Here is a 72,089-nt window from a genome sequence, read left to right as displayed (position 1 = left end):
ATGCTTTCAACATGCGTCATCCTTTAACTGGTGGAGGAATGACTGTCGCACTTTCTGATATTGTTGTATTGCGAAATCTTCTTAAGCCGCTACATGACCTGAGTGATGCAGATTCTCTGTGCACATATCTTGAATCATTTTACACCTTGCGCAAGGTAAGCTAAGTTCATATTCTGGTGGTGTTATTCTAACATGAAAACACTAAAAGTTCCAAAGCAAAACTAATTAAGTGAAGGAGAATGCAATAGTCATAATATATAGACATTATAAAACTTCTAGATTCGATTTTTTCAAGTGGTTTTGGGTGGAGGGTTGATATTAATGCTCCAATAGATGCTGATCTCCATTTCTTGTTCCCATATATATTAAGAACTGGAGTAACTGAGGCTTTTCCTAGAGTGCCAATTTTATTTCTCATTTATTTCTTTAACTGCCCAAAAAAATTATTGAAATGAAAAAACATTGTGTATCAGAGACTTTTTTTTTTCACCCTTTATCAACATAGTAAGTAATTTTTTTTTGACCTGACAAGGAGAGTTAGTAGTTAGTAGGGTTAGGGAAAGGGGATTCGAACCTAGGATTATAAGGTGGGGGGCACTTAAGGTCGGACCCTTTATCACTCGAACAACCCCCCACACCTAACATGGTATCTAATTATTATGTTTTGCTTTTTCGCAGCCAGTGGCATCCACAATAAATACTTTGGCAGGAGCCCTATACAAAGTGTTCTGTGCATCCTCTGATCAAGCAAGTAAGGAAATGCGCCAAGCATGTTTTGACTATCTGAGCCTTGGAGGTGTTTGTTCAACTGGACCTGTGGCTCTGCTCTCTGGTCTAAACCCTCGCCCGCTAAGCTTAGTTCTCCATTTCTTTTTTGTGGCTTTATATGGTGTTGGTCGTCTGTTGCTACCTTTTCCTTCACCTAAACGCATGTATATTGGAGCCAGATTGATTTTGGTAGGTAGCTGTGCTCTTCCTTATAGTTTATGAAATACAGAACACGCTGTCTTCTCTTACGTGCTATGCCTTAATTTCACCTCTGTTATGATCCATGTAGACTACAGTTAATTTTTGAGCATTGATACTGAAGATGCATTAACTGAAAGATCAATTTTTATTTCTTGATTGAATTATATATAGAGTTTTCATCAGCAACTTTGTGTTTTCAGGGTGCATCGGGTATCATTTTTCCCATCATAGAGGCTGAAGGAGTTAGACAAGTGTTCTTCCCTGCAACCATTCCAGCATATTATAGAGCTCCTCCTCTATAATAAATATCAAGCTGACTTATGCTTGAAGCTTTTATCTTAACTACCTTCCACATCTGATAGCGACGGAGATATATTTGTATTCTTATTTCTTCCATTGTAGAGGAATGCTGAGAAATTTTTTGAATTTTTCTGACAACTAGAAACTGAAAATCAAATTTATCAATGTGAAGTTCTCTTAGAAATGTAAAAAGTATTTCTTCCAACTTGACGTTCATTGTGCTATATACATTACTAATGGGCATGTTCTTACTTCGTACCAATGCCTGAATGAAAATTGTTCATAGTATCGTAGTCTTCATACTATTGTTCATAGTTTTAAAGATGTGAAATGTACCAAGTGCTCTAGTCGAAACAGAAAGAGTGAATTTTAAGCAATCAACTTGTTGCCGATGTCTTTCGTTATGTGCCATAAATTATTTGAGGAGGGTGATCTTGAAAACCAATAAAAATTAAAAAATTAAACCCCCATAACAAGGAAGTATACTATTGTATTATAAGAAGCGTTGTGAGAGTTGTTTGAGAAGGGAAAAAGCCCAATAATGCATCCAAGAGGAACTTAAATCTGATCTGATATAGGACGATACACAACAAAGTCACTTTCATCAAATATCTGAGTTTTTGAATCAGCTAAGTCAAATAAAATAAAGTTTCTGATTTGATATGAAAATTGTGCCTTCTGTGGGGATAATACTCAAGTTTGGTAGGAGAGATGTTGATCATATCATCTATGTTGTGCATTGACATTGTACAGTAGATTTGTTATTAGTACTACAACTTCATAGATGAGTAGAAATTTCTAGTGCTATCACTAAAAAGCAAGAACTGTTAGGGAATTTGCACAAATAGTATAAAAACACTATGAACAACTATACATTCAATGAATAGTACATCAATGAATAATATATTCATATTAAATCACAATACTTTTAATAAAATGAATAATACGTCAATATGAACCACATGGATATAACAATGAGCCTTAGCAGGCTTGGACCCATAATTGGCCACTGGATATATCTATATATATATATATATATATATATATATTTTTTTTTTTTTGGCATTTTATATTTCAATTTTTTTAGAATTTATGAAGATGCTCCCACTGAAATTATAAAGAAGGACCCACTATATAAGTTTACTCCTACAAATTGAAAGGCCGTCCCACGTCACATAATTTTCTGGTCCGTCACTGACCCTTAGAATTTAAACAATACAAATAACTCAGCAATAAAATATAATTTCAATAATAGAAATGAAGGAAAAGAATAATGTGAGTTGTACGCAGCAGAATATTTAGAAAGTTTTGATTATTTTAAAACAGATCTTGTGTTTTTCTAACTTTCTTTATTTTAGTAATTAATAAATTAATATCATGCAATATAAAATAAAGCAAAGTAAAGTTAGAGATGAAACTAGGATTTTTAGCGAGGAAACCGCAGTTAATAAAATATGTCAACTGTTTGCATGGGAAAAACTTCGTGGACTGTGCAGTTCAAAGTAAACTGATCCACTATGCTTGAAGCAAAGTACACTGAACTTTACCTCTGGCTCACACCCTATCATTCTACCAAACACCGATTGCTGACAATCCTCTGGCTTTGAGACTCCCTGTCTAACAGCAACTTGACCTCAAACTCATGTTTGATATTTGTAGAAGAGTAGTAGTTAGATTAGACAACACTCCTTGAATGCTCCAACCCTTTCAAAGTGTGATCGCTTTTACTTCTGTTCTTCAATCGTCTGAATTTGATCAATATAGAAGTAGATTTGCTTTTGTTTGATTGATGTAGATGCAATTGTACGATCACGACCAGGATTTGAACACCACAACTCTAAACCCATTATGTGTTTATGTGTATGTGTTTTAGAAAGATGATAGAGAAATCTCTTGGATTTTTTGCAAAAATAATCTTCCTAAGACTTTTTAAAATAATGAAGTTGCGGAACAAAAGCCGTGAATAAACCTATGTGTATGACATGGTTTATACAGAGGTTTGCAAAGTCCTATTCCTTCTGAAAATAAAGGAAATTTCGTGCATAGGACTTGGAAGGAAAGTAGGATAAAAAAGGAATCAAATAGAACACTGTCAGGACTCTTGGAACTGGTTCCCAAATCTTGGTACCGGTTCCCAAAGGACATAATGGAGTTCTCTCGAATCTTAGCTTCTGGAACCGGTTCCCAAATCCAGATAAAGGTTCCTACACTACATAATCCAATTTGAACCTGGATTTTATGTTTTTGGAAACTCTGGAAATATACCTTATAGGTATTTGTGTCCTAAGTGGGAAACGATGTCCTAATGTTTTGGTCTTTCCATTTCAATTATAAACAGTACTTTCCTCTTCTGAACAACCTTCGACTTCACAGAATATTCAACCAATTTTAATTATCAGGAAATAATCACAACACGAATTTTAACTTGCAAATTTTAATGAAACATTTAGAAATTAATCTAGCATGTTCAAGTGTGTGTGTGCAATCTATCTCATCAATTTTGAATCAATTATCAATAAATCATTGTCCAAACCATATTAATCGAAAAGCATCAAGATAAAATTGTCTTTAAGTAATTTTTCTAAGTAAGGTGGCTTTCACTCTAAAGAGCAGACAGCAATTTCCCAATTCAACTTGTCTCCACCTTTCTTTTTACTCATTTAGCTACACTTCAAAGTCTAATGGAAGCTTTCCAACACATCTCAATAGGTAGCCTTTTCAAAAACAAAGAATTTAGCATTTTTCAAAATTTTCTTTTCTTTTTATGCAGAATATATTATTTTTTTTTTTTTGAAACTCTTATGTTTTTTTTTTAAACAATAACCTTTATACCTTTTATAATCAATATACCCTAGTCAACAATTCAAAGATTTTCAATCAAAATTTTCAAATTTGGGCTACTGCACAAAAGGTTATGAATTTAAGAGATTCAAATTTAAAAATCCCTTAATCAATGCAAATCAACTTTCATTATGTTGATTACAAACCAAGAATCTATTTTTAATAAAAAAATCATGTGTCATAATTTGCATTCAAAGATAGATCATAAATTCAGTGGAATAATTTTTTCAAAATATATAATGAAGACTATGATCAGAAACTCAAACCTAAACCAAACCCTAGCAAGTGATCTAATGGTAACAAAATTTTCTTTTAAACACAAGCCATGATCACTGAATTTCATAGGACTCAGTTTGAAGGTGAAGTCCTTCTGGAAATGTGACAACCCGGATTTTTAGAGCTTGATTTGTTTATTTTTAAGGATTATAGAAATTGATTATAGTGGAAGAGTAACCATTTCTATTTCATTTTTTGTGTGTCAGTGAGTTTGGTGAGTTTTATTTGGTTAATGTTTTATTCATGCTACTGATGCATTTTAGTGATAATTGATATGTTAATAAGGCAAGTCATTAATGATAGGTACGAATCCTAGTTGGGTGATGGCTGTAATTGATCTGATGGAAGAGATGAGACGTCAGCCGAATTGGGAAGAGAAGATAAAGATGAGAATGGGCTGGTGGCGAAATTAAAGAGAAAAGAAGAAAGTGAAAAGAAAGAAAAGATTGGAAAGGTGTTTTGGTGGGGCCCACTAAGATATTATGTTGCCAAAGTTCATTGGATTTGGGTTGTTCACGTGGCTGATTGAGTGTTGTTTGTTAAATAATGATGGAAAAAAAAAAATACAAGAATGAAATGACAAGGAGGAGCAGGTTGACTGAATGAAGAAAAGTAAGAAATAATGGGTGGTGGGGCCCACATTAGATATTTGATATTTGGTGGTTAGCTGTGTGTGATGATGTGTCGGTACAAATTTCCTTTATAAATTTGTATCAGCTTTGTGACCTTGGAATGATGTAGAGATAGAAAAATTAGAGGAGGGATAGAGTGAGACGAGAGTTGCAGAGAGAAGCCGAGAGTTGAAGAAGAGTTCGGAGCTTGAGGACTTGGTGATTGTGATACCTCTCGATTTTAGAGCCACGGGTGATCAAGTCCGAACACAGATCCGAGGGATACCAAACAATTAATATGTAAACAAGCAGGAATAAAATAAAAATAAAAACTGAATTAATAATAAAGAATTATGCGCTGAAAGAACTAAAATAAAAATTCCCAAACTTTGAATAATAAATTAATATTATTTAAATCCTCCAAATCCGTACAACTCGGGAATCCATTTAGTGGACCCCTAATAATTCCAATTGATAAATAAATTTACAGAATAAATTTATCCAAAACTAAAATAAGAAAAGAAATCCTATGTAGTCGGAAGAGTGAGTGTCTGTATCTGCATCAACACGATCCAGCTCTAAGCCTGGTAATGTCGAACACCTGAAAAATAATAGAGTGGGTCAGGCCCACATGCAAGTCCTGATCTACTACGATCCAAACAGTAATTCGATAAGCAGATACATCCTAGAAAGGCTCAACAATATCTAGAGTAGTCCATATATGTATATATAGTACACACTATAGGACGCTCACTAGTCCAGTAGGTCTGTCTCAGCCTGAATAGAAGGCAACATGCGAATACGCACCCTAAGGTGGGCATGAGTACCTAGACCTACCAGGGAACAACACCTATGTCCAGTTATCCATCCTAGGCGATATACACGCCCTAACCATGGTCCTGAGACTCAAGCTCATACCATGGCACATATTATAAATATATAAAGTCCGTACTCCTCCTAATACAGAATATCATCTATCTGTGTAGTGGTCTGATATCTATATAAAAATAAATCCATTCTAAAACCATAGCAGATCATTCAATTCACAATTGATATGACACATGTAGGTGATGGACTTAACCTTTATGGTTAATCCATACCTGAATCCAAATTGGGTTAGACTTAGTGTTTTGAACTAAACCATTCCCAATATAGGTAGGTCTTAGTGTTTTAAACTAAGCCATCCCTAATATGACACCGTCCCATACTGGTTCATATACATCCATATAAGTGAGACTTAACCTTTTTATGGTTAATCCAACTCATTCCAAATTAGGTAGGACTTAGTGCTTGAACTAACCCTTACCTAGTATGTCACCGTCCCATACCGGTACATACAATCCTCCAGTTAACATAGTTGATAAATCAATATTAAATAACCATCAACCATTATCCATAATATGCACAAGACAAGTTAATTCATGTACATATATAATAGACATTTAATGCAGAGCCCAAAATCCAACTCCAATAATGTAAATTGATACATAATTTACACACATTTACATTCTCCAACATAATCCCTGAATTGATACAATTCAGTACCATTTAAGTATCAAATAAATCCAAATTAAGCATAAGGAAAATTAGTTAATTCCCAATACTTCAAATACGTTAGAAATATGATTTATATGTATATTTAAATCATACATAACAACCTTGCCAAGCTCCGGTATATAAACCTACCAAATCCTCCAATATAATTCATGAATTGATACAGTTAATAGAAATTTGAGTATCAATTAAACCTAACCTAAGTATAGTTGATTTCTAATTAATTCCCCATACTTAACACTGTAGAAAAATACAATTTTATGCAATTAAATCATCCATACGACTTGTTAAGTTCCAATGGATACAACAGTGTACACTACACTAAGTTTCCCTTAGACTTTGTATTTCTCCCTCAATTAATCCCAGTTTAAATTAATGTTCCTAAAGACTAAGTTTAGGTTTAAAATAGTTCCATACAGTGTTTAGAATAATTAAAACGAAGTCCTAATACACTGCACAGTCAAAACCACGCATAAAATCACATAGTAATGCAATTTCTGGGCAAGAGCAGGCTCCAAAATTTGAGAGCCTGCTCTATTTATAGGGAGAGCGGGCTCTAGGCTCCAAGAGCCGGCTCTAGAGCTGCAAGAGCCGGCTCCCCCATCCTTGGGAGCCGGCTCTAAGAGTAGGAGGAGCCTGCTCTTCCTCTCTTAGATGCCGTCGTTTGTTTTTGCGTCTTCTTCTCCAATTTCTGTGAGTACCAGTCCTCTGTAGTACTTTTAAATCCTTGTTATAGGTTCAATCTTATTCCTAGATAAGTTTAAACCACTTAGATCCAATCTTAACATGTGTAGGAACACAAGTTTTAAAGCCATGTTTACAGAACCTCCGTTAGAAATTTTTAAGCAAATTTACAACAGATTTAATTCAGATTAATTTAGTGAAATTAAATAATGTTTCAAGCACTTGTTTTAGAGTTCAAACTCAGTCCTAGAGTGATTACAAGGCATTCCAAACATCCTACTGATCTCAATTAAAATAACGCTTAACTGTAAACCACAGCAAGAACAAATAGCAGAATATCAACAATTTTTGCAAAGCAGTTAATTCACGAGAGTAAACAAAATTCATACATGCATATAAAACTTGTTATCAAGTTTATTTAAGTCCGTTTTATCCTTGTTTTAATCCCTGGAGTCTAACTAGGCATGCACAGAACACGAATTAACGGGAAAGAGAAGAACAGAGACTTGCCTGCAATTCCATATTTTGAAATTGTAATCCTCTGTCTCTGAATGTTCCGTTAGTATCCTAGACTGTAGTTCCACCTCTGTTGCTATTGGTTTCACCCATGAGCAACCTCTCCTTCCTCCTTCTTGATCAAACCTAGCCTTCCTCTCATATCTCTCTTTCTTGCTCTCTGTTGCTCTCTTTGTATCGTGAACAGAGTTTTGTATTTTCTAAAACCCTTAAACCCACATAAGATTATATTTATAGGCTTAATACTCCAACCCTAATCCTTATATAATTAGAGCCCTAATGCAACTCTTAGTCGGCCCAAGAAAACCTAAGTTATAACCTATGTCGGCTAAAACCAAAACCCTAAATTCTTAAACAGTTAATTCACCCAAGCACGTAAATAACTAAACTTAAAAACATAATTAAATAACCAATGCATATAAAACAGTTTTATTTAAAACAATTAATACAATTAAGTCACTAAAGAAAAACAAAATCCAATTAATCAATTTAAAACGCAATTTAAAATAATCCAATTAAAACAATAACAAATAAAAGAGAATAATTAATTAAAAGAAAACAAAATTAACTAAAATAACCCACAAGTAATTTAAATAAAACAAACAAACAAATAATTTAAAAAAAAATGACACCTAATAAAAAAAATGCAATTAAATACAATAATGAAATTCCATAATTATCCTTTTAAAATTAGAGGTATTACAGTGATCCAGTGAGGAAATTCTTTTTTAGTGTAGGGTTCTCTATACCTTGAATGGCATGGGGTGGTTTTGCTTCAATGGTTTTTCTTAAATGCTTTAATTAAATGCATATGTATTTTGTTTATATACTCACATGAATATGTATATTTTTGAAGATGTTTTATTAAACCTCTATGAAATTCTTGTTATTGTTTTTCCTACTGGGACTTTCTGTCTCACCACCCTCCAGTTTTAGGTACCGAAGATGAACATGGATTGCTAGTTTCGGGCTTAGGTGGAAGAGTCGGCGTTGTAGGATTTTATTTATTTATTTGGAGAATTTTTGTGTATATTTGAGGAAATTGATTTTGCATAAAAGAGGGCATTTTTTTTTATGATCTTGGGTGTATTTTGATGCATTTGGATTTGTATAAATTGAGGATTTTATTAGAAAATTCAGGTCGTGATAGGAAACTTGTTCCATGGACTCAACAGGCACATAATTGATCAAATCTAATTTTTTTATCCAAACAGCACTCTCATTTCCTGAAATTCTCTTTCTTTCTTTACCTCTTTCTTAGGAAAATTTTCAGTTCTAGAAATTTTAGGCGTCACAACATTCTTTTTCCTCTTTGAACGCAACTTTTTCTTAGCATGAGAATTTTGAGAATGAATTTTAGAAAAATCTTTCTTTTTCTTGTGAAGGTATGAGTTATTTTTATGTCCATTCTTTCCACAAAAAGTGCAATGCAACAATTTAGGCACAAATACATATTATAATGTGATGCATTAAGCAAACATGGTTTAGGTATAATAGCAGTGTAGCGACCTAAACTCGTGGGTCTGAACCGTTAATCGGGTCCTTACCCAGACCCAAGGTCAACTAGGGGTATAATTGTCATTTTTTACATTCATGGGTCATATACAATTCATCACTAGGTTCAAGGTGCTCCAGAATTACGGCTTGGAAGGAGAGGATCAAAGTACTTACTAAAGGGGAAGTGTCAGTCGGCTGATGGCCCTTGGTCGGCCGGCTAAAACTGCATGGTCGGCCGGCTAACTGAGGTAGTTTGTTGACTAAAATAACTCTCAAAGTTGTAAACTCTCGGGACTTTGCTACAGTGGCTCCTCTGCTGACTGAAAATTGGGTTCAGCCGGCTGATGAAGGAGGGTCGGTCGGCTGATGGTGAGGTTTAGTTGGCCGAAATAAGGTTACTTGGGATTCAACTCTTTAGAATGCCAAAAAATGCACTGTCAGCCGGCTAATGATCCTTGTCAGCCGGCCGACAGTCCCTGGGAAGCTGCTATTTGTAGCAAACAACACTAAAATGACTAGGCTCGTTGTGAGCCAACCTGCACAAGACCTGCTACGTAGCCAAATCCCAATTTCACGGTGGTAGAACAGGACATATTACAGTTAAGAGGCATCACTAATTAGTCAAAATATAACTTCATTTCCCATTCATCATGAAATACTTACATAGTCCCACTTTACTTCAAAATACTATCAAGTATCATAGTTACAATACGTGGCCAAGGTTTGCAAAATGAATACACTTTACTAAGGTTTGAAACTTTACAAAAGAATGGGTCCAAATACACAAAAGTCACAAAATGGATTTCTAGTCCTCCTTAAGCTTATGAAGGGTCGGCATCCACTACTTCCTTTCCCAGTCTGGAAAAATGTTAAATGTAATGGGGTGAGCAAATTGCTCAATAGGTGGTGCCTAAGACACACCTCTTGTGACCCCGTGAATCCAAACAACGAATAGAGATGTAAAAAATGGGATCACGCGTTACTGGGGAAATACAACATCAATATAAAGTCCAAATGAGTAAAAAGGTGCTATGAAATGCAATACCGTGCTATGTCGCTCCCTATTTTCAAAATCATCCTTCACTTTTCAAACTGTTAATATAACCCATCCGTTAGTGACTCCGCAACGACACAAGAGAAGGATTGGCTACTGTCCCTGACCCTTCATAACTCCGTGGCGTCATATAGGGCCCAGATAGCTCAACCACGCTAGGGTAATTCCCCTAGTTCCCTCTAGGTTACATTAACACCACGACCCTTTGGTGACTCCGCAGCGACCGGGTTTTTCATAAAATCACTTTACTCAAAACTTTACCCCAAAAATCCCTTTTTCATTTACTTCAAATCATTTTGCCCTTTTTCCTTGGCCAATGCTATGAATGCATGTCACATACTTTGACATTACTATGAAAATAGAAGAATTTCTACTACGCAATTTAACATGCTTCCACATAGCAATTTCTAGCAAAATAATAAACACTATGGCATGAAAATTAACATTTAGGCATGCTTTTCATACAATTCAATTAATACACATGATCATAGATTTCATCTACAACAATAATATCATTTTCATGGTAATCAACTCAATTTAAGCATGCTTGACAACAAATATGGAAATAAAAGTCACAAAGGAACAAGAAATTGGGAATTAGAATTCCCTACCTCAAAATATGCAAAAGCCACCAATTTTGTGCCCTAGATTTTTGAATTTTCAAAGTGTACCAAATAGAGATTGGCTCCGATCAAATCGTAGATCTCGTCGAGCTCTTTAATTTGCTGCAAACGGCATCAAAAATCTTTTAATGGTTTGAGAGATATTGAGATTTGAAGCTTTAAGGAAAAAGAAAAAGAAAAAGAGAATTGAGGGAGAGAGAGACCCGTAGAGAGAGAAAGAAGGTGAATAAATAAGGTCAAAAATTGACCTCTTGGCCCTTTTTCTTAAATAAAATGGTGGGTCCTACCTTTTTATAATAAAAATTTTCTTTTCCTTTTTATTCCTACCACAATATATATATATATATATATATATATATATATATATATATATATATATATATTGTCATATATTAAATCACAACCACATGTAACACATTAAATAAAAATGAATATGATGCAATTGGACCCAACCATAGTCCCTGTACACGACAATTCCGATAACGGGTCCCGTCTAAGACTTTCCAGTCCAGAAAACGGAAAAATGATGAAATGGCAACCCTTACATTTTAAAGAGTCGTAAACTCAATGAAACACTCCAACCAACTCTCGGACACGCCCGATACACCCCACGGTGTCCGGTACACAAAAAGTAGAAAGACAAAAATGCCTCCTTAAAATCAGAAAATTCTAGAAAATGAAAAATAGTGAAAATTGGAAACATTACGATCTACCCTCCCCAAAGAGATTTCGTCCTTGAAATCTTCCCTCCATTGGAGAAGGCCCACAGCCACACACCTTCCCGAGAAACACCTCACCAAACTATAGAGCCAAGAACTTAACAACCTTGTTGCCTATGACACCCGATGCCAATAGGCAATCACACACTGTCATCAGAAAAACTCAATGCTCACCACCCTATAAGGGTACTCATCACTCACAACATTATAACACCAGACCATCTGGTACACCCTACGCTATACTCGACTCAAAATGGACATCGATCTACTCTACACTGCTACACAAGACTTCGGAGCTCGAAAGAAGAATAGTCACAAGGCCCCTAAACATGACAATATCTTATCTCAATTTGTCTTTCAAAGGACACACAAAACCCCAAACGAGGAACCCGATCCATCTCACAATTAGGTTCAACTCAATTCTGCACGTCCATGTCAGACCAACACTTGCCATCAAACACACAGATACACCACCTCATATCGGTGCAAGCGACCACCAACCGTACCTTTTGGCAATCATTACGCTTAACAACATCAAGATGAATAAATAATAAATTTCGTAACGACTAAATAATCATAAGTCACCAAAACAATAAAATAAATCATCTTGTACCCAAATCACAAATCATCAAAACAAGATCTTTAATAATCAAATGGATTGGGCACTTGGTCCCACCTAACACACATCGTCACCCGAGACAAACCACCTGAATCCACCCCACCACACTGGTACACGCATAATACCCTACTCTCATTATTCGTGTCAGATTAAAATAATCATTAACCTTTGACCCGACATCGTACTAAAGAGGGACTGATTCAAAAGAAATGGTTGGCCAAGCTATTCTCATCCTCGATTCGGTCTCAGTACAGATGTCATTCTTATCCTAAGGTCCACACCTTAAATACAATCTTACACAGTCCACAAAACAACAATGAGATTCACTCACTATCCATTCATCGTTATACGTAACCTCAACGACTATGCTATCATATAGCAATTCTAAGAATCCCAATAATGCCTTAATCACACAATCATAACAAGCTAAAAGCAACGTGGCACCAAACGTCACAATCATCAATCAGTACAAAAGATCCATAATTTCCTCATAACACCTATACCAAGTAAACAACTCTCATTCGATTCAATTCTTTCTTTCTCAAAACACATGATACAACCGTCTTATACCTGAAACCTCAAAACTAAAGTCAATCACTCCTACTATTCCTCATGTATTTGGAAGAGCATTGTGGCTACAAGAGACTATCTTAAAAGAAATTGCAGATACAGAATTGTAAATGGACAAAAAATTAAGGTGTTCTTGGATCCACGGTGTGATAGAAAGTGCTGAGTGGTATGTTCAATCATAAAATATTGGGTAGTCTCAGTAGAAATACTTTGAATGAGTTTATGATTGGTAATCATTGGAATGATGATATATTGAGGAATGCTACACAGGAAGTTTTACAACTGTTTCATGAACACATTATATATGGAGGCGAGGATCAACTAAGCTGGAAAAATATTTTTAGCTTTAAAAAAGCTTGGGAGGTCTACAAAAGTAGTAAACCAGAAGTTAATTGGGCTAATATTTGTTGGAGTGGAGGCCATCCTAGGTGGTCTACACATTCGGTGCTGGTTCTACAGAATGCTATCGTACATCATTCTTTGTTGCAACACAGAGGGATTACTATGGTGTCTAGATGCTATTTGTGCTACAGAAACGTAGTCTCTGGATCATATTTTTTGGAGTTGTGATTATACTTGGCAAGTTTGGATGTAGTTTTCAGATATATGTGGGTGGAATTTACAAAGGGTGTATGAGGTCCAACAATTGGTAGTGCATTTTACACAAAGATTTCAAGGGAAAAGAATTAAGTTAGCTAAGGTTTTATTCATTACTATGTTATATTTTCTTTGGAGAGAGCGTAATGAGAGGTTGCACAATGATATGTGTCGGGATCCTGGGGAACTAACTAAGTGTATTTTGTGGGAGGTTATAGATGTACTGGGGATCCAGCTTCAGGACATCATGTAATCTTATTTTTTTTAGTGTGTTCTTTTATTTTCTGTAGGCTTTTTCTTTGGAAGGTCTTTGATGTGTACGTAGGGGTATGCCTCCTCTTTGACCTATGCACAATATTGTTGATATTTATATACTCCGTCATTTAGGAAAAAAGAAGAAGAAATTAGACATTAATAAAAGCATTCGGATACACAACTCACATTACATCACCTAATTACCCTCAAACTACCGTTCACGACAAATTCCCTAGCCATCACCAATAGTACCACACACCGGAAACAAAATCCCTATTCGGCAACCCGTGCCTCACATTCCACCAGTCAAAACCATTATTGGAATAAGCACTACAAAACCTAAGACTCCACCTTCCTCCGTGGAAGTGAGTCGACCTATACAACCAAACCTTACCGGTGAACTCTAACAACATAACAAACCACACACAGGTTCATCCACCCACGGACATGCACAACTCCTAAACGGAGAACAAGACTTACGACAAACGACGTCTTTGCCAGGACTAGAACAACAGAAAGGGTAACAAACTCTACTATCACAAAAGACAGACTACTCTGACCAGAATGCACCTGATACCCTGTCACACATTACTCACCAATCGTTCGACCATGGACACCCATTCTCATCAGAAATGAAATGAACTTCTTACACATAAGGAGAGAAACCAACTAAGAACACATACGGGACTATGAACTCAATTCTAGGTGACCTCTCCACCAACGGACCGTTAAACACTATCAACACCAAAACCTCACATATGCTACTCCGCAACACCCACGCTAACCAAAACCAATTGGATAAAAGCACCAAATGCTCACAACGTACCAATACTAGAAACGATCACACCCATCGGACATTGCATCCCGTTCTATCAAGAGCTCGTCACTTCCAAATGACAACCTCTATGCTAAACGATGACATTAAATCACCCATTCCACCTTTACCTTTCAAGGCGGCATTCCCTCGAATATTGTGCACACAAGACCCGTGGCCTTAGTCACAGTAACTCACTGACTCATTAAAAGGAAAAGATGCCTATATGGCAACACCGTTCTCCCTGGCCCTAAAGATTAAGCCGTCTACAATCGCCTTAACTGGCGCATAATCTCATCAACTACCTGACAACATACAACAACACTCACAATCTCTATTCCATCCTCGGATCATACCTGAAACCATTATGCTCATCAATGCTAAACATCACATCATAATGCCTCTACTGCCACTCATTCGAAACAACAGTTCAAACCTATCACCCCACCAGACCATCAAGTCACTACTAAGCAATTCTTCCTTAAACATCCTTAAGACAACATCACCATAACAAGAAAATAAGCACCATTACTCTCGATACTCCCCACAACGACCACTACCTAACACTAGAAAAGAACCTCCGCACAATAATACCATGCCGATAAATCCCCAAAGGAAAATGAGCACAAAAACCAGAATGTTCAACACCCAATTGTTACCTCAAAACCATCAACGATGCAATCAATCATTAATACTTTGCCAACAACATCAGACCACTCTTTTTAATTGATCAACACATCTAAATAAGAAAGCTTCATACCCTAAGTTCAACATCGTTAATTTTCCTTATTCTCGTTCCTTAAAACATCCATGGCCCCGACAAAGTCAAATGGGGCTATAACTAAACCTACGAGATCACCCTCATCCCAATCATTCTAATCATTAGTCCACCTTTCCAGATCCTTAAACATCAAGCACTGTTTCCTGATATGTTAGATGCAACTTGAAGTACAATTCCAGTCCCTAACTTTCAACTTTAAAAATATAGTCCATTTGGTAACACAACACTTACCATCGATCACTTCATTCGCAACACCCGAGCACTTTAATGACCTCATGCAACCTGCTTTATGGTGTAATCCTACTCTACACAACTAAAACTAACCACTATACAACACCTTAAGACTCTCTAGATAGTAGTACCAACCTAGAACTCCGCTCATCGATCGAGCCATGCAATCGACCCACCGAGAGTCAATTATTCATAGCACACTCCTGCAACTCTCCGAAACGGGGATCACCCCTCGATAAACCAATCTCCATGACAACTAGAACCAACACGCCTCGAGGACCATACCAAAAGATATGCATCTACAATTCATAGACTACATTCGTGACTTAAACAATCTCTATCACACCTACCACAACCGATTCGATAAGAACCTCAGTGCTAAACCGTGATCCAAGTCACTAACACCAACTTCCTATGGTTATACCGAAAGCTTTACTCACACACCTGACCCCACGATTATAAAAACCTATACACTAACGCATGAAACTCACACACAACACAACCACTGTGCCATGAAATGTAACAAGTCGTACTCTATGCACCGCACAAAATGCAACAATAAGATAAAAATGGCTACACACCAAATAGATTAATCCACGAGCTAAAAGACTAAGCCATTCATTTGATAAGAACTAGCACCCAATAACCTTGGAGTAGCCGAGCTCCTCGCCATCTCAGGTCAAACTCACACAACTATCCCATACTCGACCCCATAAACACATAAGAATATAGAGACATATACATATACGAAGTGAATGAAACTTACAATACCATATGAAACATGTTTGCACCTACCGTGCTCACTATTTGTCACATCATCATTTTAATTAATACTGTACAAACCGTGCTTACCACTTGCCGTTACCATAACCCTCATACCTATCATTATAACAAGATTAGTATGCTTTCAATCACTACCATGGTAACAATATACATTACTTTAAACAAATAAGCAAATAAACGAGTAAACAAGTAAGCATGCTCTTCGAACAATTAAATACTTTAACAAATAAGCACATAGTCATGCAACTTAACTTTTCCATACAATCATAGGTAGGCCTCTACCCGTCATCTAAATGGTATTCGAACCATCGCTCTGATACCAACTTTGTAATGACCCGAACCCGTGGGTCCGAACCGTTAACAGGGTCCTTACCCAGACCCGAGGTCAACTAGGGGTACAATCATCATTTCCTACATTCATGGGTCATATTCAATTCATCACTAGGTTTAAGGTGCTCTAGAATTACGGCTTGGAAGGAGAGGATCAAAGTACTAGCCAAAGGGGAAGTGTCAGCCAGTTGATGGCCTTTGTTGGCCAGCTGAAACTGCATAGTCGGCCGGCTGACTAAGGCAGTTGGTCGGCTGAAACGACTCTCAAAGTTGCAAACTCTCGGGACTTTGCTACAGTGGCTCCTCAGCCGACTGAAAATGGGGTTCGGTTAGCTGATGAAGGAGGGTTGGTTGGCTGATGGTGAGGTTCAGCCAGTCGAAACAAGGTTTCATAGGATTCAACTCTCTAGAAAGCCAAAAAGTGCACTGTCAGCCGGCTGATGATCCTTGTCAACCGGCCAACAGGCTGTGGGAAGTTGTTATCTGTAGCAAACAACACCAAAATGACTAGGCTTATTGTGAGCCAACCTGCACAAGACCTGCTACATAGCTAAATCCCTATTTTACGGTGATAGAATATGACATAATACAAATAAGAGGCATCTCTAATTGGTCAAAATATAACTTCATTTCCATTCATCATGAAATACTTACATAGTCCCACTTTACTTCAAAATACTATCAAGTGTCATAGTTACAATACATGGCCATGATTTGCAAAATGAATACACTTTACTAAGGTTTGAAACTTTACAAAAGAATGGGTCCAAATACACAAAAGTCACAAAATGGATTTCTAGTCCTCTTTAAGCTTGTGAAAGGTCGGTGTCCACTACTTCTTTTCCCAGTCCTGAAAAATGTTAAATGTAATGGGATGAGCAAATTACTCAGTAGGTGGTGCCTAAGACACACCTCTTGTAACCCCGTGAATCAAAACAACGAATAGAGATGTAGAAAATGGGATCATGTTTTACCAGGGAAATACAACATCAATATCAAGTCCAAATGAGTAAAATGGTGCTATGAAATGCAATATCGTGCTATGTCACTCTCCATTTTCAAAATCATCCATCACTTCTCAAACTGTGAATATAACCCGTCCGTTGGTGACTTCGCAGCGACACGAGAGAAGGATTGACTACTGTCCCTGACACTTGGTACCTTCATGACGTCATTTGGGGCCTAGATAGCTCAACCATGCTAGTGTGATTCCCCTAGTTCCCTCTAGGTTACATTAACACTACGGCCCTTTGGTGACTCCGCAGCGACCGGGTTTCTCATAAAATCACTTTAATAAAAACTTTACCCTAAAAATCCCTTTTTCATTTACTTCAAATCATTTTGCCCTTTTTCCTTATCCAATGCTATAAATGCATGTCACATACTTTGACATTACTATGAAAATAGAAGAATTTCTACTACGTAATTTAACATGCTTCCACATAGCAATTTCTAGCAAAATAATAAACACCATGGCATGAAAATTAATATTTAGACATGCTTTTCATACAATTCAATTAATACACATAATCATAGATTTCATCTACAACAATAATATCATTTTCAAGGCAATCAACTCAATTTAAGCATGCTTGACAACAAATATTGAAAGAAAATTCACAAAGGAATAAGAAATTGGGAATTAGAAACCCCTACCTCAAAATATGCAAAAATCCCCAATTTTGTGCCCTAGATTTTTAAATTTTCAAAATGCCCCAAATAAAGATTGGCTCTGATCAAATCGTAGATCTCGTCGAGCTTTTTAATTTACCACAAATGGCGTTAAAAATCTCTTAACGGTTTGAAAGAAATTGAGATTTGAAGCTTTAAGGAAAAAGAAAAAGAAAAAGAGAATTGAGGGAGAGAAAGATCCATAGAGAGAGAAAGAAGGTGAAGAAATGAGGTCAGAAATTGACCTCGTGGCCCTTTCTCTTAAATAAAATGGTGGGTCCCACCTTTTTATAATAAAAATTTTCTTTTCCCTTTTATTCCTACCACAATATATATATATATATATATATATATATATATATATAGTCACATATTAAATCACAACCACATGTAACATAATAAATAAAAATGAATATGATGCAATTGGACCCAGCCATAGTCCCCGTACACGACAATCTGGTAGTGGGTCCTGCCTAGGACTTTCCGATCCGAAAAATGAAAAAATGACTAAATGGCAACCCTTGCATTTCAACGAGTCCTAAACTCAATCAAACGCCCCAACCAACTCTCGAACACACCCAATACACCCCACGGTGTCCGGCACACAAAATGTGAAAAGACAAAAATGCCTCCTTAAAATCAGAAAATTCTAGAAAATGAAAAATAGTAAAAATTGGAAACATTACAAGCAAGTTTAACAAAAAATGTTTTAACTTGACTACTAGACGTACCTTTGACAAATCCCAACCCAGTTTTATTATTCACATCATTACTTATGTTGATTATCTTATTCAAACTATTTTTGACTCAAATTGAATCCTTTCAATTTATCTTGTTCAGATTTCAATTCAATTTCAAAATAATCATTTTTCAAAGCAAGACATTCCTTCAATGAGTTAGCAATACTTATGTTATCCTCAAGAATGATGATCTTCTTCTCAAGCTCAGTGATGACAAAATTGCTTTCAAATGCTTTCCTTTTACCTTCATCAATCTGTTTCTTTAGATCTTCATTCTCTCCTTTTGCTTGGATAAGCTCTCTTGCTAGCTTATTGATTGCCTGGTTGACTTCAATGATTTCTTCGACCATCTTCTTCAATCTTTCATCATCCTTTTCAGCCTCTTGAAACTGTTCATCATGAACTTTAATGTCTTCGTTATCTGAAATATCAGAGTCAGATAAAGTAATAACATGAGGACCTCTATCAAGAAAAACGACATAAGAAAAATCATTAGAATCATCATGAGGAGAATTATTATCACTTAAAGCAGAATTTTCAGTCATAGAAACTTTCATTGCTTTTCCTTTATTCCTATCCTTTTGTTCTTTCCTACGACTAGGACAAACATTGGATGCGTAACGTTTACCACCACAATTCCAGCAAGTGAATTCAGTTTCTTTAGATTTTTCTACTTTCTTTTCATTAAACCTAAATTTTGACGTCTTGTCAAAATTTTGAGGATTAGCCATTTTGCTATTCCTTCTCCTCTATTGTCTTTATAAGATCTGATGAAATTGTTTTGACAAAAAAGCAAAATCATTATCAGAGTTATCATCTATAGAATTCTCAACCTGTGTTGATTTTAAAGCAAGGTTCTTTTCCTTCTAATTTAAATCAAAGTTCTGCATCTCAAAAGTTTTCAATGAACCTACAATCTCATCAACTTTATAGGTAGTTAAATCCAGATGTTCAGTGATGGTTTCAACTCTAATTTGGAATTTTTTAGGTAAAGACCTTAAGATTTTTTCACAGATTTTCTTATCACTAACTTTTTAACTTAAGTGACGCAGTTAAGAAATTATTTCAAGAAGACTCGAATAAAAATCATAAAAAGATTCATCTTCTTTCATCACGATGTTCCCAAAATTATGAGAAAGCATCTGAATTTTGGACAACTTTACTTTTGAAGTTCCTTCATGAGTAACATGCAAAATATCCCAAGCTTCTTTAGCAGTTTTATAATCAGAAATTCTAGCATATTCAGATGGAACAACAGAATTAATAATTGCATATAAAGCTTTGCCATTAGCATCATTACGCTCAGTTTCAATAGTAATAAAAGCAAAAGGATCTTTTAAGACCTTAACTTCTTTGCCATCTACAATTTTATCTTCTATAGGTGGTGAATAGCCAGATTCAACTATAGCCTAAGTTTTACCACCAGAATTTTGCAAATAGGCTCTCATCTTCGATTTCCAAAAATTGTAATTATCTCCTTCAAACAATGGACCATGTTGATTAGAACCTCCTTCTTTCAACGCATAAGACTTGATTAAAAATTAATTTTTTAAATCAAAACAAAACTTTCCAACAAGGATTAACTCAATGTGTAGAGATTGGCTCTGATACCAATTTGTGAGTTGTACACAGCGGAATATTTAGAAAGTTTTGATTATTTTAAAAACAGATCTTAAGTTTTTCTAACTTTCTTTATTTTAGCAATTAATAAATTAATATCATACAATATAAAATAAAGCAAAGTAAAGTTAGAGATGACACCAGGATTTTTAGCAAGAAAATCACAATTGATAAAATACGTCAACTGTTTGCATGGGAAAAACCTCGCGGGCTGTGCAGTCCAAAGTAAACTGATCCACTATGCTTGAAACAAAGTACACTGAATTTTGACTCTGGCTCACACCCTATCGTTCTACCAAACACCAGACAATCCTCTGGCTTTGCGACTCCCCGTCCAACAACAACTTGACCTCAGGCTTATGCTTGATATTTATAGAAGAGTAGCAGGTAGATTAGACAACACTTCTCGAATGCTTTAACCCTTTCAAAGTGTGATCGCCTTTACTTTTGTTCTTCAATCGTTTGAATTCGATGTAAAAGTAGATCTACTTTTGTGTGATTGATGTAGATGCAACTGTATGATCACGATCAGGATTTGAACACCACAACTCTAAACTCACTATGTGTTTATGTGTACGTATTCTAATAAGATGACAGAGAAATCTCTTGGATTTTCTGTAAAATAATCTTCCTAAGACTTTTTTAAATAACGAAGTTATAGAAAAAAAGCCGTGAATAAACCTATGTGTATGACATGGTTTATATAGAGGTTTTCTGTAATGACCCGGACTTTTTCCTCCTTTTTCATTTTTGGTGATTTTCTTTTTTTTTTTTTCGTCTTTTACTCATTTATCGTTTTTCCTCGCTTAACCTCACTTCGGGTGTTCGGATTTGATTCCGGTTTTTCATGCATTCATGATACTTGATTTTCATGACATTGGTATTTTCACTTTTGTTAAAAAGCATGCTAGTTGCTTTTATTTTTGATAAAGGGCATGAATGCTTACTTTAGTGTAATTATACATAACTTTTGGGATTTCAGTGTAATTATGCAAAATTATTATTTTTTCTTTTGAGGGACCTTTTTGCAATTTATTTTAGAAGATATTTTGAAAAGGACCATTTTGCAATTTTTGGAAAGTGTGACAAGTGTCACACTCTCATGGAGCCATTTGTTGGCATTTAGGTGAAGAGACTTGGCACCATGATCTTTTGACATTTGGTGTGTGGAGATTCATCCATGTGTTGGCCTTAGATTGGTGCACATGTAACCATTGGATTGTTGACAAGTGTAAGCTTAGGATTAAGTCTTGGAAGAGGCATTGGATTAGTGACAAGTATAAGGCCATGATCCAGTCTTGCATTGTGTGTGTGTGAGAGGTAGTGTAAGAGCACATAGTGAGTGGAGGATCTCTAGCCCTTCCACTCACCTTTTTTCACTTATCCTCTTCATTTTCCTTAGTTCTTCAAAGTTCTAACCTAGCCACCATTGGAGAAAAGCTTGGTTAATAGCTTTCTTCTTCAATTTTGGTGCCCTTCCATTTATCTTAGACTAAGAACCTTAACTAGTAAAAGTTTCCTCTCATTCTCCTCTTCATTAACCCTAAGCTTGTTTTCCATTTAGTGCTTGGTTGCTTGGATTATAGAGATACAATTCTCTATTGAGGTAGGGGTGGTAGTATGTTTATTTTCTAAGTGTTTTGAAATCCTTTGGGGTTTAATATGTATTGTATACATGCTTTTAGAATTGTAGTATTGCATACTATAGGAAATCCTTATGATTGACTTAGGATTTCATTGATCAAGCATATATGTTGTGTATATATCTTGAGTAGGATTGTTGAAGTTGTATAGAATTCTTAATAATTTGAGTTACTATGCTATTGTGATGGAAATCCTACATTCTAGTGTATTACTATTGATAATCATGGTTGTTTTAGAAGCTATTTGCTAAAATGCAAACATTTAGTATATATGGCTTATTGTTGAGGCATGCTTAAATTGATAAGTTAATGATATTATTTTATGCATAATATCATGTTAAGAGCTTGTCATCTATCATGTCATTCTAGACTTGGAACCCTAAGACATGGTTTGTATGGTTTCAAAGTACTTGTGCATGGAAGGTGGTTTATATGCCTTGTTATCTATATATAAGTTTTGAACTTGATATATATACTTTGGATTCTCTTGGGACATGGTTACTAGTAACATGGCTAGAGTTTGGCTCTAGTGCGGGAGGTATGAGTTCTCCCCAATTGAGATAGTGCGCACTTAGGGTTGTTTTCCTTGCGGGTTAATGCCCGGAATAACCGTTGAGGTCTCGGCAGAATTCCGAGCTTAGGTGTCCAAGGATTCTACTTTTTTTTGATTTCGCATTCATTTCCAAGTTGACAATCAATGCTATTTGTAACTTTTAAATTTTGTTATATGCGGTTTGATGTTGCTAAGTACATCCATTTTGATATTGTGTTGCTAATAAACATTTAAGTTAGCTTAAGATGATCCCTTAGAACACCTTGAACATAGACGTTAAGTGGAATGCTTCCTTGTATTCTTCTATATTAATCTTGCAATGATATTGAAACTTTAGGGTATACGCATATGCTTCTCCTACGAGTAACTTGATTACTCACCCTAGTGGTTTGGGTTATTTTCAGGTAAAGAGACCATGTTCTTGGATGCTCATCATCCTTAGAAGATTTTGAGTTATTTGAAGCATTTTTGTATATTGACATGTGCTTGTTTAGCATGCCTTCCTTTTTGGATGTTAATTTTGTATACCATGGATGTATGGTATTTGTAAAAGCTAAAATGGCTTCCTTGATGTGTAATGTATATCTAAGAATACTTGAAGATGTCTATTTTGTATGCATAACATGAGGCCAAGTGCCATGTACATTTATATCACATGTATGCTAGTTTAATCCCATAGTTGTCTTATGAAATGATGAGAATTCGAGGTTTGACAGATTGTATTTTGTATATGACATGTTATGTGACCATGAGCTATTGGACCACATGCATTTTCTCATTTTACATATGTGTACATGTTCACTTTGGCACACAACACCATTCTTGAAGAAATGAACACTTAGAGTAGCATTCATTTACATATTTTTGCTAAATGAGACCTCAAGGGCATTTTTGGTATTTCAATTGAAAAACAAATGTTAGTCTTGACATAGTTGACCAGAAAACATGATTTTAAGGGGGGTTACTTAACAACTTTTTTCCAAAAAAGGCCCGGAAAGTCCTCAAAATGGCATTTCAAGGTCGCATTTCAGGTGCAGCTACAGGAGTTCGAGCGCTCTAAATGGGAGTTCGAGCGCTCGAAGTTTGGGCAAAAAGTTTTGGCCTTGGGCAGGTACTCTTTGAGCGCTCGAAGTCCTAAGTTCGAGCGCTCGAAGTAGTGTTCACAGAGTGTTTTTGTGTCTTGGTTCAGCACTGCACCTCCAACTTCAAATTGTCATATCTTCCTCGTTTTAACTCCAAATTGCTCCGTTCTTGAGTCTAAATTGACCACATCGAAATAAGATTTCCAATGATACCAATTAGAGTTTTAGATTTATTTGGTAGCTCAAGTTATTTCAGTTTTAGTGGAGGGGTGTCAGTTTTTGGCTTGAACCGGGATAAGGCTTTTCTTCCTTCGACTTCAAGATTTGATATCTTTGCCGTCCGGACTTCGAATCAAGTGATTCTTGAGTCTAAATTCATTAATTTTTCATTGTCTTTCCAACGGTGTGCTTGGTAGTACTCACTTTTAGGATGGAAATGACCATTTTACCCTTGGGTTCCTTTTGTCCATTTTTGAAGTCTTGTTTCCACATTTATTTTCTTTGGGTTCTATGATCTCATTGAGGGTCTCTTTGGTGTCCTAGAGACATGTTGTGTCCCTAGGGATGTCGTTTATCTTTTGCTTCCGCAATTCGGATCCGTTATCGGGTCATCTTTCTATTTATCACTGACGCACCGGGTTGAAAAACCTTGGGCCGTCACATTTTCAAATTCCTATTCCTTCTGAAAATAAAGGAAATTTTGTGCATAGGACTTAGAAGGAAAGTTGGATAAAAAAGGAATCAAACAGAACAAGGAAACTAAAAACCTTTTGCTGTCAGGACTCCTGGAACTAGTTCCCAAATGTTGGTACTGGTTCCCAAAGGATATAATGGAGTTTTCTCGAATCTTAGCTTCTGTAACTGGTTCCCAAATCTAGGTACTGGTTCCTGCTTGACAAAATCTAATTTGAACTTGGATTTTCTATTTTTGGAAACTCTGGAAATATACCTTATAGGTATTTATGTTATAAGTGGGAAACGATGTCCTAATATGTTGTTCTTTCCTTTTTGATGATTAACAGTACTTTTCTCTTTTGAACAACCTTCAAATTTTGCAGTCGATGTCGAATCTGATATGGTAACTACAATTACAACTCGACTAGGACTTGTTTTGTTTCCGAAATATGTCAATTACAAAAATATATCCCACAAATAATAATAAACTAAGTCGAGAAGAATTGACCTGGATAATGAAAGGTATGCTAGGCACTATCCTAAAGTCATATGGCCTTTTACAACCTATATCTGCTAGTGGTCTTCCTCAGACACGTCAAAAGAAAGGCAAAACAACCAAGCCCCTTGTTGCCCAAAAACATATCGAATAATACTAGTGAAAATATGTAAGGAAGAGAGAGAGAGAACAGAGACTCACGCTGAAATAGTCTTCTCCTACTCATAACATATGATATATAACCATATATATAATGATTAATTTGTAATTTTTTGGCTCACAAAAATTGGTCCTTTCCAAGAGAATGGAAAGGGTTGCGGGCATGCCAAGAACTGCTGGCGTTACAAAGGGGAGCTCTAAACGATATTCCAGTTGGAGATTTTGGGATCAGGCAATTGTATGAAGGCCAGACTGGAATAACCACCTTCAAAGGTTCTTTTTTCCTTGAGAAAGGACTTTGGGAGAGTTCTATAGCTAGTGGAAAGAAAAACGAAATGGAAAGTGTAGGACTTGTAATTGAAAAACTATGAACTACGTGTTGGAAAGTACGGAAAGAAAGTACTGGACTTGTGTTAAACATGGTTGAAATACATTATATATGAAATTGAAATTGAATATCAAAGTGTTGTATTGTTGGGTGTGTTGAACATGGTTTGCATGTTAAGCCTAAATGCTTTATTTATAGAGCTCTTCTTGCAATAGTTTGGAATTGGCAATTTCGGCAGCGGTTATATTTTCCACTTGGCAAATCTTTGAATTACCAATTGTCCCATAACCCAGCAGCTTTCTTCATATTCGGAGTTCTTCTCAAATTTCTTTTAATGCACGTTATCCATGATCCCAAGCAATTCCCAATTGACGGCCATAACAGTTGAATGAAGAAACTAAAAAATTACTCTTGGCTTGCTCACATGCTGCTAAGTGTCCGATGTCTTGGTGGTTTCCTTCTTATGCGTAGAATCCTTCTTGTAACGACTTGAACTAGGTGGTCCGAATCACTAACCGGATTCTTAACCGAACCCGAGGACACACTATGGGCAAAGTGGTCATTTTACAATATGAGAGGATAATTTGTCATTAAACTAGTCAAATAAAGTTTAAAACAAACATTATTGTCATTCCATGACATTTCAAAGAGGCTTTATAATCATTGGACATGATTTCCCAAAAGTGCCCTTACTCGATTCAAGGGAAATTCTGACACTGTCCCACTAAAACAACCATATATCTCAACATGAATGGATTTTGAATATGAGATTGGTTTCATTGGAAAGCTAACTCAAAATCCTTAAAAATGGACTTAAGAATGACCCTATTTGGGTTCAGAACAAAGAAGTTATGACCGCACGAAGTCAAGTGATCCAAGTTGTCAAACTGTGAAAGCCAAAAGGTACACTAGGGGACTTGAATCAGTTCAAGGACCCTAAACTGGTTCAAGATGGGTAGTGTGCCCAACCATGAACCAAATACACCCCTTGAACCTGTTCAATGGGCCTGAGCTGGTTTAAGATGATCAGAACTTTGAAAAATGCCCCAAAAAGCTTAAAATTGTGAACTTGTGCATATAGGCACCCCTTTGGTCCCTTGGTGACCTTATTTAAAGTCTAAACCTGTCCCGAATCATATATTTGATGGTGTATAAAATATAATTAGGCATCCTTACATTCAAATAAACCGTAAATAAGTCCATTGCATTATTTAAAGTCCAAATTAGGTTTTAATACATCAAAACATGGCCGTGTGATTATACATGAAATCAAATAATAGAGGAGCCTTTATGAGTACATGGAAAAGCTCAAAATAAACTTATAGCAAATTAGTTACATGGCCTTCACAAAAATAACATCTTACATCAATTTTTGCAACATCAAGATAGATTAAAGACCTAGTCTATAAGAGAGGTTCCTTGGACTATCACGGGTGGTGCTGTGGTCACTTACTATATCCTTTTCGGTTCTTGAAAAATGATAGAAATGGGGTGATCGAGCACAACAACTCAGTAGAAAGTGCCTAAAACTCACTCCCTGATGATCTCGTGAATCCACACAAAGCATAGGAAATAAAGGAAGGGATCATGCGCATTAGGAGAAATATCAAATTACCAAAGCAAGTCCAATAAAATCCTTAAATGCAATGCCATGCAATGCAATGTCAATGAAATGGAATGTCGCTCCCCATCTTCAAAACTATTTCCCTTCATCATTTCCAAACCATTAATGTAACCCAGCCCATGACAATTTCATGGTGCTACGAGAGAAGGATTGGCTAACTATTCCTAACTCATGATAACTCCATGGCATCATTTAGGGCCCAGGTAACTCAACCACGCTAGGGCAATCTCCTTAGTCCCCCCTAGGTTCCATTAACACCACGGAACCTAGGCAACTTCTAGGCGACCGATTTTCGCAAACAACTTTCCAAATCGTTTCCTTTTAAAGCCATTTCCCCAAAGACAAGTTTTCTTTCCTTTTCAAAACCTTTGTCCCTTTTTCCTTCCCAATGCCTTATATGAATATTACATACATTTCAGTGCTATGAAATCCCATAGATTTAAACCGCCATTACATGACATGCTTGGGAAAATAATTAACACAACATATATCACGCCTTCAATTCATCAACTATAACAATTTATGCATTTAGTCCATAGGCAATGCCAATTTAACCACCTATTCCACAATAACTCGCATAGGCACACATTATAACACATTGAAAACATGTAGAGCATGTATATCATCAACTATACAACCATATTATCTTAAATATGTAAAACATGTAATACTTTAATTCAAGCATCTATCTTGCAACAGTTCAATTAACAAGTTTGTTAACACATCACCACACAAATAATTTACTACCATGCTTTACATATGAAGAAGTCTAATAACCATCAGAAAAATATCACAATTTAACATGCTATAAACACAATACAAGAAGGATAACTCACAAAAAACCAAAGGTTGTGAGGTTTATAGACCCCTACCTCAAATGGATGAGAAAAGCCCCAAGTAAGCCCTAATTTTGAAAATTCCAAAGTTGCCAAATCAAAATCGGCTCAATCAACTTGTAGCCCTCATCGTGCTCTTTAACTTTGCCTTCAATGGTAAGGTCCAAATCTTAGTGAAAGATGATGAAAATAAGGCTTAAAAGCCATGATTTTAGAGAGAGAAAAATGGTTTTTAGAGAGAGAACGGAGGGCCACGAAAATGGGGAAGAAAATGCAGAATTTTTGCCTCTTCTGGCCCTTGTGAATGACTTTAGGTCATGTGGGGCTCACTTGCCTTAAAAAAATCTATAATGCCTTATTTGTGTAAATATATATATATGTATAGGTATATGTATAAACACTAAACATGCCAGACACATACCTCTAAACTCATAGCAATATGAATATGCATCAAATAATGATGTATGAATGTAATGACCCCGTAAAATAATCCCGTGCACGACCAATCCGGTTGCAGGTCCCACCTGGGACATTCCAGCCCGAAAAACAGAAAAATGTCGAAATGGTAACCAATGCATTTCTAAGAGTCCTAAACTCAAGGAAACACTCCAACCAACACTCTAAACACATCCGGCACACCCTATTGTGTTCGGCACGTAAAATGAGAAAAGACCAAAATACCCTAAAAAAAATAAAAAAAACTCTAGAAAATGAAAAATGGTAAAAATCGAAAATATTACACTTCCCTTCCTAAAATTTTGAACCACATATATATTATCCATATATGTATCCATCACTATATATCTGTATATGTATATGCTCATTCCTTTTAGTTTTACTAACTTCTTCTTTAGTTGAACTTTCCTCTTAGCACGTCTCCGTAGCACCAAGTATCCAACAATCCAACAACTCCCTGTTGCATACATGAATTAAACATAATATATATATATATATATATATACACACACGTGTAAAGACGCATTTCCCCGTTATTCCGATTGACCATTCACGTTTCCATTTTGAAAGGCTTACTTTAATTTAGCATGAAGATTCAATGAACCTGGACACTCTTTCCATAACGGTTGCACGGTTTTTGGAATATTCTAACAAAGTAGGAGAAATTCTAGAACCACATTACCACCTTCCTCCATTACTCGGTCAACCAATCTTGAAATATCTCGGGAGTTACCATGTGGCAGTCGTATGCCACATAGTTACATGGCATCATTCGAATGGCTCCCTTTTCAAAACCCTAATTATAATATGGTAATGCATGTAGAGTACCAAAATTTTCTTTTCTAGTTCTCACATAATGAGCATAATATGGCAAGTCCCATAGAACTAATCACGTGTTATTCTTTTATTGGTTTATACACCATAGTTCCCTTTGATATAATTTTACCAATTCCACGTGGCAGCGGCTAAGCAGTTACATGCATCATGACTTGTATTACCAAGGGAGGTTGCATGTATAGTAATGTCGTGCAATTTCTTTCTTTCCAGGTTGTTGGAATATTGATCCGATGTGGCAAGTTCCACTAGAACTCACCATATATTTGCTTTCTGAATTTGAGTTTATTAATGCTTTTCTCAAAATTAATCTCATCCTTGTCGTCTTGGATGACCTTTGGAGTTATCTCCAAATGTGACATTTCCTCCATTGTGTGCTTTAGTGAGAGAAATTTGGATTTATATCCGATCATATGGCTTGAGCATCCACTATCTAGAAACTACTTGTCGCTTGAAAATGATGACCTCAGACATACTTGTAAAAAAGATCTCAAGTGACTTATTTTAGTACCCATTAGAGTTTGGGTCCATCTTGGTTAGATGCATGTATTCCTTTAACCATCCAAATTTAGCTATTTTTTTATTAACGCTTTTAGTTGATCCTCAAGTAAATAATGAATGATGAAGTTAAAATTGGAGCCCAAGAAATAGAGAACAAATAGAATTAGGACAAGAACCGAGACAGTCAAAGTCAAAGTCAAACCCAATGGAGAATGCTAGTTCAGGGGTCCACTCCTTCCATCACCACCCGACCCGGTTCTCTCTCTCTCTCTAGACTCTAGTTCACCGTCCTGACTGCATTATTGTTTCTGTTCTCAGTTTCCCAATCACCTCTAACTCTTACTCTGACCAGACCACAACACAACACAACACCACCCTCTCTCTGTTTTGGCCTATAAATGGACCTTCCATTCCAACTGTGCTCTCTCATCCTCTTCCTTCACACTTTCCCAACACCACCAGAGATAGAGATAGAGATAGAGATAGAGAGAGAGAAAGAGAAGAGTTACCCACGTACATTTGCAATTGCAATTTCAGAGGGGTAGAGAGAGAAAACGATGATGATTCTGGGGTTGACTTTCTTTGTCTCTCTGTTAGGCTTTGTTCTTCTCCATATTTTGCGATACAGGAGCAAGAGAAATAGCCAAAAGAAAGCTACTAGTAGTACTGCGTTTGAGATCCGGGACAACAGCAGAGAATTCTGCCCGGACAAATCTGACGTCATCATTGTCGGAGCTGGGGTTGCCGGTGCCGCACTCGCTCACACCCTCGGAAAGGTGAGATTAATGTCTACCTTTTCCAACTGTTTGTTTGCTCGGAAAATACTTGGATGGAGTAAATTTTCTTATTTAGTATACAACTTGTATATATAGAACAATTTTTGGAGATGACATAGACTGGTTTATGTAGTAGTTTTCTATATATTTAAAAGCCCTTCAATTCAATTTACTACTAGATTCTTGTAAATTTTTTTTTTTGCTACTTGTTGCACTCAGGACGGACGACAAGTTCATGTGATTGAGAGAGATTTGAGAGAGCCTGACAGAATTGTTGGTGAACTGCTACAACCAGGTGGATACTTGAAGCTCATTGAGTTGGGCCTTGAAGGTATTCATGCGTTTTAGAGTTTATTACAGCCTAGCTAGCTCCTATTAAACTTAATTGGCAATTGGTCCTGCCTTGCCTGCTCTTCTTTATCTAGAGACATTATTGATTTGGCTGTGAAATATATCTAAAACACAAGCATCCACTTCAACTACAGATTGTGTGGAGGAAATTGATGCCCAGCCAGTATTTGGATATGCTCTTTTTAAAGATGGCAGAAGTACTAAACTGTCATATCCCCTCGACAAATTTCATTCTGATGTGGCTGGGAGAAGCTTCCACAACGGGCGCTTCATACAGAGAATGAGGGAAAAAGCTGCTACACTTCCCAAGTAAGTGTAATTTTTTTCTTTTCCTTCGGACATTTCTTTTCTCAGTGAGTTTCCCCTAATTATAATTTTATGATGTTACATGTTTTTGGTTCCATTTTCCCTTTTTGACATGGAATTTTCTATTTAGCGTACGTCTTGAGCAAGGAACAGTGACATCCCTGCTTGAAGAAAACGGAGCTGTTAAGGGGATACGGTACAAAACTAAGACTGGTAAGGAGGTTAGAGCGTATGCTCCCCTTACGATTGTTTGCGATGGCTGCTTTTCAAATTTGCGACGCTCTCTTTGCAACCCTAAGGTACGTACAACTCTGAATTCTTTGTCTGTTGTTCAAACTTTCTTCCTTTTTCACTAAAATATTTCTGGCCATTATTTATATTCTCTCAATTTTATTCACATATTTTTTGCTCCAGACCCATGAAATAAACTTCCCTATTTTTTGAGTTCCACAGGTGGATGTGCCATCTTGCTTTGTTGCTTTGATCCTTGAGAACTGCCAACTTCCATTTCCAAAACATGGGCACGTTATTTTAGCAGATCCGTCACCCATCTTATTTTATCAAATCAGTACTTCTGAGATTCGCTGTTTGGTTGATGTACCTGGTCAAAAGCTACCTTCTATCGGCAATGGTGAAATGGCCACCTATTTGAAAACCACAGTGGCTCCCCAGGTACCTATATATAGTTTCTTACTACACAATTTTTAGGTTTTTGAAAATATCATATATGCCCTATTATTGCGGTTATTATTTACTTTAAATTTCATTTCCCCATCTCATTTTTATCTTTTACCTTGGATTAATTGAATATGGCGCTTGTATCAGATACCACCTGAGGTGCATGATGCTTTTATAGCTGCAATTGATAAAGGAAGTATTAAAACAATGCCGAATAGAAGTATGCCGGCTGCTCCCCTTCCTACCCCTGGAGCCCTTTTAATGGGTGATGCTTTCAACATGCGTCATCCTTTAACTGGTGGAGGAATGACTGTCGCACTTTCTGATATTGTTGTATTGCGAAATCTTCTTAAGCCGCTACATGACCTGAGTGATGCAGATTCTCTGTGCACATATCTTGAATCATTTTACACCTTGCGCAAGGTAAGCTAAGTTCATATTCTGGTGGTGTTATTCTAACATGAAAACACTAATAGTTCCAAAGCAAAACTAATTAAGTGAAGGAGAATGCAATAGTCATAATATATAGACATTATAAAACTTCTAGATTCGATTTTTTCAAGTGGTTTTGGGTGGAGGGTTGATATTAATGCTCCAATAGATTCTGATCTCCATTTCTTGTTCCCATATATATTAAGAACTGGAGTAACTGAGGCTTTTCCTAGAGTGCCAATTTTATTTCTCATTTATTTCTTTAACTGCCCAAAAAAATTATTGAAATGAAAAAACATTGTGTATCAGAGAATTTTTTTTTTCCCGCTTTATCAACATTTTTGTTTTGACCTGACAAGGAGAGTTAGTAGTTAGTAGGGTTAGGGAAAGGGGATTCGAACCTAGGATTATAAGGTGGGGGGCACTTAAGGCTTGACCCTTTATCATTCGAACAACCCCGCCACACCTAACATGGTATCTAATTATTATGTTTTGCTTTTACGCAGCCAGTGGCATCCACAATAAATACTTTGGCAGGAGCCTTATACAAAGTGTTCTGTGCATCCTCTGATCAAGCAAGTAAGGAAATGCGCCAAGCATGTTTTGACTATCTTAGCCTTGGAGGTGTTTGTTCAACTGGACCTGTGGCTCTGCTCTCTGGTCTAAACCCTCGCCCGCTAAGCTTAGTTCTCCATTTCTTTTTTGTGGCTTTATATGGTGTTGGTCGTCTGTTGCTACCTTTTCCTTCACCTAAACGCATGTATATTGGAGCCAGATTGATTTTGGTAGGTAGCTGTGCTCTTCCTTATAGTTTATGAAATACAGAACACGCTGTCTTCTCTTACGTGCTATGCCTTAATTTCACCTCTGTTATGATCCATGTAGACTACAGTTAATTTTTGAGCATTGATACTGAAGATGCATTAACTGAAGGATCAATTTTTATTTCTTGATTGAATTATATATAGAGTTTTCATGAGCAACTTTGTGTTTTCAGGGTGCATCGGGTATCATTTTTCCTATCATAGAGGCTGAAGGAGTTAGACAAGTGTTCTTCCCTGCAACCATTCCAGCATATTATAGAGCTCCTCCTCTATAATAAATATCAAGCTGACTTATGCTTGAAGCTTTTATCTTAACTACCTTCCACAACTGATAGCAACGGAGATATATTTGTATTCTTATTTCTTCCATTGAAGAGGAATGCTGGGAAATTTTTTGAATTTTTGTGACAACTAGAAACTGAAAATCAAATGTATCAATGTAAAGTTCTCTTAGAAATGTAAAAAGTATTTCTTCCAACTTGACGTTCATTGTGCTATATACATTACTAATGGGCATGTTCTTACTTCGTACCAATGCCTGAATGAAAATTGTTCATAGTATCGTAGTCTTCATACTATTGTTCATAGTTTTAAAGATGTGAAATGTACCAAGTGCTCTAGTCGAAACAGAAAGAGTGAATTTTAGCAATCAACTTGTTGCCGATGTCTTTCGTTATGTGCCATAAATTATTTGAGGAGGGTGATCTTGAAAACCAATAAAAATTACAAAATTAAACCCCCATAACAAGGTAAAGTATACTATTGTATTATAAGAAGCGTTGTGAGAGTTGTTTGAGAAGGGAAAAAGCCCAATAATGCATCCAAGAGGAACTTAAATCTGGTCTGATATAGGAAGATGCAAACAAAGTCACTTTCATCAAATATCTGAGTTTTTGAATCAACTAAGTCAAATAAAAATAAAGTTTCTGATTTGATATGAAAATTGTGCCTTCTGTGAGGATAATACTCAAGTTTGGCAGGAGAGAAGTTGATTATATCATATATGTTGTGCCTTGACATTCTACAGTAGATTTGTTATTAGTACTACAACTTCATAGATGAGTAGAACTTCTAGTGCTATCACTAAAAAGTAAAAACTGTTAGGGAATTTGCACAAATAGTATGAAAACACTAGGAACAACTATACATTCAATGAATAGTACATCAATGAATAATATATTCATATTAAATCACATGGTTTATCTAGAGGTTTGCGAAGTACTATTCCTTCTGAAAATAAAGGAAATTTCATGCATAGGACTTGGAAGGAAAGTTGGATAAAAAAAGAATCAAACAGAACAATGTCAGGACTCTTGAAATCGGTTCCTAAAGGACAGAGTGGAGTTCTCTCGAATCTTAGCTTCTGGAACCGGTTCCCAAATCCAGATAAAGGTTCCTACTTGACATAATCCAATTTGAACTTGGATTTTCTGTTTTTGGAAACTCTGGAAATATACCTTATAGGTATTTGTGTCCTAAGTGGGAAACGATGTCCTAATGTTTTGTTCTTTCCTTTTCGATGATAAACAGTACTTTCCCCTTCTAAACAACCTTCGACTCCACAGAATATTTAATCAATTTTAATTCTCAGGAAATAATCACAATACGAATTTTAACTTGCAAATTTTAATGAAACATTTAGAAATTAATCTAGTAAGTTCAAGTGTGTGTGTACAATCCATCTCATCAATTTTCAATCAACTATCAATAAATCATTGTCCAAACCATATTGATCGAAAAATATCACAATAAAATTGTCTTTAAACAATTTTTCTAAGTAAGGTGGATTTCACTCTAAAGAGCCGAATGCAATTCCCTAATTCAACTTGTCTCCACTTTTCTTTTTACTCATTTAGCTCCACTTCAAAGTCTAATGGAAGCTTTCGAACACATCTCAATAGATAGCCTTTTCCAAAATAAAGAATTCAGCATTTTTCAAAATTTTATTTTCTTTTTATGCTGAATATATCATTTTTTTTAAACAATAATCTTTATAGCTTTTATGATCAATATACCCTAGTCAACAATTCAAAGATTTTTAATCAAAATTTTCAAATTTGGACTACTGCGCAAAATGTTATGAACTAAAGTGATTCAAATCTAAAAATCCCTTAATCAATGCAAATCAACTTTTATTGTATAGATTACAAACCAAGAATCTATTTTTAATCAAAAATCATGTGTCACAATTTGCATTCAAAGATGGACCATAAATTTAATGGAATAATTTTCTTAAAATATTTAATGAAGACTATTTTGAGAAACTCAAACCTAAACCAAACCCTAGCAAGTGATCCAATGGCAACAAAATTTTCTTATAAACACAAGCCATGATCATTGAATTTCATAGGACTCAGTTTGAAGGTGAAGTCCTTTTGTTAATGTGACAACCCGGATTTTTAGAGCTTGATTTTTTTATTTTTAAGGATTGTAGAAATTGATTACAGTGGAAGAGTAACCATTTCTGTTTCACTTTCTGTGTGTCAGTGAGTTTGGTGATTTTTATTTGGTTAATGTTTTATTCATGCTACTGATACATTTTAGTGATAATTGATATGTTAATAAGGCCAAAGGCAAGTCATTAATGATAGGTACGAATCCTAGTTGGGTGATGGCTGTAATTGATCCAATGGAAGAGATGAGATGTCAGCCGAATTGGGAAGATAAGATAGAGATGAGAATGGGTAGGTGGCGAAATTAAAGAGAAAAGAAGAAATAGAAAAGAAAGAAGAGATTAGAAAGGTGTTTTGGTGGGTCCCACTATGATATTGTGTTGCCAAAGTTCATTGGATTTGGGCTGTTCACGTGGTTGATTGAGTGTTTTTTGTTAGATAATGATGAAAAAAAAAAGAATGAAATGACAAGGAGGAGTAGGTCGACTGAATGAGGAAAAGTAAGAAAGCTTGGGTGGCGGGGCCCACATTAGATATTTGATATTTGGTAGTTAGCTGTGTGTGATGATGTGTCGGTACAAATTTCCTTTATAAATTTGTATCAGCTTTGTGACCTTGGAATGTTGTAGAGATATAAAAATTAGAGGTGGGACAGAGTGAGATGAGAGTTACAGAGAGAAGCCGAGAGTTGTAGAGGAGTTCAGGAGCTTGAGGACTAGGTGATCTAGTGAGGAAATTTTTTTTTAGTGTAGGGTTCTCTATACCTTGAATGGCATGGGGTGGTTTTGCTTCAATGGTTTTTATTAAATACATATGTATTTTGTTTATATACACATATGAATATGTATATTTTGTGAAGCTATTTTATTAAACCTCCATGAAATTCTTGTTATGGTTTTCCTACTGGGACATTTTGCCTCACCACCCTCCAGTTTCAGGTACCAAAGATGAACGTAGATTGCTAGTTTCGGGCTTAGGTAGAAGAGTCGGAGTTGCAGGATTTTATTTATTTATTTGGAGAATTTTTGTGTATATTTGAGGAAATTGATTTTCCATAAAAGAGGACATTTTATTTTATTTTATTTATGATCTTGGGTGTATTTTGATGCATATGGATTTGTATAAATTGAGGATTTTATTAAAAAAATTTGAGTTGTGACAGGAAACTTGTTCCATGGACTCAACAGGCACATAATTGATCAAATCTGATTTTTTAATCTAAACAGTTCTCACTCTCATTTCCTGAAATTCTCTTTTTTTTCTTTACCTCTTTCTTAAGAAAATTTTCAGCTCTAGAAATTTTAGGTGTCACAACATTCTTTTTCCTCCTTGAACGCACATTTTTCTTAGCATGAGAATTTTGATAATGAATTTTAGAAAACTCTTTCTTTTTCCTATGAAGGTATGAGTTATTCTTATATCAATTCTTTCCACAAAAAGTGCAATGCAACAAATTAGGCACATAAGACATATCAGAATGTGATGCATTAAGCAAACATGGTTTAGGTGTAACAGCAATGTAACGACCCGAACCCATGGATCTAAACCGTTAACCGGGTCCTTACCCAGACCCAAGGTCAACTAGGGGTACAATCGTCATTTCCTACATTAATGGGTCATATTCAATTCATCACTAGGTTCAAGGTGCTCCAGAATTACGGCTTGAAAAGAGAGGATCAAAGTACTGGCCAAAGGGGAAGTGTCAACCAGCTGATGGCCCTTGGTCGGCCAACTGAAACTGCATGTTCGGCTGACTGACTGAGGTAGTTGGTCGGCCGAAACGACTCTCAAAGTTGTAAACTCTCGAGACTTTGCTGTAGTGGCTCCTCGGCCAACTAAAAATGGGGTTTGGCTGGCTGCTGAAGGAGGGTCGGTCAGCTGATAGTGAGGTTTAGCCGGCCGAAAGAAGGTTTCCTGGGATTCAACTCTCTAGAATGCTAAAAAGTGCACTGTCAGCCGACTGATGATCCTTGTCAGCTGGCCGATAGGCCCTGAGAAGCTAATATCTGCAGCAAACGACACCAAAATGACTAGGCTCGTTGTGAGCCAACCTGCACAAGACTTGCTACGTAGCCAAATCCCAATTTCACAGTGATAGAACAGGACATAATACAGTTAAGAGGCATCTTTAATTGGTCAAAATATAACTTTGTTTCCCATTTATCATGAAATACTTACATAGTCCCACTTTACTTTAAAATACTATCAAGTGTCATAGTTACAATACATGGCCATGGTTTACAAAATGAATACACTTTACTAAGGTTTAAAACTTTACAAAAGAATTGGTCCAAATACACAAAAACCACAAAATGGATTTCTAGTCCTCCTTAAGCTTGTGAAGGGTTGACGTCCACTACTTCCTTTCCTAGTCCTGAAAAATGTTAAATGTAATGGGGTAAGCAAATTGCTTAGTCAGTGGTGCCTAAGACACACCTCTTGTGACCCCGTGAATCTAAACAACGAATAGAAATATAGAAAATGGGATCATGCTTTACCAGGGAAATACAACATCAATATCATGTCTAAATGAGTAAAATGGTGCTATGAAATGCAATACTGTGCTATGTCGCTCCTTTTTTTCAGAATCATCTATCACCAAGTTTTTTTGGGTTTAAGCTGCGGTCCACCAAAATTTTGAAAAGATGTTGCACTAAAAGTGTGAGTGTACAATGTGGCCAAGTTTTAAATTTATAAAAGTCACTACTACCTCTAACTAAAAATATAGCTAGGGTGAGTAGGGATCGTCCTAAAAGATTGTGGGTACCGTTGCAATGGAAGCAATATATAGCGTTAGCAGGTCTAGTGATCAAAGATTGGTTGGATTGATTTATTAAGCTATTATGCAAATAAAATTAAAGTAAACAAAATTCAATGATTAATAAAGTAGAGAAAGATATAGAGGGGAGGACTTGGGGTACTAGAGCTCACCACTAAGCTTGACTTCACTAGACACTAGTAATTGTATATTAATGGGGAAATTGACTTGTAACTTATGTGTGTGTGTGACATTAATTGAAGCTAGACATGGATGACAAATAAGCAAAGATTGTCAAGCCAAATCAAATAGAAGGCACAACCTATCAAATGAGACCAAAATCCACTCAATGAAACCACAATTTATGCACACACAACTATCTAGAAACATATTCCTAATGCATTCATAAGTATGGAACACCAAGGAACAAGAGTAGATTGTCCATCTATCTATAAATTTAAAGCAACTACACTACATCTACACTAAAGACATGAAATTAAACTAAGTAAGCTAACGGTGTGGTACAATCCATCAAGAAACAAGTGTGAACCATCAAATAAATTGCAAGAGTGTTCAATTAAGCTCTACGTTTTGACCATCTCTAGATTAAGTTCATCCATACATATAGACATGCATAAACTCCACTAAATCTAGAGAAAAGCACATGAATCATCCATTCTAGCATACATAGACATATGGTTAGAAGTAGATAATCAATTGAAAACATTAATCCATATACATCAAAGAGAAACCACAAGATATATATATAAGTCCAAGATCAAAACATTGTTACAAATAAATCCCCAAAAATATACAAAGAACTAAGTCTAGGAAGCAAACTTAGGGGCTACTCTAGCCCCAAGTAGATGTCTAGCCACTCATTGAAGTAGTCATCCAACCCTCAAGGGCTACTCCATGATAGGAATGACCTCCTTCTTGATGGAACCCTAGAAGAATGGAAGAACTCCCCAAAAATATGTAAAGCTCTCTAATCTCTAGCCTTCTCTCCAAGATAAGAAAAATACAAGTTATGTTGAATGTTACAAGTTATCAATAACAAATATGTTCTAAAAGTGGCTCTTAATCCTTATATAGATAGGTCAAATGTCACCCCAATGGTCTGGGCTCATACACCAAGGTCCCTCAATGATTGAACCATGAGCTAACTTTTAATGAGCTGGAATCTATTTTTATCCGGACTTGAGGAAGTTCGATCGATCAAACTGTGTTGAGATCGATCGAACTTGGCTGAGATCCATTGAATGCTGCATAGATCGATCATCCTTGGCGGCGCCTTTTTGAATAAAGACAAATCTCTGATATATTTTTGGGAAGAAAACAAAAGTGGTAGGTGGGTGGTAAGTGTGGATAAGATCAAATCATTTCGATCGATCTGGAAAATGTTGGATCGATCGAACTTGTTGGATTCTTTTGGATAAGGACAAGGGCTTGGATCCATCTTGAATTGTTTAGATCGATGAACTTTCGATCGATTGAAGAAATGCTGAGATCAATCGAACATGCTGAATTTCCACACTTTGCTTCATTTAGCTTCCACTTTGCTCCTTTCTTCCATTCAGTTTGAGTTAACTTCTTTAATGCTCTAATTGGCTGAATTGACTTATTTTTGGGATAAGCACCCGAAAAGGGCAATAACACGAAATTAGTCTAAAACAGGAAAGTAAGATAGATAAAGGTCCATGAATACTCAAGCTTAAGGGGTTTAAATGTGCACTTTTCAGCGCTCATCATGACCTCGCCACCAATGGACCGTCAAACACTATCAACACCAGAACCTCACATACGCTACTCCGCAACACCCATGCTAACCAAAACCAATTGGATAAAAGCAACAAACACTCGTAACCTACAAATACAAGAAACGATCACACCTATCGGACACCGCGTCCCGTTCTATCAAGAGCCCGTAACTTCCAAATGAAAACCTCTATGCTAAACGATAACATTAAATCACCCATTCCACCTTTACCTTTCAAGGTGGCACTCCATCGAATATCGTGCACACAAGACTCGTGACCTTAGTTATAGCAACTCACCGACTCATTAAAAGGAAAGGATGCCTATATGCCAACACTGCTCTCGTTGGCTCTAAAGACTAAGCCGTCTAAAATCGCCTCAACTAGCACACAATGCCATCACCTACCTGACAACATACAACAACACTTATAATCTCTATTCCATCCTCGGATCATACCTGAAACCATTATGCTTATCAATGCTAAACATCACGTCATAATGCCTTTATTACCACTCATTCGAAACAACAGTTCAAACCTATCACCCCACCAGACCATCAAACCACTACTAAGCGATTCTTCCTCAAACATCCTTAAGACAACATCACCATAACTGATAAGTGCACAAAACTTGTTATTTTATACTTTATAATAAATGATTAATTAATATTTTTTATTAGATAAATGTTCTTATCCTTGTTTTTCTTGTTTTATAGGGGGCTGATTTCGGAATAAGAAGAAAAGAAACAAAAGTAGCAGAAATGTGGGATTATACGATCAATCAAAGTCAAATTAAGAAATTGCCTTATCCATTAAATCGACAAAGATCAAGCTAAATTGGAAAATATATTAAGACAGATTGGAAAGCACGTTAAGTCAAAGATCAGACCAAATTGGGAAGCAGCAAGATTTTAAAAAGATTTTATTTTATTTTATTTTCACTTATGTGATTAGAATTTTCTCCTCCCGATCGTTCCATTCTAAACTCTATAAATAGGGACATATGTAGACGAGGTTGAGATACATTGTTAGTGAGACAAAATAATAAAAGTCAGAGAGAATTTTTGTCTTCAATTTATTTCTTATAATTTTTGTTATGAAGATTCTTTTTATTTCTTTATTTTATTTTTTTAATATGCTGGCTTAAACACCCCTTCTCAAGGGAGTGATGAAGCCACCATGGCTGAAATATAAGTAAATTTAGTTTAATTCTTTTATGAAATTTTCTATTTCGAGCATTATTTTACTCTTCTATTCTGGGTTCTTATTTTGATAAATAAATTAGAAAGAGGATTCTTCGTGTTTGCCAATTAATGGTGATTCGGCAAATGCCTATTTCTATTTACCAAAGATATATCAGATTAAGTAAAATTTGTTCTCAAGCAATTATTATTTCACGCTATTATTTTCCTTCATCTTTCCAAGTTGTAATTGGATTGGTGGAGTGATTTTCTTATAATAGGAAAATTTATATACAAAGAAATAAACAAATTTATTTATAGTAAGCTGTGGTGGTGGATTCTTTCTTTGAGATTTTTCTTATTATTTGATCAGAATTTATTTTGTCTTATTTATTTATTTTATTTTTAGTTTATTAGTAATAGATCAATAAATTGTTTTAAAAGTTATTCTTCCTTAAACTTTGGTTTTAATTTTGATTCACGAGTTTAAATCTTGTATGGTTCGACCCTTCTTATTCTATACCATCTTTAATTTAGTTTTTGCAAGTTTTCCTTATTTTTGCACGAAGTGTAAAACAACTATAGAATCCATAATTCTACACTCGTCAAATGGCATCATTGTCTGTGTGTTTATGCCCAAGTGGTTGTGGGTTAACAAACGTTTAATCTGTTATTCTAGTGATCCTTCACTCTTTGAGTTAGAGAAACCCCTCCTACTGTTTTCAACCACCTATTAATTTCCAATAGCTGAATCTAAGACTTTGAATGATTACTTTGCACCCATCACAGCCAACCCACCCAATTGCATAGTTCTCCTTGCAGCTGAAGCACCCCAGTTTGAGATTAGACTTGCTACGATCCACCTTTTACCCAAATTTCATGGCTTTGAAAGTGAGCAACCCTATATCCATTTAGGAAAGTTCTTAACTATTTGCAACACTTTCAATAACCAGCATTTAAATGAAGAGGATGTCAAATTGCATCTCTTTCCTCTATCCCTAGAAGATAAGGCTACCTCATGGTTGAACTCCATTTCTCCAAATTCTATTCGATCATGGGATGAACTTGCAAAGAAATTCACAAACAAATTTTACCCCTTGCAAAAGACAAAGTCAATGAGAGATTCCATAAGCAATTTTAGAGGGAAAAATGAGGAACAATTTCACCAAACTTGGGAGCATTTTCATGATTTAATTCTTAAATGCCCACACCAGGGCTTTGATAAAGCCCAGCTAGTTCAATTTTTCTATAAGGGGCTTTCACCTATGAACCGAACCATGATCAAGTCTATGCACCAAGGTAAATTCAAGGCCCAAACCCCTGACCAAGCCTACACATTCTTAGAAGAACTAGCTGAGAATGCCCAAAATTGGAATTCGAATACTGATGAATTTTCTAGGAATGACCAGACCAATAAAACATCTTCTTGGTATGAGATCAAACCTGAAAATGAATTAAAATCTGTGATGCATAGTTTAACTGAAGGAGTAAAAGACTTGACCAAAAAATTCGATGCTTTTGCACTCATGTCCACAATGTGCAATGCAATGTGTGTTCTAGTCCATATCATCCTACTGAAGCATGTCCTATCTATTCTACCTCTGAACCTTCAGATGCTCAAGTGTGTGCTTTTAATACCTATAGTTGACTGACGACTAATACCTTTAGCCAAACTTACCATCCTGATACTAGAAACCATCCTAATTTTTCTTGGCGACAAAATTTGCCTGCCTAAAACTTAGGTGGTCAACCCAGTTTCCAAGGTAATTCCAATAGGCAACCTCAATCTCAAGGTTTGCTCGTTCCTTAAAGTCATTTCCCACCGAACACTAATTGAGTAACAATCGTGATCTCGCACTTGATCCCTTGAGCAATTATGTTCCTCCTGTCCCACAGAACCAACATGTTTTCAACTATGAGGACACTCTGAAGATGCTTGCCCTTAATCTCGACCAATCAAATAAGGAATCTAATCAGAGAATTCGAAAGCTAGAAAGTCACTTTGACCTTTTGACTCAGAACCAACTATAATTCCAACAGTCCATGCAAAATCAGTTGAGTCAACTCACTTTAGTTTTGTCTGAACGACAAAGAGGTACCTTGCCTAGCCAACCTGAAATCAACCCTCAAGCTAAAGGGGTTCATCACATTGAAACGTCCTCTTCGACTGACCAATCCAATGGCCATGTAAATTCCATCATCACGCTTAGGTCAGGGAAAGAAATTGATAATAAGGTTGAGCTACCCACCCAACATGAACCTGAACCATCAGAGTCTCGTCCATCAAACCCTCTAAAAGCCAAAAAGGACCAAGATTCTCAAATTGATAATCCTACTCTTCCGTCATATGTTCCAGATGCACCTTTCCCTTCCCGACTGGTTAACAATAAAAAGGATTCGCACTATAGTGAGATCTCAGAAATCTTTCAAAATCTTCAAATTAATATTCCATTTCTCACTACCATTAAGCAAATTCCTTCTTATTCAAAGTTCATCAAAGACTTAGTCAAGAGGAAAACCAACATCCCAAACGAAGCCTTCATAGCCCAACATTGTTCCTCATTCCTACATAACCAAGCTGTGGTTAAACATAAAGACCCTGGTAGTCCGACTATCACTCATAGGATTGGCAAAAATTTTGACCAGGCCTTGTTGGATTTAGGTTCTAGTGTGAACTTGTACCTTTTCCTATGTACCAAGTGTTAGGATTAAATAATTTGAGGAAAACCGTTGTTAGAATCCAATTAGCTGATCGATCAGTTAAGATTCCAAGGGGTATCATTGAGGATGTGATTGTCTAAGTGGCAAATTTTTATTATCCAGTTGACTTCATTGTTCTAGACACCCAACCTACTCAAGTTAAATAAATTCCCATCATTTTAGGTCGACCATTCTTAGCTACTGCCAATGAATTGATCAATTGTAGAAATGGGAATATAACTTTAACCTTAGGAAATATGAAAGTGGAAGTGAATGTGTTTAGTTTGATGAAACAACCCCCCGAATCGGATTCTATTGAAGAAGATTGTCTCATTGAGTCGTTGATCGCTAAAACCTTTGAGCAATCCTACCCTAAGGATCCACTCCACCAGTGTCTAGCACATTTTGGTGCTGATTTTCATGAGGATAATTATATTGGTGAGGTCAATACCTTATTAGATTCCACTCCAATCTTTGACACACCCAAGTACCGACTCCACTTTGAATCACTGTCTTTACCAAATAACCCTAAATCTGAAACAGTGAAAGAGTCTCCTAAAGTCAAATTAAAGCCTCTCCCTGAGACTTTAAAATACTCTTACCTAGGTGAATCTGATACTTTTCCTGTGGTGATCGCATCTGACCTAACCAACCACCAGGAGACCCAGCTACTTGAGGTGCTTAAGGCGAATAAAGAAGCTATAGATTGGTCTATTGATGATATCAAAGGCATTACTCCTTTAGTAGTGCAACATCGTATTCATTTGGAGAACGATGGTAAAACCTCTAGGCAACCCCAAAGGAGACTGAATCCTAACTTGGAGGAAGTTGTCCGTACTAAAGTTATAAAACTCCTTGATGTCGGTATCATATATCCAATCTCTGATAGCCAATGGGTAAGTCCAGTCCTACTGGTTCCTAAGAAGTCCAGCATTACTGTCGTTCCTAATGATCGTAATGAGTTAGTTCCTACTCGTGTCCGAACAGGATGGCGAGTTTGCATCGACTATCGCAAGCTTAATAGTGTAACTAGGAGGATCATTTTCCTCTACCATTTATTGCCCAAATGTTGGAAAAATTAGCCGGTCAGTCATTTTATTGCTTCTTAGATGGTTATTCTGGCTATAATCAAATCCCTGTCAACCCTGATGACCAACACAAGACCACTTTTACCTGCCCATTTGGTACATTTGCATATCGTCGTATGCCATTTGGCTTATGCAATGCACCCGCTACATTCTAGCGGTGTATGATAAGTATTATTAGTGACATGGTTGATAAGTTTCTAGAAATTTTCATAGATGACTTCTCTATCTTTGGCTCGTCATTTGAACAATGTCTGCACCATCTTACTCTTATGCTTTAGTGTTGTCGTGATACTAACCTCATTCTTAATTTGGAAAAAAGTTATTTCATGGTCCAAAAAGGAATTGTCCTAGTACCATCTCTAGTGCCAGAATCGAGGTAGATAAAGCAAAAATTGATCTCATCTCCAATTTACCCATTCCCAAAACTGTACGCTACATTAGAGCTTTTGTAGGTCATGCTGATTTCTATAGGCATTTCATCAAATACTTTAGTAAGATAGCACGGCCTTTGACCCATCTTCTAGCTAAGGATGCCCCATTTGAGTTTACCGATGCTTGTCACTTTGCTTTTAAGTAATTAAAAACCGCACTCACTACTGAACCTATAATCCGGTCACCTGATTGGGACATACCTTTTGAGATCATGTGTGATGCATTAGATTATGCAGTCGGGGCTATTTTAGGGCAAAGAGTTGATAGAGCACCCTATGTCATTTACTATGCTAGTAAGACCCTGAATGATGCCCAACTCAACTACTCAACCACTGGAAGGAATTATTGGTGATAGTGTTCTCATTTGACAAATTTCGCTCTTATTTGATAGGATCTAAGGTCATCATTTATACAGATCATGCTGCGTTGAGACATCTTCTTTCTAAGAAAGATGCCAAACCTAGGTTGATACGATGGATTTTACTCCTTCAGGAATTTGACCTTGAAATCCGTGATAGAAAGGCTCTGTGAATGTAGTCGCTGATTATTTGTCTCGTCTAATTGTTGATTCAATTAGCAATTTTATTCCCATCTTTGATTATTTCCCTGATGAATAACTTTTTGCAGTATTTCCTACACCATGGTATGCCGATATTGTCAATTACATTGTCACAAGTCAAACCCCTTCTACTTGGTCTAAGCAAGAGAAAGATAAATTCCTAGCTAATGTTAAGGAATATTTTTGGGATGACCCCTACCTGTTTAAGTATTGTCAAGATCAAATCATCCGTAGGTGTGTCCCCGAGGTAGACTAAGAGTCCATTATTTTATTCAGTCATGATCAGGCCTATGGTAGCCATTTTAGCTTTAAACGGACTGCTGTAAAAATCTTACGGTTAGGATTTTATTGGCCCACCCTTTTTAAGGACACCCATACCTACTGTGTAGCATGTCCTAGATGCCAACTCTTAGGTAAGATTACTAAAAGGAATGAATGGCCCCAACAATCCATACTAGTGGTTGAAATCTTTAATGTTTGGGGTATTGACTTCATGGGACCCTTTATCCCTTCATATGGGTATACCTACATCCTTCTGGCCGTTGATTATGTGTCCAAATGGATAGAACCCTTAGCCACCAAGATAACCAACCATAGGGTTGTGGTGTAATTCTTGAAAGACTTCATTTTGTCTCGCTTCGGTACACCTCGAGCCATAATCAGTGATAATGGTTCACATTTCTGCAATAAAGTCTTTGTTAGCCTAATGTCCAAATATGGGATCACTCATAAGGTAGCCCTATCTTACCACCCACAAACCAATGGTCAGGTTAAGGTATCCAATAGGGAGATCAAGCATATCTTAAAGAAAACGGTTAAACCCACAAGAAAGGACTGGAGTCTCCGCCTTCATAATGCTTTATGGGCCTATCGTACTACTTATAAGACCCCTATAGAAATGTCTCCATACCGATTAGTCTATGGCAAAGCGTGTCGAACTAGAACATCGTGCTTATTGGGCCATCAAGGCCATGGACTTTGATTATGATCAAGCCGGTGAGCATAGAACACTTCCACTTAATGAGTTGGAAGAACTCAGAAATGATGCCTATGAGAGTTCGAGGATTTATAAAGCTAAGACTAAATTGGAATATGACAAACAAATTTTAAGAAAGGAGTTTTTCCAAGGCCAAAAGGTTCTTTTGTATAACTCCCGTCTTGCATTATTTCCTGGGAAGTTGAGGTTACGATGGTTTGGTGCATATTATGTACACCATGTTGCCAGTCATAGTGCCATTGAGGTACAAGATCCCAAAACTGGAAAGCTGTTTAAAGTTAATGCTTATTGTTTAAAACCTTTCCTTGAGTTTGAGTCTCACGTCATTGAGGAAATTTTCCTCGTCAATCTGGTCTATTCGGAATAATCTCTTTTGGTGGAACTTCCCCCATTGTGTCTGGCTGAAGACGTTAAACTTAGCACTCCTGGGAGGTAACTCAGCGGCTTGTGTCTATTCAGTTACCTTGGATTGATTTTCGAGTCTTAACCAGTTGCATCTCACTCCTACTCGTGAGCTCCGTCACTATTTAGTATTTGCATATGGTTATATTTTGTTTGGGGGTGCTATAGTTGTCTATAATGGTTTTTCGATTGTTTTCCATAACCTCTTTGCAGCAATTGTACTCCACATCAACATAAGTGAGGTAATATGTTCTAATGTTTCCCTATATGTCTCCACCTTTACTTCTCCATTTAATTTTCATATTCTTTGGTGCCAACACTAGGGAAAGTGTTGTCTTTTGTTTGGTGGTGGGGCAATGCTCTTGTTTCTTTGGAAATTATAATTTAAATTACATGTCATGTCAAATTTGGGAGAATTATTGTTCATGTATGATTGGGAATTGGTATTTTAGGGTAGTTTTGAATCTTTAATTCATGTTTTGGTATATGTGGTCCACATCATTGTCCAGTTTGACTATTGTTAATGATAATTAATCTCTAACGTACTTCACTTCTCACAGATGCACACTAGTATCTTTTTGTGGGTTATATGCCTAACCTTATGTGATATATTATATGTGTTGGATATGAGTTAGTAGACCTTGAAAAGTAGATGTCCTTGGCATGATGATGGAGAAATATGCATGATTAGTTAATACCTTTCATGAAGTAACTGGGCCTTTTGCCTCAGTAAGCAGTGAGTGTTCGCGTCAAAAAGTGGAGGGTTAGGAAAAAAATGAAAGTGTTGGTTTAGGTTCGAAGCCTAGTTGACTTGAGTTAATAAGCTCTTTGGGGTGTCTTTACACCTAATACCCTAAAATCGTCTGGTTAGGAGTCATTAGCCTCAAGCTCATTACATGGGTCATCTAGAAAGCTTAAAGGACTTAAACTGCACAGTTTGCCATCTCTGAAAAAAAAAAAAGGAAAAAAAGATGAAAAATTCGCATGCATAAGTAAAGTCATGAATTCATACCTAGGGTACTCTAACTTAGAAGGGAATATTAATGAGTTGAAGCTATTGTGATGTGTAATATAAGGACAAAAGGGTAAAACAGATAATTGGATGCTAGTTCACTTTAAAATGAAACTAGGGATTGATTGTTATTGTAAATATGTTGAATTGAACTTTGTGTGGGGACCATAGTATTATTGCATGTGATTAGAGGTTTGTGATTGCTTGAGAATATTAATCTTTCTTATATTCGACATAATAGCTAACTTGATGATGATGCGTATGCAATCTGTTGGTCCTTAAGATGTCTATGCCTATCTTGAGGTTTGCCCTTTTAATGACAAAATGCAAGCTAAAGGCTCAAAGCAATTGGCTATTGGAATGTTGATATATTGGGGTTTGATTAAGGATATACAATTTGTTACAAGCTCAATTATTCAGCTCATTGCTCATTGAAACATCAAGGAAGTCAATGCAGCCCTTGTATGTTGTGAACTCTGTGACAGCACTTATATTTTGCCTACAGCACTTGTTAGGGGTATTTTGGTCTTCATACATATTTTAATATTCATACTTCAATTGTCTGAAAAGCTACATTGTGTATGTGCGCTCAAATATTCAATGTGACAGACCAATTAAAGTTGCAGCAGTGTGCTTTTAATCTTTCTATCAAAAGGAATCTGCAAGGGTATTTACGTAATTCTGTGTGAAGCTACAAGGTTCTGACAAGTGCACAGTGGTCCTGGAGTGAGAGTCTATGGCCAGCTCTACATTTCTTGGAGCTTAAGATCATAAAGGCTTTTCTGGTATAGACATATATATATATTGATTTTGTGAGCTGGTATATGCTTTTGAAGGTGAGTTGGCAAGGGGTAAAAAGGTCCTATCACCTTTACATTGTCAGAATATCTTTCCTCACGGATTAGAGGATCTCAACTTAATCCTATCCACTGGTTTTAGGGTTGCATCAACAAGGATTTGGGTTTAAAAGCAAAGCTATTGTTGCTGCTAGGTTTAAGGCCTGAAAACACATTCTCTATACTAGAAAATGAGGCTGTTCTTGAGTGAAAAACGTGAAGAGCAATTAAATGAATATCTCTGAGTATTGATTCATCTATGTAAGCTTATTTTACTCTCAGAATCTGCTGTGTGTTTATGCATTCTTGAAGACTCACAATGGAACAGTGCTGCTAAGGCTTGTATGATGCTGTCAAGGCTGCTATGGGAGGTCAAGTGATGAGGCCCGAGCGTGTGCATAAAATAATGCACAACACTTTGAGTTTGAAAAATAGTGTCAAGTGGGCATCATACTTTAAATTTATAAACCGCTTAACACCTATACTATGTAGTATGAGTGAGAAGGGATCGTCCCAAGAGATTATACTTGTTGGAATTTAACTTCAACTCTAGCGTATCATAAGATTGCAAAGAGAGATTGATTGTTTGATTAAACTAGAAATCAATTAAATAAAATGCAATTAAAGTAAACTAGTGAGAGATAGGGATTTAAGGGATGAGAAGAGAGGACTTAGGGTGTTGGAATCACCACTAAGCTTGTGTAATTAACCACTTGCTTTTTATTAATGGGGAATACATTGTTGTGAACAAAATAAGACTACCAATTGCAATATTAAGCATGCACCATCTAATTTAAGCATGAATTGTCTTACCTAAACTAATTATAGTACAACCCATCTAGTTTAAGCATGACCCATCTAAGTAGAAACAATTGTAGCACACATCAATCTAGAGAATCATGGAATTTGCAATAATAAGCCATATAATATCTAAGCAAGCATAGATTGTCTACCTACCTACAAGCATGAATTAAATTGTAGAACAACCTATCAAGCACAAGTATAAACCATTTAACTAATTGACAAACCCGTTCAATGAAAAACCATGTCTAGCCAATATTGGGGTGTGTGTGTAATTGGTTGATTCAATAAGCAAGGATGACTAATTAAGCATATATTGTCTAAGCATCACGTGAAAGGCACAATATATCTAATCAATGAAGCATATATTGTCTAAACAACATGTGAAAGGCACAATAGATCAAAACAAGCCATTAATCCTTTCATTAAGCTCATAATCCAAATACACCACATGTCTAGCCATCACTAGATTCTCAATTAACCACACATAGACATGCAATTAATATAGAAAAACTAGTGTAGAGATTAATTCTCAAATAATTACACATAAGACAACATGTAATCATATAGAGAATCAATAGAAAGAATTAATCCATATGAATCATGTGAGACATAATTCCTAATTTAATCACACATAGACATGTAAATAAACTAGAGAATTAATGGGAAGAATTAAACCATAGAAATCATAGAAATATACCAAGATTCATGAAATTCATAAGGCTAGAACATAAATCACAACAATATATATAAATCCCCAAAAATAGAAATACAAGGGTTTAGATTACACAAGACGTAGGGCTCATTCAAGCCCTAAGTGTAGATCTAGCCAATCATAGGGGAGGTGGATGTGGTTATGGAATCAAGCTCCAAACATGACTCCATCTTCTTCTTCCTCTTCTTCTTCTTCTTCTTTGAAGCTCTAAAGATAGAGAGAGAGAGTGGGTCTAGAGATGTGTTCTTGAGATGAGCCTCCACTTCCCTCTATTCTTCTAACCCTAATCTCTAACTTTACTAGAGAGAGAAATAAAAAATACAATGTAAAAATAAAAAGATCAAAAGCCTCTTTACAAATGGGTTACTTCCCTTTATATAGAAGGTCCTTTTCTTAGTTACTAAGTTAAGAATATTGCTCCAAAAATATCTAATCCCGTACTATGTGGTTGGTGGACTTTTGGGCGCGCACAGGAATAAGACAGCTCGCTGCCAGTAATGTTCGATCGATCAGAGAAAAAGTTGGATCGATCAGTGAAAAGTTCGATCGATCCAACTTTGATCGATCTCACTTTTCTCTATGAGTAAACTTGTTTATTCACCCTGAAGTTACTGGAGGATTTGTTCAGGTACGAAGACTTGGTTTGTGATGCTTGTCGTTCATTGGGATGGCTTGTAGCTTTGAGTTTCCATTTCATGCAAATGTTAGCATAAAATATCATTTGGTAGCCTTATGTATTAAACTTGTATTCTTTGATTCCATTTGTGTAATATGTACATAAGTACACTCTTTTCATTGTATTCAACATGGATAACATGAGGCCAAGGGCTAAGCATGTTCATATTTGCACTTGTACTCATTTGGAGCCACCTTTTGTTTAAAAATGTAATTTTTCCTAACTTTGAGATTTGGCATGTCAAATCTTGTAAATGTGATGTAATAAGGCCATAGGCTATTGTAGCATGTTTAAAATGTCATATTACACTTGTGTGCATGTTCACATCATCACACATTAGCTTATAATGCAAATTGATCATGCCATGGGGATTCCAATGAGACTTAGGAATTATTTCATCATTTGGTGCATAGCAAGCCTGATTCATAGTTTTTCGACCTGTTTCGGTCGACCGAACCCCTTTGGATTTCAGTTGTTCATCAAAAACTCCAATTCCAGTAGCCTTTTTCACTGTAGAGGCTTATTTTAGTCGACCGGTTTGCCATTTCGGTCGACCGAACTGAAGGTCATTTCAGACCGAAGCTCCATTTCAGTCGACCGAAATGGAGCTGCCTTGTGAGTTTTGTTTGGTTTGTTTCCTAGACAGGTTAACCTTGTTTTATTTGTTCCCACTTAACCTTGTTGAACTTGTTCAAGCCATTTAATGGTGTACATGGTCTAGTTGGGACTACATCTCGTTCTTTCGGTTGTCATTGGTGCCATAGGGTACCATTTAACCTTTTTATCCTAGCTTTCGCTTCTGGTTTTTTTCTTGCGTTCCGTGACTTCATGGAAAGTTACCTTGGTGCCCTAGGGACGATTTGTATCTCTAGAGAACTAGGTTTATCTTTTATTTCCGCGTCAGTTCCGTTTGAGTTCCTTGACCTCATAGAAGGTCATCTTAGGGTCTTAGAGGTGTTTTGTGCCTTGGAAGACCATCGTTTTGTTTCTTACTTTCGCATCTAGATCCTTTAATAGGTCAATCTTCGGTTCATTACTGTTACTCCGGGTTGAATCAAAACTCGGGTCACGACAGTATGTGTGTGTGTGTGACATTAATTGAAACTAGGCAAGGATGACAAATAAGTATACATTGTCTAGCTAATTTAAATGGAAAGCATAACCTATCAAATAAGACCAAAATCCATTCAATGAAACCACAATTTATGTACACACAACTATCTAAGAACATACACCCTTTGCATTCATAAGTATGGAACACTAAGGAACAAGAAAAGATTGTCCACCTATCTATGAATCTAAAGCAACTACACTACATCTACACAAAAGACATGGAAATTAAACTAAGTAAGCTAAAGGTGTGGCATAATCCATCAAGAAACAAGTGTGAACCATCAAATAAATTACAAGAGTGTTCAATTAAGCACTATGTTTTGACCATCTCTAGATTAACTTCATCCATACACATAGATATGCATAAACTCCACTAAATCTAGAGAAAAGCACTTGAATCATCCATTCTAGCATACATAGACATATGGTTAGAAATAGATAATCAATTGAATGCATTAATTCATACACATCCAATAAAAACTACAAGATATATACATAAATCCAAGATCAAAACATTTATTACAAGCAAATCCCCAAAAATATACAAAACACTAGGTCAAGGAAGCAAACTTAGGGGCTAATCTAGCCCCAAGTAGATGTCTAGCCACTCATTGAAGTAGTCATCCAACCCTCAAGGGCTATCTCCATGGTAGGCATGACCTCCTTTTTGATGGAAGCCCTAGAAGAATGGAAGAACTCTCAAAGATGTGTGAAAGCTCTCTAGTCTCTAGCCTCCTCTCCAAGATATGAGATGTATATGCTATATTGAATATATGTTCAATCCCCCTTGATATGAATGGCTCAAAATCCTTATATAGGAGGCTCAAGTGTCACACCCAATGGTCTGAATTCGTGCACTAGGGTCCTTGCAATGATTGCACCATGAGCCAATTTTTAATGAGCTGGAATTTATTTTATTTCAGACTTGAGGAGGTTCGATCGGTCGAACTGTGTTGAGATCGATCGAATGTTGGTGAGATCCATCAAATGCTGTAGAGATCAATCATCCTTGGTGGTGCCTTTTTGAATAAAGACAAATCTCTGAGATATTTTGGGATATTTTGGGAAATAGACAAGGGTGGTAGGTGGGGTGGTAGGTGTGGATAAGATCGAATAATTTCGATCGATCGAAGATAAGTTGGATCGATCAAACATGGTGGAATCTTTTGGATAAGGACAAAGGCTTGGATTCATCTTGAAGAGTTCAGATCGATGTTGCTCTGATCGATCGAAGGAATGTTGAGATCGATCGAACTTGCTGATTTTCCATAATTTGCTTCATTTTGCGTCCACTTTGCTCCTTTCTTCCATTCATCTTGAGATAACTTCTTTAATGCTCTTATTTGGCTAAATTAACTTATTTTTTGGATAAGCACCTGAAAAGGGCAATCACATGAAATTAGTTTAAAACGGGAAAGTAAGATAGATAAAGGTCCTAGAATACCTAAGCTTAATGGGTTTAATTGCGCACTTTTCAGCGCTCATCATCTATTAAGCTTTTTAGCGATTCATGAGGTCGAGCGTTACTCCCAAATTGGACGGCATTAGGGCATTAGGTGTTTAAACACCCCTAAGGACTTACAAGCTCAAATTAACTAGGCTACAAATCAAAATAACCTCTATCTAATCATTTCCCACTTCTCACCTTTTGGGAGAAGTCCTCACTTTTTTATTGCTTTTGTAACTTTATTTTATTTTATTTTTATTTATTTTTTAACATTCAATTATTAACCTAGAGTATGGGCCCTCCACCTTTCGGCATGAGAAATTTAGTGCTTGATGAGGCTAGAATCCCGGCTACTCAATGAAAATGGGTTGTTATCCACTTTTGTCAAGATGAAAGTTTTCAATGCACTACTAGCTCAATTGGGATATAACCAATTCAATAATTAACAAAGCATGTACTCCACAAATGAATGCTAGTGTGCGCCTGTGCTAGTGTAGAATCCTAGAGTGAATATCAAAACAATCACAAGATCAAGATGATGTGGACCACAAATGTAAGCAAGATATCAATCTTTCAAAAAATTTACTCCTAAATGGCATTCACAAGGCATACAAGGAGTATTGGACTCCCAAGTCAAACAATTTTTAAATTCTAAGTATTATGGTCCTCAAAAGATCAAAATCATAGCCCAAGACTCTCAAATCATATAACATGCAATTAAGTCTCAATCTTAAATAGAATGCAACAAAGTCACCTTACCCCCAAACTTAAACCGCACATTGTCCTCAATATGCAATGAGGACAATGGAAAAGATAGAAAGAATATACCGTGGTGGAAAAAACATGAAATCCGGTAGTGATCCATTGGGAAAGAGTGCACCCCAAACTTGGAATCAACAACCTACTTAAATAACCACACTAGCAAACCCACATCAAATATCAAATGGGATAAAGATAACCAAATCAAACATTCTAAAGCAATATAGCATAAAATGAAAGATAGATATGAGATCAAGCCCAATAAAAAATATGAAATTAGCATGACTACACATAAGGGCACAATGGTGAATTTTTTTATAATTTTCATTTAATGAAAGCAAGTATATACAAAATGTAAGAAATAAAATGCAAAGATGTATAAACAAAATGAAAAAGAAAAATAAAGAAGGTAAAATGCAATGAAAGAATATGTACAATGTAAGAAATGAAGAACAAAAAGTAAGAAATGATGCAAGAACAAAATAATGAAAAATGAAAATAAAAAAATTTTTTTTTTTTAATATTTAATTTTTTTTAAGACATAACAAGTATGTGCACACACACAAAAATAAAACAAATAAGCACGTAAGGAATGAAAATGTAAGGAATTATATATATATTTTTTAATGAATAGTGCTCGATCGATCGAAAAGCTTGTAGAATGATGTCTTGGGAACAAAAATTTCCGATGCTATTCCGATCGGTCGAAATTATTTTCAATCGATTGAGACCATTTTCGATCGATCGGAATAAGTGTTAATCGATTGAAAAAGTCTTCGATCGATTGAATTGCCTTGGCACAAATTGCTGAATTTTGAAAAAATTTCAAAGGCAGAAATTTTCTAAGGCCCCAAAATGCATAAATATGGTCTAAAAACTTGATTTTTGATAATGAGGTACAATGAAACATATCTAGACGCCGCAAGAAGTGACAAATAAAAAGAAATGGGAAAGGAATAGAGCTGAAAACTCTATGAAATGCTAGTGTTTTAACGTCTCTAGCAAGACGTTGGGTTCGACCCACTAGTCGAAAGTATCAAAGACCGGATATGAAACATCTTTATTAATCATCTTTTCCATTTTCTCATTTAATGTCTCACTTACAACAATATACACATCCTCCAAAAGAATGACTTGAAAAGAAATTATAAAAGATGCAATTTGTTACTTTTCATCCATGGCCTTGAAAATAAAGTTAATAATGAGTGGCCTTGCACTTGGCAAGGCAAAGTTTTTCAAAGACTCAATTGGATTAATAAGAATTGCCCTCTCTTCATCCCTCTCTCTTCTTCAAAAATCACCATCTCCTCACCTTCCAAGTTAGCTACGGAGTCCATTAGAGAGTTTATTTCATTTTTGAAGCTTTCAAGGTCAAAACCATAATTTTTATACATTTCAAAAAGGCATGTCTCAAGAGGGTCTTTGGAGATAATAGAAGGAAGGCCCTCTTCAACAAGTTCCTCCTCCTCCTCTCCTACCTCTATAGTGGTCAACATCTCCTCACTCTCTAAAGTATCAAAGGCTAGAATTAAATGATAATCAAAATAAAGAAACTCCTCATTAATCATGTTCTACTCTATTGAATTACCCATTGGTGGACTCATTAAAATTTTAAATTGCTCACTTGCTACTTCTTCCTCTTCACTCTCATTATCCTCATCTATATAAGTTGAAGTTCTTGCCATTTTTTTATTGACCTCTTTCTCCTCCTCCTCTTCTTGACGAGAAAGAATAGTTGCAATTTGCTCAACTTGAGCTTCATGCTTAGCTAAAATTTGAGAATGTGGAAGGATAAGTTGAGTTTGTGAATTAAGCCCATCAAGTAGAGCTAACACTTTTTCTTGAAACTCGGGTGAATAAGATGATGGAGGTGGTTCTTCAAAAAATGGTGGGGGAGGATAATAGTCACAAAGAGGATTAAAAAAATGATCAAGTCCATAATACGATGATGCATGAAATGAAATGGACTCAATCTCATAAGGATTAAAATAGCTAGTTATGGACTAATCATAGAAAATCCCTCAACTACACGAGTCATGCTTAAATTTTTTAATTGAAAGCAAATACTGCAATTTACACCCATTACCCCCAAACTTAAATGGCACAGTGTCCTCAATGTGCAAAGAGAACAAAAGGAAAGAGTATACCAGTGCAACTAAAGCAAAGAATGGCCGAGACGCAAATATCCAAAATGGGTGGTATAAACCCCCCCCCCCCCCCCAACTTGGAATTGACTGCCGTCCTGAAAAGATGGCACTTGGATAAAACTCATCAGATAACAAAGGGTAATAACAGTGCATAGTGGACATGCAAGTGTAAATGGGATAAGAAATGAACTAAGGAGGGAGGAAAAAAGGATGGTCCTGAAAAAATTTGGGAAGCACTCTCTCTTACTGAAGTCACTAGAATGTACCTGATAAATAGAGTCAATCACAGATAAATGTATCAATATAAAATCCAATCATCCAAAAATATCATGAATAGAAAAAGAGAAATAATGTACAGTACATCACAGTATCAGGGCTAATAGACTGGCCGCAAAAATATCATATCAGTAGCAATGAAAGAGTAATGTATCACATAAATATCAAGTGAGGAGAGTAAAGAGATAGATAAATCAAGCAGAGGAGGTAGGGTAAGCGGGGCGTGATCCCCGGATATCCCTGGATATGTCACGCAGTCCAGCTAAGACATCTGTACGAAGAGTAGAAATATCTGCTCTGAGGGAGATTGCTGCATCCTCTAATGCCTGGACACGTTCTTCTAAGTGGGGTGTCAGAACTGGAGCATCAGGAATAACTGGATCATGAAATTGTGGTACATCCTGACCCTACTCTTGGGAATGAACTGGTGACCCAGTTGGAGAGTGATGTTGTAACTCCTTTGGAGGCCGCTGCTTCAAGTCTATATCCATATGTATTGTAGCCGCCGGTGCTTCTGCTAGATAGTCCGCTGCTGCTGCTGCTACCATCTTTGCCTCCTCAGGCTCTACAGCCTCCTCTGCTGCTAAAATAGCGTCCTCCTCCAAGCTCTTGATAAGAGCATTATAGCTCTTGTTCTAGTCCTTCTTGCCGTAGTGGCAAGCCCCTGACTCAGAACGCTCATGTGGATGGAAAGGGTAGCGCTGGTCATGCAGGATCTGAGTAATAAGATGAGCGAAGGGGAGATACTTAGCCTACTTCATCATAACACTTCAGTAGAGTGCAGGAATAGAGAACCAGTGCCCAGTGTAAAATGCATAAAGGGCTACCAGAAAATCAGAACACCTCTGGATCTTATGCCCCGCCATAAACATATTCCGGTACAAAACCGAATCGAAAAACCATAGGTCATTAGGCAGATAAGTCCGGGTGGCGAAAGTCTCGCCATCTGTGTAATGGCCGATCAAGGCAACGGCCATGTCTGAATGGGGTAGTGAAGATTAGGAGGGTAGACATGGGGGTTACTAAGAAGAAGTGGCCAAAGTGTCGACTGTGATGATGATAGGGTGGCCATCAATAGTAGTCTGCAGCTTTGACAGATTACTGGTAAAACATTCGAACAAGCTGTGGGTAAACAGGATAAGTAACTGGCACTAGAATGGCAAAAATAATGCGCCGCTCAATATAGTCAAAAGCTACCAAAGTCAAGACTGATCGGGAGAAGAAAGTTATGTCAAATACGGACTAATGTGACATTGAAAGGCGTCTAAACTTCCAGATAGGTCTATCTCGAATCTAGCCTGGCTGTAGTGGTGGTGGAGAATGAAAAGATATATGCTCATCCTCATCAGAATGGGATGAAGATGCAGAAGCGGTAGAGACAGAGCGGTCAGACTGAGCCAGAGCTAGCTCCTCATACTGCTGTAACTACTCAAGCTGCTCAGCCTGCTCAACCTGCTCTGGATCTTGGACATGAGAAGGCTCAGCTGGATCCTCTACTCTCTATCGTACTCTCCTCTCATATTGTCGACGGGTGACTGTCTTAACCCATGCCATGGCCTATAAAATAGAAAAGAAACACTTACAAAATAAGTCAGTAACAGATAATAGAGAATTGAAGTGCAGTATATAGAAACATGTATGTCAAGTAAGATAGACAACTCAGAATAATCGACATGAATCTATGTAAGTGGTGACACAACCAAATAAATAGTGACTAAGTGAAACATGCTAAATAGTGTAAGTATGGAATGCATCCAATGTGAAAAACACAGGCATTGGGCATCAAGAAACTAGCATGAACACTATCGATGGTGTGTGAAGTGTGCATATACAAATCAGTGAAGTTCGATCGATCATGACTTGTGTGAGATCGATCTCTCTTAGATCAATCAGGACTAAGTTTGATCAATCTTTCTCTGATCGATCAGAGAAAACTTCGATCAATCGAACTGCTGTGAGGAATTTGAAAACTCACAGATCTGTGACGTGGATGACACGGGGGGCACCCAAGCAAGCTTGTGGATCCTTCTACACCTTAACAACACAAAAATGGTCACTTGAATAGGCACGTGACCCCCAAAATCAGATTCAGAATGAAAATATATACAAAATTATATATAAATATACACATATATATATACATGCTAAAAATCATAAAAAATAACAAGAAATCTAACATAGAATCTCAGATCTATCATGGTAAGTCTCAAATATAGAAATGAAGCTTTGGATTCAATAATAAAATGCAAAACTTACCAAATCGGGTAAAAGAAGTGGAGACGATGGAGAGAGATGAGATCTGAGATGAGAGATGAAGTGTCGAAGCTTTGGAAGCTCGCCGGAGGTTGGGAAGAAGGGGTGCAGCGGCGAAAGGGAGCTAGGGTTGAGATTGATGTGTAAATCGATCAAAATGACCCTTGGCTTATATTTTTAAAAACTGTTTCTAATATGTTCGATCGATCTGGAAAAATCGCAGATCGATCGAACATAGATCAATCTTTAAGAACAAAGATCGATCTAAGCTCAAAACGACACAGTATTTTTGAAATTTTTGAAATTTATTATTATTATTAATAATATTATTTTATTAAATTCAAAATTCAAAAAGGGCAGTCAAAGTCAATAAAGGGACACATATCGATCAATCCAAGATCGATCTGGAAGATACTTCGATCGATCGAATAGGTGAAACCCTGCAGACAAGTAAGATCGATACACAGAGAGGCCTTTTTCATGGGTTTCAAAAAAATTTCTAAGTATAGAATGAAGATTGATCTGAGGAAAATTTTGATCGACCTTGGAGCACTTAGATCGATCTGAACTGAAGTTCGCTCAATACACAGAAAGCTGAAATATGCAGGAAATTCTCAATCGATGGGACTGAGAGCTGATTGGATGCAGCAATGGATGTTCAATCGATTGAACCTCTTTTAAGATTGATCGATCAAGTGCAAAATGCCTATTTTCAGAATAAAAGTGCATGCATTCTCAATCACAGTTCCTAGCCATGTGTATAAATCCAGAATATATCTAGACGATGCAAAAAATAAAATGTAAAATAGAAATAAGGGAGGAATAGGGTTGTAAACACTATGAATTCACTAGTCTTTAACGTCTCTAGTAAGATGTTGGGCTCTTTTAGCCCGGATTAAATATCTTGTTATGCATCCTCTCATTGACGGGGTGAATGGATTTTTGAATCCCACCCAACAAATGGTTCTCTAGAGAACTTATTGGAATTGATTCAAAAGACATTGATAGTCCTTGGTCTATGCAACTCTTGGGCTTCCATTCCCTTGGAACACTTGGTTTCAAAACCACTTTCTTGGAAATCAAATTGGAAGATGAACTTTTAGAAATTCCATTTTCAAGCAAAAACTCAACTTTATCAAGTTCATTGGCTATGCATTTTTCAACAACACACGTTTCTTCATGCTTGTCTATTGAATTCAGGGTTGGATTAAAGATGCTGAACTTCACCTTCATGTGGACAAATGAGATTTTCATTATCCCCATCCTACAATTGATGTTGGCATTTGCGGTTGCCAAGAAGGGACGGCCAAGGATAATGGAAATTTAACTCTTGGGATTTGGAACCGGTTCCGTGTCTATGACAACGAAATCAACGGGGAAGAAGAACTTATCAATCTTAATCAAAACATCCTCAATGATACCCGGGGCTTTTTAATGGATCGATCGGCAAGTTGTAAAACCACCGACGTAAGTTTCAAGTCTCCTAAGCCTAATTTGACATATACTGAATATGGAAGAAGGCTAACACTTGCTCCTAAGTCTAGAAGAGCCTGATTGATGACATGGTCACCAATGATGCAAGAAGTAGTAGGTGAACCGGGGTCCTTAAACTTTGGGAGAGTGTTTTGTTGCAAAATGGAGCTCACTTGCTCGGTTAAGACCACTTTCCTTGGTGCTTGGCTTTTGTTCTTCCTCTTTTGGGTGCAAAGATCTTTCAAAAATTTGGCGTAAGCTGGAATTTTTTTGATTGCATCCAAAAGCGGAAAATTAATTTTCACTTGCCTAAACACATCAATGATTTCATTAGTCTTGGTCTTTTGTTTGTTAAGAGAAATGGATCCTTTCAAGGCATCCGGAAATGGAGCTTTAGGCTTAAAAACTTTTTCAAAATTTTTCTTTGAAGAATCTTCAGCATAAGAATTTTTCTAACTATCACAAGAATTTTTTAAATCATCTTTCAAAATTTTGTTCAAATCATTTTCCTTTACTTTTTCAACAAAGGGGTTATGCACATGCAATGAATGAGGAATAGGATGTGAAACGGGACGGGTGTCAACTTTTGGTTGCACCGGTTCACTTTCTTCATTGGAAATACTCACTTGGTTGTCCATAATTCTCCTACTTCTTAAGGTTATCATTGCATTGACATATTCGATTGTGTGACCTTCCGATGAGGAATGAGTCTCCACAACATATTGTTGCTTTGGTGGGGCATTCAAAGGCATTTTCCCCTTCTCTATAGCATTCAAAGTACTAGCTATTTGCTCGACTTAGTTTTCTAGCTTAGCAATGGATTGGGAATGGGAATGAAGCAATTGAGTGTTCACCTCTAGAGTGCCTAGAGCGGTCAACACTTTCTCCTCAAAAGCGGGACTCCTAGAATTTCCTTGAGAATACGATGATTGGTTAGGGAAATGAGAATTAGAGAATTAATTTCCATGTGATGATTAAAAAGAAGATCTAAAACCTTGGGAACCTTGGCTTTGCATCGGTGGTGGAACATACTTGTTTTGAAAACCACCTTGAGGAGGGTTTGAGCTTTCCCCTTAGCTTTTCCAAGAGAAGTTTAGATGGTTCCTCCAACTAGAATTGTAATGAGTGCCATAGGGATTATTCTCTTAGTTGACAAATGTAGCATTGACTTGCGCATGGTTTTCACTTGGCACATGTCTATGGGGACAATCGGAAATAGAATGTAAAACACTTGAACAAGTCATGTAAGATTCATTAGATGCATGATGAGAATGGTTAGGGGAGGAAGACATTTGATTCGCCGAAGTTTGGTTAATCAAAAATTGATCAAACCTTTGAGATAAAGATTTTATCTCGGCGGCTATATCGTTGGAATTGTCAACTTGATATAAGCCGACGTTCTTCCTTCCACCTAGATTTCTACCATTTTTAGAGGATAAAGATCTATGCATTAAATTATCACTCCTACTTTCATACAATTGCCACATATCATCCTCATGCTTATTAAGATAAGAACCACCCATAGATGCATCAACCATACCCTTGTGATTATCCGGTAAACTTTTAAAGGAATATTGAACTAGTTGCCACCTAGGTATGTCAAGATGTGGGCACTTCCTAAGCAAGTCATTAAACCTTTCCCATGCCTCATGAAACATTTGCCCATCCCCTTGAGAAAATTCACGAATGGAAGTTCTCATGGCATTGGTCTTCGAAACCGGATAATACTTCTTCAAGAACTCTTGTTGCATTTCTGCCCAAGAAGTTATCGAAAAAGGTCTAAGATTGTTAAACCAATATTTTGCCTTATCTTTGAGGGTAAAAGGAAAAAGTTTAAGTCTTAACACTTCTTCTGGCATGTCCGTGTATTTCACGGTGGAACACACTTCAAGAAACTCATCTAAATGCTTATAAGGTTCTTCACATGGAAGTCTATGATAGTTGGGAAGCATTTGAACAGTTTGTGGTTTAATCTCATAGTGATGTGCTCTAAATGGGGGTAATTGAATGCATGTAGATGCATTGTATTCATTAGGCACATAATGGTCTCTTAAAGCAATGGGAAGATTCACAACCAGTGGTGCCACTCGAACACCTTGGTTGCCTTGCATAATGGGAGGTTGTGGAGCAAAAATTGGCCGAGGCATTCCCAATGGAATTTGGCCTTGTTGTTGTGGTAGGATGAATGGTCTTGGCATGCCTAATGGTACTTGAATATTTTCATGATGCACATTAGGGTGGAGGATGCCTTGTTGGTCTGTGTGACCAAGGTCCTCCACATGGTCGTCATTCAATTCCACCATTAGTGAAATGGAGTGATGCGAATTACCTTTTCCCCTAGGATTATGAACAACCGATTCAAGATGCAAATTAGGAGGGACAAGAGTAGGATTTAATGACCTATGACCATGCATGCACTAGCAAAATAAATAGCAAGCAAATAACAATCACTTTGCCCCCACAACAAATCAATCAACAAACATTCTCCACATACATTGGTTCCATACTCCCATGTTTGAACAATATGCAAAGTAAAGTAAATTACCTCCACGCGGGCTCACGATCTTATATGAAATGAAAAACTTGCCACCACGTGGGCTGATGATTTAACTAGAGATTGAGTTAGAGAGATCTCACAAAGGGTCCTTAAGCAACTTCAATTTAACTTTCAAGTTTCAAGCCTTGTTATGCTTTGCAAATTTTAGATTTTAGCGCTTTATGCTTTTGCTTAGCTTCACTTGGCTTCCTTGCTTCCTTTGCTATTTAATTCCCTTTGCTTGACTGTCTTAGCTCAATACACCTAGTCAATTAAGAACAAACACAATAAGTAACAAAAGAGAAAATAAAGTAAAGACATGATCAAAAGAGTACTAATTCCTATTTGTTTCCAAAACACCGCGTTGCCAATTCAATCCCCGGCAACAGTGCTAAAAACTTGGTACAATTCGTCGCGATAACTCCAAATTTCTGCAAGAGAGTGTGAGTGTGCAATGTGGCTAAGTTTTAAATTTATAAATGCCACTACTACCTTTAACTAAAAATATAGCTACGGTGAGTAGGGATCGTCCCCAGGGATTGTGGGCGTGTTTGCAATGGAAACAAGGTATAGGGTTAGTAGGTCGAGTGATCAAAAGATGGTTGGATTGATTGATTTAATTATTATGCAAATTAATTGAAGCAAACAAAAATAAAATGATTTATAAGATAGAGAAAAAGATAAAGAGGAGAGGACTTGGGGTACTAGAGCTCACCACTAAGTTTGACTTCACTAGACACTAGCAATTTTATTTCAATGGGAAAATGGAATTATAACTTGTGTGTGTGTGTGTGTGACATTAATTGAAACTAGGCATGGATGGCAAATAAGTATAGATTGTCTAGCTAATTCAAATGGAAAGCACAACCTATCAAATGAGACCAAAATGCATTCAATGAAACCACAAATTATGTACACACAACTATCTAAAAACATACACCCTTTGCATTCATAAGTATGGAACACAAAGGAATAAAAAAAGATTGTCCACCTATCTATGAATCTAAAGCAACTACACTATATCTACACTAAAGACATGGAAATTAAACTAAGTAAGCTAAAGATGTGGCACAATCTACCAAGAAACAAGTGTGAACCATCAAATAAATCACAAGAGTGTTCAATTAAGCACTATGTTTTGACCATCTCTAGATGAACTTCATCCATACACATAGACATGCATAAACTCCACTAAATCTAGAGAAAGGCACATGAATCATTCATTCTAGCATACATAGACATATGGTTAGAAATAGATAATCAATTAAAAGCATTAATCCATACACATCAAGTAAAAACTACAAGATATATATATAAATCCAAGATCAAAACATTTATTACAAGCAAATCCCCAAAAATATACAAAACACTAGGTCTAGGAAGCAAACTTAGGGGCTACTCTAGCCTCAAGTAGATGTCTAGCCACTCATTGAAGTAGTCATCCAACCCTCAAGGGCTATCTCCATGGTAGGCATGACCTCCTTCTTGATGGAAACCCTAGAAGAATGGAAGAACTCCCAAAGATGTGTGAAAGCTCTCTAGTCTCTAGCCTCCTCTCCAAGATATCAGATGTATATGCTATATTGAATATATGTTCAATCCCCCTTGATATGAATGGCTCAAAATCCTTATATAGGAGGCCCAAGTGTCACACCTAATGGTCTAGATTCGTGCACTAGGGTCCTTGCAATGATTGCACTATGAGCCAACTTTTAATGAGCCAGAATTTATTTTTATTTCAGACTTGAGGAGGCTCGATCGATCGAACTGTGTTGAGATCGATCGAACATTGGTGAGATCCATCGAATGCTGCAAAGATTAATCATCCTTGGCGGCGCCTTTTTGAATAAAGACAAATCTCTGAGATACTTTGGGAAAGAGACAAGAGTGGTAGGTGGGGTGGTAGGTGTAGATAAGATTGAATAATTTCGATCGATCTAAGATAAGTTGGATCGATCGAACATGGTAGAATCTTTTGGATAAGGACAAAGGCTTGGATCCATCTTGAAGTGTCCAGATCGATGTTACTCTGATCGATTGAAGGAATGTTGAGATCGATCGAACTTGCTGATTTTCCACACTTTGCTTCATTTTGCTTCCACTTTTCTCTTTTCTTCCATTCAGCTTGAGATAACTTCTTTAATGCTCTTATTTAGCTTAATTAACTTATTTTTGGGATAAGCACCTAAAAAGGGCAATAACATGAAATTAGTCTAAAACGGGAAAGTAAGATAGATAAATGTCCTCGAATACCTAAGCTTAAGGGCTTTAATTGTGCACTTTTTAGCACTCATCATCTATTAAGCTTTCTAGCGATCCTTGAGGTCGAGCGTTAGGTCAATGACTCCCAAACCGGATGGCTTTAGGGCATTAGGTGTTTAAACGCCCCTAAGGACTTACAAGCTAAAATCAACTAGACTACAAATATAAATAACCTCTATCTAATCATTTCCCACTTCTCACCTTTTGGGAGAAGTTCTCACTTTTAAATTGTTTTTATAACTTTTTTTTTTTTTTTTCAACATTCAATTATTAACCTAGAGTTTGGGCCCTCCACCTTTCGGCGCGAGAAATTTAGTGCTTGATTAGACTAGAATCCCGACTACTCAATAAAAAGGGGTTGTTATCCACTTTTGTCAAGATGAAAGTTTTCAATGCACATTTAGCTCAATTGGGATATAACCAATTCAATAATCAACAAAGCATGTACCCCACAAATGAATGCTAGTGTACACCTGTGCTAGTGTACAATCCTATAGTGAATCTTAAAACAATCACAAGATCAAGATGATATGGACCACAAATGCAAGCAAGATATCAATCTTTCGAAAAATTTACTCCTAAATGGCATTTACAAGGCATACAAGGAGCATTGGACTCTCAAGTAAAGCAATTTTTAAATTCTAAGTATCATGGTCCTTAAAAGATCAAAATCATAGCCCAAGACTCTCAAATCATATCACATGTAATTAAGTCTTAATCTTAAATAAAATGCAACAAAGTCACCTTACCCCCAAACTTAAACCGCACATTATCCTCAATATGCAATGAGAACAATGGAAAAAGTAGAAAGAATATACCGTGGTGGAAAAGACGTGAAACCAGGTAGTGATCCATTAGGAAAGAGTGCCCCCCCAAACTTGGAATCAATAACCTACTTGAATAGCCATACTAGCAAACTCACATCAAATATCAAATGGGATAAAGATAACCAAATCAAACATTCTAAAGCAATATAGCCCAAAATGAAAGAAAGATATGAGATCAGGCCTAATAAAAAATATGAAAGTAGCATGACTACACATATGGGCACAATGGTGAATTTCTTTATATTTTTCATTTAATGAAAGCAAGTATATACAAAATGTAAGAAATAAAATGCAATGATGTATAAACAAAATGAAAAAGAAAAATAAAGAAGGTAAAATGCAATGAAAGAATATGTACAATGCAATAAATGAAAAGCAAAAAGTAAGAAATGATGCAAGAACAAAATAATAAAAAATAAAAATAAAAACTTTTTTTTTTTTAATTATTATTATTATTTTTTAGACATAATAAGTATGTACACACACACAAAAATAAAACAAATAAGCATGCAAGGAATGAAAATGTAAGGAAATATATATATATATTTTAATGAATAGTGCTCGATCGATCGAAAGAGAACTCGATCGTTCGAAAAGCTTGAAGAATGATGTCTTGGGAACAAAAATTTCCGACGCAGTTTCGATCGATCGAAATTATTTTCAATCGATTGAGACCATTTTTGATAGATCAGAATAAGCATTGATTGATTTAAAAAGTCTTCGATCGATCGAACTGCTTGGGCACAAATTGCTGAATTTTGAAAAAATTTCAAAGGCGGAAATTTTCTAAGGCCCCAAAATGCATGAATATGGATTAAAAACCTGATTTTTGACAATGAAGTGCAATGAAACATATCTAGACACCGCAAGAAGTGAAAAATAAAAAAGAAATGGGAGAGGAATAGAGTTGAAAACTCTACGAAATGCTAGTGTTTAACATCTCTAGCAAGACGTTGGGTTCGACCCACTAGTCGAAAGTATCAAAGACCGGATATGAAACATCTTTATTAATCCTCTTTTCCATTTTCTTATTTAATACCTCACTTACAAAAATATACAAATCCTCCAAAAGAATGACTTGAAAAGAAATTATGAAAGATGCAATTTGTTTCTTTTCATCCACGGCCTTGAAAATAAAGTCAATAATGAGTGGCCTTGCACTGGGTAAGGCAAAGTCTTTCAAAGACTCAATTGGATTAATAAGAATTGCCTTATCTTTATCCCTCTTCTCTTCTTCAAAAATCACCATCTCCTTACCTTCCAAGTTAGCTAAGGAGTCCATTAGAGAGTTTATTTCATTTTTGGAGCTTTCAAGGTCAAAACCACAATTTTTATACATTTCAAAAAGGCATGTCTCAAGAAGGTCTTTGGAGATAATAGAAGGAAGACCCTCTTCAACAAGTTCCTTCTCCTCCTCTCCTACCTCTATAGTGGTCAACATCTCCTCACTCTCTAAAGTATCAAAGGCCAAAATTAAATTATGATCAAAATAAGGAAAATCCTCATTAATCATGTTATGCTTTATTGAATTAGCCATTGGTGGACTCATTAAAATTTCAAATTGCTCTCTTGCTACTTCTTCCTCTTCACTCTCATCATCCTCATCTATATAAATTGAAATTCTTGCCATTTTTTTATTTACCTCTTCCTCCTCCTCTTGATGAGAAAGAGTACTTGCAATTTGCTCAACTTGAGCTTCAAGCTTGGCTAAAATTTGAGAATGTGGAAGGATAAGTTGAGTTTGTGAATTAAGCCCATCAAGTAGAGCTAACACTTTTTCTTGAAACTCGGGTGAATAAGATGATGGAGGTGGTTCTTTAAAAAATGGTGGGGGAGGGTAATAGTCACAAGGAGGATTAAAAAAGTGATTAAGTCCATAATACAATGCATGAAATGAAATGGACTCAATCTCATAAGGATTAAAATATGATGGAGGAGTATAAGGTGAAGGGAAAAAATTTCCCCCCAAACTTGAATCAAACAATTCCTCCATTCACAATTAAAATCCAAATGTAAGAAAATATTGGCCTCTACACGAGCCGATGCTTGGACAAAAATTAAAGCAATGAAACTAACCTCAACAAGGGCTATCACAAGTATGCAAAGAAGTGCACAATTAAAATACAAGAGTTCCAAGAATTGCCCACAAAGGTCCTTAAGCAACTTCAAATTCCAATACTAGCTTTAAGCTCCAATGATTGCTTTAAGATCCAATGTTTGTCTTCCTTGTAGTCAAGTACCTAATTGAACAAATAATATCAAGAATGAGAAACGAGTATACGATGGAAAATAAAATAAAAATAGAAGCAATCAAATGAACACTATTGTTTAGTTTAGTCCCAACAAAACCGTTAATCCTTGGCAACGGCGCCAAAATTTGATAAGGCCGCTTGTATACGCCAAAATAATGTAGCGAATGTGCGGTTCAAGAAAAGCCTTTTAGGTCAAGTTTAAATTTATAAAAACCACTACTACTAACGTAGCAAGAGTGAGTAGGGATCGTCCTAAGGGATTATACGTGTTGGAATTTAACTTCGACTCTAATGTACCAATTGATTGCAAGGAGAAATTGGTTGATTAAACTAAGATACAAACAAATTAAAATACTATTAAAATAAACTAAGTTGAGATTGGGATTTAAGAGATGAGAAGTGAGGTCTTAGGGTGTATTGGAATTGCCACCACGTTTGTTCACCAAACCACACACTTTCAGTTAATTTGGGGAAAACATTCTTGCGAACAAAATGCGACTACCAATTGCAATATTAAGCATGAACCATCAAATTCAATAATGTATTGTCTACCTAACCAACAAATAAGCTAAGTGTAGAACAACCCATCAATTCTAAGCATGACCCATCAAACTAGTTGGTGTGTCGCTTGCCGAAGCAACCAAATTGCAAAAGTGTGGCCAAGTTTAAATTTATGAAATGCCACTACCACTTCTAACTAAAAATATAGCTAGGGTGAGTAGGGATCATCCCAAGAGATCGGAGGAGTATTTGTGATGGAACAGTAGGCCGAATGATCAAAAATTGATTGGTGATTGATTAACTAAACTACAATGCAATTAAAGATTAATGCAAGTAAAAAGAGTGCAATCTAAAAAATAGGGAAAAGATATAAGAGAGAGGTCTTGGGGCATAGAGTCACCACTAAGCTTTATTTCATCAAACACTAGCAATTGCACATTAATGGGGAAATTTAAATTGAATTTGTGTGTGTGTGTGACTGACATTTATTGAAACTAAGCATGGATGGCTGTATAGATTGTCTAGCCAATTTTAATAAATAGCACAACCTATCAAATGAGACCAAGATTCCATTCAATTAAACCACAATTAATGCACACACAAATAACTAGAGATATACACTCTTTGCATTCAAAAGTATGGAACATCAAGAAACAAGAATGAATTGTTCACATGCATAAGAAATTAAAGCATCTACACTACAACTAGGCTAGCGATATGAAATTAAACAAGAGATGTGATACAATCCATCAAAAAACAAGTGTGAATCATCAAATAAATCACAAAAGTGTTCCATTAAGCACCATGCCTTGACCATCACTAGATTAACATCATCAATGCACATAGAGATGCATCAAATTCATTAAATCTAGAGATAAAAATATGAACATCAATTATAGCATACATAGACATATGACTAGAGCTAAATGATCAATTGAAAGCATTAATCCATACAAATTAAGTAGAAATCACAAGATTTTTATTTATTCATGGTCAAAACATCTATTACAACTAAAATCCCCAAAAATACATAAAAGCTAGGTTTGAGAAGCAAGCCTAAGGGCTATCTCTAGCCCCAAGAAAATGATTAAGCCACTCATTGAAGTGGACATGGAACCCTCAAGGGCTAGCTTAGAGGTTGGCATCATCATCTTCATCCTTGCTTTCTTCTTCAAAACCCTAATTCTAAAGAGAAAAACTATCTATTCTATATTTGGTAATGATACTAATAATGTCTACTACAATGATGTTCAATAAATCAATTACACACTCCTTTGAGTAAGGACCAAGTCAGAATAATAGCCTCTGATTGGAGGAAATTCGCAGCTATGCATGGTAGGTAGAAATCGGCGCGCTTGGGAATTAGACAGCTTACTGCCGGCAGGCATTTCGATCGATCAAACACTTAGCTTCGATTGATCAAAGCTGACGTGGCATCAAAAATATCCTCAGGCCTTATCCACTTTGCTGAGCTGGCACCGCCTTCGTTTCGATCGATTGAAGATCACTTCGATTGATTGTGACTTCCCTTCGATCAATAGAAGTTCCCTAACGCAATTTTCTTGGCTTCTTTCCAACTTTGCTCTTTAGCTCTAAAAATGGTCTAAATGGCTCTTGTTAGCTTGTTTGAACATTATTCACTTAAAATAGGCAATAACACAAATAAGTATCAAAGACATGAAAGTAAGATATATGAACGGACTAAAATATCCTAACTTAGGTGCTAAAATGCGTCACATATGAGCACTCATCACACCCCCAAACTTAGATATTGTTAGTCCCTAGCAATGAACTACAAGGAGAAGAAAGAAATAAACAACTAAGTAACTATGAACTAAAAAGCAATAAAAGGATAACGCCATTTTCGTAGGGAATACGATTGTATTTAGCATATGCAACAAGTCTTTTAAACCCCTAGGTTACCCATAATGGACGAGTGAAGTCTCATGAGGGTTTCCAAAAATGATACCTATAAACATTGAGCTCTTTCTTACAAGAGAGACACCAATATATACAACAAGTATTGAGAGAAAACTACCTCAAGTTTGCAATTTTTCAACCATTTCCAAGCAATCTCCCAAAATCTCAACATCAAGCAAACAAATATGGTCCTCCACACATCAAGAAAATGATTATGCAAATCAAAACATCTCTAGAATCCTTTTAAGCAAACCGGCATCAAATATGTTGATATCTAAACCAACTAAAGAAATGATCACATCTTTACCCTCAAACTAGCACAAAAATTTAGTCCCGATCATCAAAACAAGGAGTGGACCTTTTTTTAAAGCTTATTCAACTAGGTGCGCTTATTCTTTTCACTCGATATTATTTTTTATTTTTATTTTTTAAAACTATCCTAAGGATCAAAGATGGAAGCATGGTGCAATGTGTTGATCTATTAAGTTTTCTAGCGATCCATGAGGTCGAGCGTTAGGTGAATGACACCCAAACCGGACGGCTTTAGGGCATTAGGTGTTTAAATAACCCTAAGGACTTGCAAGCTCAAATCAACTAGACTACAAATCAAAACAACCTCTATCTAATCATTTCCTACTTCTCACCTTTTGGGAGAAGTCCTCACTTCTTTATTGCTTTTTTTTTTTTTTTTTTTCAACATTCAATTATTAACCTAGAGTTTGGGCCCTCCACCTTTCGGCGCGAGAAATTCAGTGCTTGATGAGGCTAGAATCCCGGCTACTTAATGAAAAGGGATTGTTATCCACT

The 72,089-nt window shown here is 36.4% G+C and overlaps 3 protein-coding genes across 3 annotated transcripts in view; all 3 read left to right on the top strand.

Moving 5' to 3' along the window:
- The window catches only part of LOC132286487 (squalene monooxygenase SE1-like), a 3,611-nt gene extending 2,090 nt beyond the window's left edge, over positions 1-1,521 (top strand). The window contains exons 6-8 of the mRNA XM_059788837.1: positions 1-155; positions 679-957; positions 1,170-1,521. The exon at positions 1-155 is cut by the window's left edge and continues 121 nt beyond it. Of these exons, the coding sequence (XP_059644820.1) occupies positions 1-155; positions 679-957; positions 1,170-1,271 (536 nt within the window). The 3' untranslated portion in view covers positions 1,272-1,521. The remainder of the gene's footprint in view (positions 156-678; positions 958-1,169) is intronic.
- A 28,673-nt stretch (positions 1,522-30,194) lies between these two features.
- Positions 30,195-33,700, top strand: LOC132286677 (squalene monooxygenase SE1-like). The gene is made up of 8 exons (XM_059789040.1): positions 30,195-30,618; positions 30,838-30,949; positions 31,104-31,278; positions 31,406-31,574; positions 31,729-31,947; positions 32,101-32,376; positions 32,892-33,170; positions 33,383-33,700. The coding sequence occupies exons 1-8, from the start codon at positions 30,400-30,402 to the stop codon at positions 33,482-33,484; spliced, it is 1,551 nt and encodes a 516-aa protein (XP_059645023.1). The 5' UTR covers positions 30,195-30,399; the 3' UTR covers positions 33,485-33,700.
- A 13,297-nt stretch (positions 33,701-46,997) lies between these two features.
- On the top strand, positions 46,998-47,441 carry LOC132280865 (uncharacterized). Its single transcript, XM_059782623.1, has one exon. It carries the CDS (start codon positions 46,998-47,000, stop codon positions 47,439-47,441), a length of 444 nt encoding a protein of 147 aa, XP_059638606.1.
- Positions 47,442-72,089: the final 24,648 nt, after the last annotated feature.

This window comes from Cornus florida, unplaced genomic scaffold, assembly GCF_030987335.1.
Source record: "Cornus florida cultivar Cherokee Brave unplaced genomic scaffold, ASM3098733v1 CherokeeBrave_3.0.0_Hap2_Chr11, whole genome shotgun sequence".
In the NCBI taxonomy this organism is placed as follows: Eukaryota; Viridiplantae; Streptophyta; class Magnoliopsida; order Cornales; family Cornaceae; genus Cornus; species Cornus florida.
This window is presented reverse-complemented; position numbering and strand designations above follow the sequence as displayed.

Bases quoted from the DNA above. Each gene is read 5' to 3' on its own strand.
- LOC132286677 (XM_059789040.1), top strand. From the start codon at position 30,400: ATGATGATTCTGGGGTTGACTTTCTTTGTCTCTCTGTTAGGCTTTGTT. The intron at 31,279-31,405 runs GTAAGTGTAATT...TTTTCTATTTAG, and splicing joins AAAGCTGCTACACTTCCCAA to CGTACGTCTTGAGCAAGGAA. The intron at 33,171-33,382 runs GTAGGTAGCTGT...TTGTGTTTTCAG, and splicing joins TTGGAGCCAGATTGATTTTG to GGTGCATCGGGTATCATTTT.
- LOC132280865 (XM_059782623.1), top strand. From the start codon at position 46,998: ATGGCAAAGCGTGTCGAACTAGAACATCGTGCTTATTGGGCCATCAAG.